The 72,089-nt window shown below is 40.5% G+C and overlaps 4 protein-coding genes across 7 annotated transcripts in view; 1 reads left to right on the top strand and 3 right to left on the bottom strand.

The window, feature by feature from the left end:
* Positions 1-3,922, top strand: part of rtn4ip1 (reticulon 4 interacting protein 1) — a 10,138-nt gene extending 6,216 nt beyond the window's left edge. The window contains exons 8-9 of the mRNA XM_080041826.1: positions 2,136-2,228; positions 3,487-3,922. Coding sequence (XP_079897952.1) covers positions 2,136-2,228; positions 3,487-3,612 — 219 coding nt within the window. The 3' untranslated portion in view covers positions 3,613-3,922. The remainder of the gene's footprint in view (positions 1-2,135; positions 2,229-3,486) is intronic.
* A 17,624-nt stretch (positions 3,923-21,546) lies between these two features.
* Positions 21,547-27,118, bottom strand: LOC307262225 (prosaposin-like). Its single transcript, XM_080043021.1, has 10 exons — positions 26,964-27,118; positions 26,796-26,851; positions 25,793-25,867; positions 23,128-23,250; positions 22,904-23,017; positions 22,730-22,807; positions 22,363-22,546; positions 22,074-22,132; positions 21,927-21,992; positions 21,547-21,846 (listed from the first exon to the last, which is right to left on the bottom strand). Exons 1-9 carry the CDS (start codon positions 27,013-27,015, stop codon positions 21,936-21,938), a joined length of 798 nt encoding a protein of 265 aa, XP_079899147.1. The 5' UTR covers positions 27,016-27,118; the 3' UTR covers positions 21,547-21,846; positions 21,927-21,935.
* Positions 27,119-34,665: 7,547 nt separating this feature from the next.
* rab3gap2 (RAB3 GTPase activating protein subunit 2 (non-catalytic)) lies at positions 34,666-60,636 on the bottom strand. Of its 4 annotated transcripts, none has more exons than XM_080042142.1 (35): positions 60,230-60,636; positions 58,867-58,958; positions 58,610-58,736; positions 57,933-58,014; positions 57,771-57,818; positions 57,418-57,493; positions 56,981-57,082; positions 55,119-55,218; positions 54,427-54,525; positions 52,245-52,393; positions 51,948-52,027; positions 51,124-51,216; positions 50,853-50,992; positions 50,113-50,311; positions 49,646-49,789; positions 49,143-49,225; positions 48,974-49,038; positions 48,776-48,866; positions 48,353-48,474; positions 47,357-47,576; positions 46,815-46,912; positions 46,419-46,527; positions 44,940-45,100; positions 44,130-44,304; positions 43,326-43,496; positions 42,672-42,778; positions 42,101-42,167; positions 41,825-41,895; positions 41,677-41,712; positions 41,303-41,377; positions 40,075-40,290; positions 39,480-39,569; positions 38,834-39,016; positions 38,009-38,173; positions 34,666-35,351 (listed from the first exon to the last, which is right to left on the bottom strand). In XM_080042142.1, the coding sequence occupies exons 1-35, from the start codon at positions 60,342-60,344 to the stop codon at positions 35,199-35,201; spliced, it is 4,104 nt and encodes a 1,367-aa protein (XP_079898268.1). In that variant the 5' UTR covers positions 60,345-60,636; the 3' UTR covers positions 34,666-35,198. The 4 variants fall into 4 exon arrangements, with proteins under 4 accessions (XP_079898268.1, XP_079898270.1, XP_079898269.1 ...); XM_080042144.1 differs by having other exon boundaries at positions 47,357-47,573; XM_080042143.1 differs by having other exon boundaries at positions 58,867-58,955.
* A 10,616-nt stretch (positions 60,637-71,252) lies between these two features.
* Positions 71,253-72,089, bottom strand: part of LOC307262083 (potassium channel subfamily K member 5-like) — a 13,217-nt gene continuing 12,380 nt past the window's right edge. Inside the window, exon 5 of the mRNA XM_080042830.1 lies at positions 71,253-72,089. This exon is cut by the window's right edge and continues 648 nt beyond it. Coding sequence (XP_079898956.1) covers positions 71,794-72,089 — 296 coding nt within the window. The 3' untranslated portion in view covers positions 71,253-71,793.

The raw sequence follows: 72,089 nt of genomic DNA, 5'->3' as shown, positions 1-72,089 counted from the left end.
GAAAAAAGACATGCAGTTTGCATTAAGTACATATTATTTATTAAAGGAATAGTTCAACAATTTTTTATTTATTTTTTATTTTTGCCTCACTCACTGGTTCAAAATAGGAGACAGAAATCGTTCCTGTGACTGTGACTGTTACTGCATTTTTTGATATAGAAATGGGCAAATGTAGCTCATCCAGGGTTGGTTTAGCTCACATAAGTGCTAGCATAGAGGTAACCTCAATCTATCACACTGATATGCTTGGCTACATGGAAAATACTTGTCAACAGGATCAGTTAGTTGTTGGTTCTTGTCTGGTCTCTTTGTTTGTTGACAATAATAATGATAGATGGCTTTAGGCTGGTGTTGATCTATATTTGAAAGGGGTTTAACCTGCTAGAATGGAGTTTTCTTTCTGACTTCCTCATTGAAGAAGTTCCTCATTACTCTCAAGTAAAACTGGAGCTAAATTACTCATGAACTCAAAACGTGCAGTGGGTTGGGTCAGGTGGAGAGACACTAGCCCATTATTTGTGTAGTGTCACAATAATGGGCTATTCACAATCAGTGTCAACACAATCCAGTTAAACCCGATTGTGAAGGGTTTAACTTATTCTTTTCTTTCATGGTCAAACCGTGTGTTCAGACAATGTAAACTAAGAAAGACTAGTTCTAATTCACAACAGCATTAGCACCCACAGTATCACCTCTATTGGAACTAACATCATAGACTACACAGCATATGTGTCCAGTCGCTCATACTGTGTCAGTGTTGATGACACGACGTTTGCCATCAAGATTGACAAGGATGTTGCTGGCAGAGTTCTCTCACTGAGCTGATATAAAAAAAGACACATCTCATGAGGACATCGCTAAGGAAAAATAATTAATTTAATCTCATTTTTAATGTGGGTGATTCAATTTAACTGTCTTTTTTGGAATCTTTTTTCTATCATTGGGATTATAGACGAAAGGCAACACATACTGTACACCAGTGGTTCTCAATTATTTTCTGTCAGGCGACAGAAATTTTTTCGCGCCCCCCCCTAAATTGAAATTCTGTTGAGAACCTGCTAATATTTATTTATTTATCTGTACAAAACCACTGAATGAGTTTCTGGCATGAGCATTCTGCATACAATCACCTTATTATCAAATTAGATGTTAGATTATAAAATTAGCTGAGATAACTTCTGCAGCAACTTAAAAAAAAATCAAAGTTTCAGTTTATTAGCTCAATTTGTAACATTTAAACAAGACTACTCAGTCTGTGTGAATCTCAGGACAGAGAAACAAGAGCAAAAGATTCACTGAGGTTTGCATTTCATTAAAAAAAAATGTAAACTCTAAACATAGTTAAGGTGGTGTTTTTTTTATTATTATAGGCCAATAGGCCTTCTGTGATGCGATAATCTATAATTCATTAATGTTATTATTAGTCTACTTGCTTGATTTCTTTTTAAATAGCCTACAGAGACATTTGGAGACACATGTGGATGTTTATGTACTGCAAATTGCGGCCTTTCGCGCGGTTATGAGCATACACAAGCACACATCGCGCTGGCCAGCAAAAAAAAAAGTTGGTTTTGGTCAAAAAAGTTGGTTTTGGTCAGTTGAAAAGTCACCTAGTCGCCTGACACACTACACTTTTGATATCGGCCAACACTGAATAACGTTATTGTGTGTAACATGTTCAGATGACACACAACTGTTATTGCTGTGTATTCTTGGAACTGTGAAGTCCAATCTTGAATTGATTTCTGTGATTTTATCTTTTAAAATAAAATGACTTGGTCTAGTCTTATACACTTTGTATGCATGACAAACAATTCCAACCTGTCATTTAGAAAGTCCAACAACTTGGGGCTGAGTGCCTGTAGTTAGCAGTACAATGTATTGTTTTATGACAAGAACTTACAGCACTGAGATCACAATGTCTGGTAGAATGCTGGGACTCAGGAAGACGGTAAAATAGGAAGAGGAACTGACTTGATTTTTAGATGTTCAGTATTAACCGTTAATCACACTCATCTAGTTTTCTTCCAGCTTCAAACGATCACACACTATCAAGTTAACATCAACAACAGTAAAGTTTGCTACACGAGTTGTAATTGTGTGTGTGCGGGTCCTCCCATTCTGTGTTCTTGTAGCACCTAACCAAAGGAGTTCACTACCGCTGGGGATTCTTTGCACCTAGCGGCCCTGCACTGGATGAAGTGAGGGAAATGGTGGATGCAGTACAGGTAGGGTACCAAATGTATTCTCTACAACTGTTACTGGACTGACTGTGAAGGGAATTACTCTATTATATTTTATTATGTTACAATCAGAGGTTAAAGTAAGCTGGGCTGTGCCTCAATTGCAATTGAATTCACTGTCTTGCCGAAGTGATGTAGACTTTAACTCTTATTCAATATTTTTATTTAATAGCTGTGGCCCTCAATCAGCAGCAGAATAGGCTGTGTGTAATTTATGAATAAGGCAAAGCCGCGATAACATCCTTTATTTAAATCTGGTACAGTAGCCCTATTAACTTAAAGGCCTGTCTGCACAGCAAATCAACAGTTAAGCTGCTGCACACAGATTCATGGTTTAGACAGGGAAATAATTGGGAACAAAATGGCCGTGCTCAGGATGAGTCCAGCATCATCAACACTGTCGGTACAAAGCATTCTTTCCTCTTGAGAATCTGTCTGCCGTGTGAAGTGGATAATTGCAAAGGCTTTTCACTTTTGTTGATATAATGCATTGGTATTCTCACTAGCGCAATACAGCAAGCATGAAACTCATTTACACTCAAGTTAATAGGCAACCGATATTGTTATAGTAAGTTTATAAGTTACTGTATTGATACTGTTGTTGCATCAGTGCAAAGATAGGCCCATGCAGTATTAGGCAAACATACATATGGTGGGTTTTGTCTTATTTTGCTCTTTTGCTTCACCTGCGCTGAATTTTTTATTTTGAATTTAATTTGCTATGTCTCAAAATGTCACCAGGAAGTGATGTAGAAAAAAGCTGGCAAAAAGAAGCTAAATTAAAAATCTGATTGTTATGTTTATGGATCCCATTTGTGGTATAAGCCTTAGGTACATTTTTCATCAATGAAGGAAGCTATATCGGCTGACAGCTGCTATCCTCTTTGACATTATAATGCATAACAGTTGATAATAATGATACTAATAATAATACTTTAATTAATAATATATTAATAATAATAATAATAATAATAATAATAATAATAATAATAATAATAATACATTTTATTTGTAATGCACTTTATACTAGAATCTCAAAGTGCTACACAGAAGTAAAATAAATACAAATAAAAAACAGGCCAATGAGAATAAAAAGTTTTAAAAAATTAAAAGGGGAATCCCAAAGACAGTTTAGCTAAAAGCTTTTTTTTTTAAAGATGCATTTTAAGGTTTTGTTTAAAAACAGCTGTATAGTCAGTGGGGCTAAGTTGAATGCTAACCCTTGGTCTGTCTGCTCTGTCAGATCCGGCCCGTGGTGGAGGAGACCTTCAGCTTCTCCCAGGTTCCTCAGGCCATGGAGAAGGTGGAGAAGGGTCACGCTCGAGGAAAGACTGTGGTCCAGATCAGCACAGGGGGAGGGGACTCTTAACACTGACTTTTCTGGAACTACGTAGCTTGACTATTTTGTGATTAGCTGTTGAGAACGTGTATGTGTGTATATGAACTACAGCTACGTCTGTATGTTTGGCAGACAGTCTTTTATGAGTGTCAATAAAATTAACAAGTTGATTAAATTAAAGAGATCATGTTAACACTGTTTTTTTCTGTAAAATACTTCTTACTTACACCCACTTGCCTGTATATTGTCATACACCAATCTAAAACTGATGCTGCAACCATGCCAATTTTAAGCACTGGCATTTGATTGGAGGGGAGGGCTCTGTCCTGTCCATAAATGTCCGTGGGTGTAGTATCTAATTATGGCCACATGAGGGCAGTAAAGAGGCGTCATTATAAAGAGTAGTATGACTTATTGAAACAAGTTCCTCTCACTGAAAATAGACAATAAACAGTTCTTAAACATCCGGCAAACTAAAAATAAAAAAATAATATTATTTATAAATATAATCTTTAATTTTCCCTTCATAATTTTTTCATAGAGATTAATTAAAGAGAAATTAAAAAGTGTTTTTTTTAATTACATTTGTCTTTATCAAGTGTATTGTGTGCGTGTGTGTGTGTGTGTTTGCGTGCGTGAATTATTAATACTTCAGATATAGTATTTGTGATCAAATTTAAAATAAAAACATAATCTTAATTTTAGACATCTTTTGTTTATATTATATATTTTATTCTTATTTTTCGATTATCGTCCCCACAGTCAGAATAATATTATTATATGAAAATATATTTTGTGCAAATGTGCAAATAGCACAAATTACAGTAAATGCACGTTTACAAGCTCTCTCTCTCACACACACACACACACACACTCTCTCTCTCTCTCTCTCTTGGTTGTCCATCGATTTCGATGATGACGTCCACTTTTACCTTTTTGTAAAAACATTTTAAATAAACAAAAACATACTTCTTCACTTACTTACTTTACTTTCCCTATCCTATCACATGGCTACCACAGCCCAAACAGCACAGCCACCTTCAACAGACTCTGTACAAACAAGCTCCAGGTAGTGTCAATGCTGATTCTACCTATCCTATCCTACTACAAGGCTATCACAGCCTAAAAACAGCAACACACCTTCAACAGACCCAGGCTCCGTACAAGCAAGCTCCAGGTAGTGACAATGCCCATACTACCCATCCATCCAGACAGACAGACAGACAGACAGACAGACACACACACACACACACACACACACACACACACACACACACACACACACACACACACACACACACACACACACACAGGAGTGTCAGCAGTTGCTTTAGACATTAAAGAGAGACAGGTGTATTTTGCATTGCAGGTTAATTAGTTTGTTAGCCTATCTATCGGAAGTATTGCTTGTATGTAGTGTTTTATTTTGAAAGGTTTGACTAGGAGTATTATTTTCAGTCAGAGGAACTTGTTTCAATAAGACAGCAATCTCTTTATAATGACGCCTCTTTACTGTCCTCATGTGGCCACAATGAGGTACTACACCCACAGACATGGAGTCAGTCCAATTAGTTCTCAATCATTTAAATCCTATTCAGAGTGCAGGCGCCCTCCTGTGGCCATCAATCATTACTACAACCACAATGGTCGCTAGGTGTTATTATACAAGCAGCATGTTTGGTTGAAAAAAAGTGTCGTGGTTGTTACTAAACTCGTGTTGTAAAAATGTATTCACAGTTGCATAGCATCAATGCACTAAATCAGTTAATATCTGAGAATGAAAGCGGACAAAACACCACCTTTATTTCGACAAAGCACACGAAAAACCTTGTGTTATTAGCAGGAGTATCCTATATTGTGTTAGCTTCAATAGCTTAAGCTAACGGTTTGTAACAGTTAGCTAAATTTTTCAGGTTTAGTGGAGCAAGAACTATTGCCACTAACTTCTTCATGAGCATTAGATACTCTCGTGAAGTAACGTTACTTTAAATAACATCCAAGCGAAACATCAGTCTGTATTATATGTAGGCCTATAGTTTGTATGGAGTATCATCTCATTATGCGTACATGATTTTTAAGGGACAGTTTTAAGGGATACAAGTTTATTTTAACCCTAAAAAAGACACGGGGAAAGAAAAAATACAAAACAAACATAACATTTTAGAAATGAGAAAAAAATTCTCATTCTTATACAAGTCTCCAAACTATCCATCATACACGGACCACAGTTTAATGATTCATATTTTTAATATAACATTTTGCTGTAATGCTGTGTGTACATACAAAATATAGCAAACTAAATAAGGCAAATAAATAGAGGTACAATTTACAGGAAAAATGGAACATTCCTCATTGTTTTCATCTTTTCTTTTTTTAAATCTCATCTCAAACATCAAGAATGGTGTACAAAATGCTTCTTCTCTTTCAACTGTACATCTTTCAGTGGAGGATACTTTTTTTTAAATTTTTCCAACCATAAAAATACTGACTCCTCACAATTATACAACCTCTAAAACTGGGTGCAGCTTTTTTTTCCTCAGGCAGTACACATTGTCGTGTAACAAGTAACAAGTGTAACAAGTGTTCCATGTTGCAAGCAATGTTCTATGAAAGGTCAAAGTCAACACGTCACACTTTGTGCACCCTTCTTTAGGCATGCAGGACGACGCCAAGTGCACCATGAGACAGAACTGTGGTGGTGTCAGAAAACATTCTCCTTCTGCTGCTTTTACACACTAAATGATTCTATTCACGTGTTTCCAGTGGCCCAGCCAGTCTCCCCCACCACACTCGCCCCCTTTCCTCTCTTTCTTCTCCACACCATGTTATTTTATTTTATTTTATTACATTTCTAGAGGGACCTCAAAATGGCGCTGCAAATGGAAATGTCCCATTATAAAAGTGCATTGAACAAGCTACTCATTTCATTCCTCTGATTTCCATCTGTACACTCCAAAAATCAGCCAGTCAATGGCCAAATAAACATCCAAACATGTAACAACATAAACATGTAATAATAATACTGACAATGTTGCGATACCCCTCAGTAAATAGTCTGCACTACAATACAGGTTAAAGCTCTGGATTAAGAGGTTAAAGGGTGTGCCAAAGTCTGATATACTAACTCTGATTAACTTGAAAGACAAAAGGAGCAGAGGTTAGGAAATTGAATAGCTCAAATATACATGAGATGCTGGTTTGAGAATATATGTCATTTTGCCCTTGGGACAGTATGACCGTGCAGTCATGCAAACTTTAATGCACTGAACAGAGAGATGGAATGAGCCCCGGGAAAGGGGCAAGGTAACTGCTGACGTGCAATATCTTCACAAGAGCTGGTGCTGGGATCTTATAGAGGCTGGGTGTAGACTTTTGTCATTAGTGTGATACTGTGAAATAAATGGTGACGGCACATGTAGGGTTATTGGACGTTATGTAATTGATGTCTCCCTCTACAGCAGCATGGTATAGTTGCAAAATTCTGTGTTTTTGTTAATGGTTTTGATGAATGTAATTCAAGTCTGATTACTACATTTGTACTGAAAGAAGGAAAAGCTGCATTGAGTGTCAGACTTGGATATGAAGATGTTAGCATTTTTAAAGTAGCCTCCATGGAGTTTCTGACAGGAATCCTCTAGAAAAGCACCAAGTAAGGCACACACACTTTTGTATCTATTCTGTAGCTTCATCATGAGTGCAAGATAGAAAGCACAGACTGTTTGATTAGTCTCCCAGTGACACCTACCGACTTGATGAATGTCATACTTTGAGTGACCAACTTGGAAATGCCCAGCAACATGTTTCATAGATCAACTCTATGGTGCTCTAGTTCCCTCAAGAGGCCAACTTGTGCCTTTGCAATACAGTTAGCAGCTCTACCCTACACACTTTCTTTTTTCTTTAAGTTGATTTCTATCAGCAGATTTGAACAGGAAACCCTGTAGAAAACTTTAAGAATATGTATCATGATAACAAACAATCTCCATTATTAAAAATTTCATGAAATTATAAAATTTTTTAAATGTATTGAAACCAACAAATACACACAAATGTGGTATACATGCAAGCCACAATAAAATCAGCAGGTGAAACAAACTGGTTTATGGTTCAACAGTGTATTTTGTTGTTGTGTGTCTGTCTTAAATTGTGTATAGTTTTACATTAATTAATCAATCTGCCCAGACAGCCAGAACCAGAGGCCTTGGCTGGCCTGCTGCCCATTCCAGTCTGAAATCAATAGAGAAGCAACCCGACCAGTCAGCATTCAGTGCTGAGCGTCTCACTACAGGCAACATTTACAGAGACGAACATTTGTTTTCAACACTTTCCCTTTTCATTCAGCCCTGGGCAACCGCTAACTGACCAGATGATCAATATGTCTCAATGTCAACACCATCCAGTTTGAAGCCATCATTAATGGAATTATTAGTATTCCAAACTCTATGCTTCCAACACACAAGTTACTTCCGCTTGCCGACTGAGGGGGGAAATGTGTGCAGGGATTTCAGTTAACTGTTTAAACTCCAAGACCTGGGGGTTCCCTATCAACACTGTATTTTAATGGCCACAACTCCAAAGCAGTAACTGGAGGTGACATGACTTGTTTATGGCTAAGCGATAGTTGGCTTTCAGATAGTTCTCTGTGAGTCCAGGACTCAATCTTGAAATCTTGGCCGACTCCTCTGTGCTTGAGTTATTTTTTTTATTGAAAAATGTACTTATTTTATTATCAGCACAGCATATCAACATTTAGCAAATGACCACAATTATTTTAATTTTAACTTTATTTATTGAATACATACATTGAATACATACATTGAATACAAGATAGTCAATCAGTCTCTGTCACTGGCTCTGAAGCAACAGAGTAGTGGTTTGAAGAGCCAGCGGAAGAAGCGCTGAGATCTCCTCTTCTTTGTTTTCCTGACTTCTGAGTACACTTCAATGACCCCAGGTTCAAGAGGAAGGTTCAAGGCAGCTGCTGAAGCCGGAACCACACCTCTGCTGGGTTTTGGGATCGTATCGTTATCCTCTTCTTCCTGGACATCAGTTATGCAAGAGGGTTGAGTAGTGGAGGTCTGACCAGCTGGTGGAGATGAAACCACAACAGGGACTGTCTCTTGACTGACATTTGGCTGCTCTTTCTCAGCCAGGCTGGGGGTCAAGCCATTCTGCAATGTAATGATGATCAAAGGTTCAATAGTACCTTTCAACGGAGCCAGAGAACCCTGAACAACTGCAGAGTCTACTTCTGTGGTGGGTTTTGCAGCGTCCTGTTCCAGACATGGTTTCTTAACTACATCCCCATTGGCCTGAATTCTAAAACATGGAAGTTCAGTAGGGACTGCAGCACAGCCTGGGTCTCCTGTGGTATCTGGGTCCGTCTTTGGACTGAGCATTACATTAACAGCTTCCCTGGCCTGAACCTTAGATGGATGTTTAGCTGATGGGGGTGATGGTGGCACTGGAACAACATTAGAGTCACCTTCTGGGGTGGTTTCTGCAGGGGCCTTTTCCAGACTTGGCTTTGGATTTACATCCTCCCTGGTCTGAATCCCAACAGGTGTAGGTTCAGCAGGGGGTGTAAGGGGAGGTGGAACTGCACCAAAGGCTGGTTCTTTGGCTGGGGGTTCCAGGTCCTTATTTGGGCTTGGCTTCTCATTCAGATCCTCTCTGGTTTGAACATCAGTGGCAGACAGAGGTCCAGCAGGTGGAGGTGGCAGCACAGCACAGTCTGTCTCTGGACTGGGTTTTGGTTGCTGCTCTGTTACAGTCAGGTCGGAATCCTCCTGGACTGGAGTGGTTACAGTAGTGACAGTCAGATGAGACGGCACTTTGGGGCCGTGGGGCTGAAACAAGGCACAAATCTGTCCCACTGCCACCTGAACTATTTCACTGAGCAGCAGCGGAACAAGGCAATCGATCTTGTTGACCAGGACATCAGGTGACCAGGTCTGTCCTATCTGAGTGAGGACAGACAGGACCATTTCATCTCTCACGGTGCGGGAGAAGGTGGCCTGATGTTCAGTTGTAAGGGCACTGCAGACCCCGTCCATAACGGCCTTTGTGACCCCAACAGACATTTTGCTGAGCTGTTGGGAAGGCATGCTTAAGTGTGGGCCATCAGGAAGCCCCAAGAAGCCCTGTAGGACTCTTGGAATGACCTCAAGCACCACCTCTGATGGACAGAGCTGTTTGAACCTTGGTGCCTCCTGCTCCTTCGCTATCAGCATCCTGGCATAGTCTTGCGCTGTGCTGATGACTCTGGGATGTCTGTAAGTTAAAGTTAATAAAATAAATGTTCAGAGCATCAGATGAATTAAAAAGAAAACATTTAATTAAACTGTTAATAAATATGTGTCATAATGTGTGACTCACTGAAAATTAGGGGGCAGGGCTTCTGGAGAGTTGAGTAGAATCATAGCTTCACACTCAACGTCCCTCATTTTATTGCTGACGTTCACTGCATACGCCTGAAACATGACATTAGATGTGCAGTTCAGTTTTGACATGTTCAGTAAATAAACTCTGTGACATGCAACAATTTACTCCAATCTACTGTACGTGTTTTCAGGATTCTAGTCTTACCAGCTTCAGAAGTGGCTTAGCTTCTTCATCATCAAAACCCTCCATTTCAAACTCCCAGAGACTTCAAACAGAACGAAAAATAAGTTGTATTTTTTTTTACTGTTACTCTTTGTATCATTAGTGTATTATTAGTATGAAATGGACTGAGTTAAGGCTGTCTGTATGTGTTTCAGTAACTCACCCTTCTCTCAGTGAGCATTTGCTCTCCTCTAAAATAAGGTTGATCATGTCCTCAGCAGTCACCTGAGATGGGATCTGGTTTTTCTGCTGAAGCCTGAAGAGTTCCATCATAATTGCGACCTATAAACATAAAGGAGATAGGTCATGTTTAGCCATGACAAGACAGTGTATCAGAATTTGAATTTATATATAAGTGTAGGCTTTGGAAGGATAGACGTTCTTACATGAAGCCTGTAACTTAGAATATGCCAGCAGATCTGCATAGCCCGAGCATATATCGGTGTATCAAACAAAACCTTTGAAAGAAAAACATGAAATGTTATTTATAGTTTTCTAAAACACGTCCAGAAAAGTAGTTGAACTCCGGTCAGTAGTAAAACTCTCTCACTTACCCTGATGGGTCTGTAGATTCCCTCGCTTCCTTCAATAAACTCCATGGACATTGTGTTGCCGTTCATCAACAAATACTTTGGATTTACATCCTCCCTGGTCTGAACCCCAACAGGTGTAGGTTCAGCAGGGGGTGTAAGGGGAGGTGGAACTGCACCAAAAGCTGGTTCTTTGGCAGGGGGTTCCAGGTCCTTATTTGGGCTTGGCTTCTCATTCAGATCCTCTCTGGTTTGAACATCAGTGGTAGACAGAGGTCCTGCAGGTGGAGGTGGCAGCACAGCACAGTCTGTCTCTGGACTGGGTTTTGGTTGCTGCTCTGTTACAGTCAGGTCGGAATCCTCCTGGACTGGAGTGGTTACAGTAGTGACAGTCAGAAGAGACGGCACTTTGGGGCCGTGGGGCTGAAACAAGGCACAAATCTGTCCCACTGCCACCTGAACTATTTCACTGAGCAGCAGCGGAACAAGGCAATCGATCTTGTTGACCAGGACATCAGGTGACCAGGTCTGTCCTATCTGAGTGAGGACAGACAGGACCATTTCATCTCTCACGGTGCGGGAGAAGGTGGCCTGATGTTCAGTTGTAAGGGCACTGCAGACCCCGTCCATAACGGCCTTTGTGACCCCAACAGACATTTTGCTGAGCTGTTGGGAAGGCATGCTTAAGTGTGGGCCATCAGGAAGCCCCAAGAAGCCCTGTAGGACTCTTGGAACGACCTCAAGCACCACCTCTGATGGACAAAGCTGTTTTGGTGCCTCCTGCTCCTTCGCTATCAGCATCCTGGCATAGCCTTGCGCTGTGCTGATGACTCTGGGATGTCTGTAAGTTAAAGATAATAAAATAAATGTTCAGAACATCAGATGAATTAAAAAGAAAACATTTAATTAAACTCTTAATAAATATGTGTCATAATGTGTGACTCACTGAAAATTAGGGGGCAGGGCTTCTGGAGAGTTGAGTAGAATCATAGCTTCACACTCAACGTCCCTCATTTTATTGCTGACGTTCACTGCATACGCCTGAAACATGACATTAGATGTGCAGTTCAGTTTTGACATGTTCAGTAAATAAACTCTGTGACATGCAACAATTTACTCCAATCTACTGTACGTGTTTTCAGGATTCTAGTCTTACCAGCTTCAGAAGTGGCTTAGCTTCTTCATCATCAAAACCCTCCATTTCAAACTCCCAGAGACTTCAAACAGAACGAAAAATAAGTTGTATTTTTTTTTACTGTTACTCTTTGTATCATTAGTGTATTATTAGTATGAAATGGACTGAGTTAAGGCTGTCTGTATGTGTTTCAGTAACTCACCCTTCTCTCAGTGAGCATTTGCTCTCCTCTAAAATAAGGTTGATCATGTCCTCAGCAGTCACCTGAGATGGGATCTGGTTTTTCTGCTGAAGCCTGAAGAGTTCCATCATAATTGCGACCTATAAACATAAAGGAGATAGGTCATGTTTAGCCATGACAAGACAGTGTATCAGAATTTGAATTTATATATAAGTGTAGGCTTTGGAAGGATAGACGTTCTTACATGAAGCCTGTAACTTAGAATATGCCAGCAGATCTGCATAGCCCGAGCATATATCGGTGTATCAAACAAAACCTTTGAAAGAAAAACATGAAATGTTATTTATAGTTTTCTAAAACACGTCCAGAAAAGTAGTTGAACTCCGGTCAGTAGTAAAACTCTCTCACTTACCCTGATGGGTCTGTAGATTCCCTTGCTTCCTTCAATAAACTCCATCGATATTGTGTTGCTGTACATCAACCAATACAGAACCAAAATACCGACAACGAAAAATTCACTAGTGTAAATACAATGATAGTCTCAAGAGTAGTCCAACAGAATCGATCCTACTAGCACAAATAAAGAGCATGTGTGTTCAGTGAGTGTTCTGGGTGAAGTGTGAGTTGAGCAGAATTCTGATTGTTGTGTCACAGAACTCAACTTTCTGGAACAGAACTCCATACATCACACATTCCGGTCGGTCACCAAGGAAACACTTTCTGCAAGCATTTTGTTTTTACTTAAATTGCAAAGTCAATAAGCATCATTTTACAACTATAAAATGCTTATAATGCATAACACTGTATATCAAACAATTTGGTCATCATAATCCCAGTTGTTGGTGCCATGAGTTGCCATTATTTACATGTCAGCATTACATTATCCAGTGAAATCCTGGGGTATATTTTAGAGTAGGCCTAAATGATAATGCCGGTGATGGGCCTACTCTGTAATTGTTTATATTTGTCAGCAAATCACATGTAGTAAAAACAAAAATAAATGTACCCTGCAAACACTTATAGCCTGTTGAGATTAATGTGGTTAAATAATCAATTATGCAATAGGCCTACTATCATTATGAGACAAATCATGCTGACTTCATCTCTGTAGTTTACTACTGTATCCGATTATTTTATTTATATTTTTGTCAGCTTAGTGTGGGACTCAAGTGAGGTGTATGTGATGGTAATGCAGCCTCCAGTGTTCTCTGTGCCCATTAATAGCCAGGTTCTCTTTGATGATGTGGCCACAGTGAGCGAGGTGGCCCCCTTTTCTTACGCATCAGTTGCAGCATGTAAATCCGCCTGCTGTGTTATCTCCTTAACTGCTCCAGGGTCCACCTGAGTTAGTCCACCTGACAGGGAAATTAAAGAAGCTTCAAAGGCTTTATTCTTTATTTTTGATCAACATGACACAGTGCCCTCATACCATGCCAACATCACACGTTCTTCTGATAATCTAGTGCAAAGGTTAGCCTACATAGAATGAAGACTGGAAATAGTGTGTCCAATAAGAGTTAGAGCCAAGGAGAGACCTTGTTTAAAAAGTTAATAATTGTTCCATCTTAAAGGTGCGCTCAAGTGATTTATTTGTTGAGTGTTTGCAAATAAATAAATAAATACAAAGATTTACTACACACTGCCATAAAGTCAAAGAAGTTAAGGCTGAGATATCATGTCTTCTTTTTCTAAGGTATTGGCTAGGTATAAAGCAAATTAAAGCGGACCTATGATGCTTTTTGACTTTTATGACCTATAAACGTTGTTATGATGATTCATAGTCATGCTTAACCACACTAAATTATCAAATAATGACTTACATGCATTTCGACGTATTCCCTGCTGACCGTCTGGGGTGTCTGTGCAGAGCACTAAACACTATTCTAGCCAGTCGAGAAGTCACGTGTTCAAAGCGGTCTACCCTTCCGTAACTTTGTGACGTCGCATGTAACTTTGTGAAGTCACCACGCGGATGTTTCCATGTATGGTAATGCTGTCACTTCCCTGTTCGCGTCTGCCTCGCGCCCTTATAGGTCCATGCTCGCGCTTCCCGCCACTGAAAGTGTTCCGGAAGGAAGGTAACCAATCACAACAGAGTGGGGTTTGCAGGAGGGGGGGAGGGGAGCGGAGATGGCCGATCACAGGCGGAGGGAGCGGAGATTGCCGAAGCACACACACTCAAGTGTTGACAGGACGTGCTGGATCGCCAAAATAAGAGAAAGAGCTTCCCGAAAATCTACATAGTTTTTTGTGATGTGATTCGTGTCAGGTTGCTCTATAGCAGTGTAAAACAAGAAATTAAGACCAGAAAAGAAGTATAATAGGTCCTCTTTAAAGGAAAAGGGAACGTGAAGGTGTTAGGTCACTATGCCATAGGAACAGATTCAATGTGCCTTGGTATTGATTACGCAAGACACTTGAACTCTTGGAGGAATGAACATCATTCTTTGAGAAGAAATTCCCTCATTTGGTGTATTGATGAATGCGGTGGAGAGCACTGGTTGTGTTACTGAACTCGCATTGTAAAAATGCATTTACCGTTTCAAAGCATCAGTGTACTAACCGGTTAATATCTGTGAATGAAAGCGGACAAACCGCTACCTTTATGTCGGCAGAGCACGCGTTAGAGACTGTTTCAAAAGGAGGAAGGTAGGCTACATGTAACTAGCTTCACTAGCTTAATTAAGCTAACGGTTTAGCATGGACATTTAAAGAAGGTTTGTAGTAAGCAGTTGAATACTAATCAGGTTAAGTGTGGCAAGAACTATTATCACTAACTTCTTCTTAAGCAAGCATTTTACATCACTCTCTTGCAACGACTTTACTTTGAATAACAACCAAGCGAAACTTCAGATCGAATCCAAAAAGCAGAAGAGAAGTTAATTCGGTATCCTATTCAAAGCACGGACATTGTCGCCCCCCTGTGGCCACCAGTGTTGCCAACTCTTCAGTAAGGAAAGTAGCTATTGGCTGTCCAAAAAGTCGCTAGAAGTCGCCAGATGACGTCATCACCTAATTTGCATATTTGTAGATGACGTCATCGCCTAATTTGCATATTTGTTGACAGGGGTTTTATACAGTAATATTTGAATAGATGAGGTTCTAGTGTTATGAACGTGACAATCGCATAAACAACCAACGTGGTAATGTTAAGTCTAGCAGTAATCATACATGCTCATGGTTTAAAAAAGCACTGCATAACATTTTGAATTGCACTACTCGTAGACTGTAGAAGAGGTGGGAAAAGCTGCTAACTGCTAATAGTGATGCTAACGGAACACGAGCGGAGAGGTGTATCTCCTGCTCTGACCGCAGCTGGGAGGGGCTGCTGCGCAAGGACCGGGCCGCCTGTCAGTGCTCTGTGACGGGGGACGGGCCGGGAGGCTCCCGCTGCTCGTTGAGAACAGTTAAAAGTGATATTTGCTTCGGCGAAAAAGTCACCAATAACTCCAGAAAAGAAGCTAGATTTGTCGCTTGTCGCTTTTTTGAAAAAAAGTCGCCAAAGGGGTCTGAAAAGTCGCTAAATCTAGCGACAAAATCGCTAAGTTGGCAACACTGGTGGCCACACACCGTAACTACAACCGCATATAAAGCTAGACGCAATCACATACAAGTAATACTCCCGGTCAAACCTTTCAAAATAAAACACTATAAAACTAGACACATTTACATACAAGCGATACTTCCGATAGATAGGTTAACAAATGAATTCACCTGCAATCGGCAAAATACACCTGTAGTCTCTCTTTAGTGTCTAAAGCAACTGCTGACACTTGTGTGTGTGTGTGTGTGTGTGTGTGTGTGTGTTTGTGTGTGTGTGTGTGTGTGTGATAGAGGTTGTAAACGTGCATTTACTGCTATTTGTGCTATTTGTACATTGTGCACAAAATGCCTTGAATATTCTGACTGAAGGGACGATCATCGAAAACTAATGAAAACAAAAGATGTATAAAATTAAGATTATTATTAAGTTTTTATTTTAAATTTGATCACAAATACACTATATCTGAAGTATTAATAGTTGACGTGCGCACTGCGCACACGCACGGGAACACACACACACACACACACAATACACTTGATAAAGACAAATGTAATAAAAAATAAAAATAATCACTTTTTAATTTCTCTTTGATTCATCTCTATGAAACAATTATGAAGGAAAAATTAAAGATTATATTTATAAATTATATTATATGTATATTTGCCGGATGTTTAAGAACTGTTTATTGTCTATTTTCAGTGAGAGGAACTTGTTTCCATAAGACATGAAAGGTGAAGTAAGCGGTTTATTTATGTTAATATAAGTGTTAAATCGCTCTTTATTCAGTGATCACTTACATAATGTGCGCGTTTCATAAAGCCGATCTCTCAATCAGCTGCTCTGCATGTATAAGGCAAATAAAGTTATTGGAGGATTCCGAAATTTTTATCCAATCACAATAGAGAACGCTACAAACCGACACTCGTCTCACTCATTGTCTCACTGCCGGTGCACGCCAGAGCGAGAGATGGGTGTATGTTTATGCAGGATGTCTGTTTTGATGGTTTTTATCATGTTTTATCACAGTTATGGATCTGAGATGATGCTAGATAACTCGCTGCTTGAAGACCGCAGTGCATTAATGTGGTGACGTAGGGACGAGCTGCTAACTGCAGTAACTGACAGGAAGTTAGCTAAAAGAACCATTCCGCTTACAGCACCTTTAAATCTCTTTATAATGACGCCTCTTTACTGCCCTCATGTGGCCACAATGAGGTACTACACCCACAGACCTACCCTGCGTTCCAAATCGCATACTCTTTCTTTTTTCTATTCTACATACTACATCAGACGATAAAAAAAATCTAGTTAGGATGCAGTAGGCATACTATTGGGACATACTTTTACTCTTTTATGTCATCATAACATTGCGCCTTGATCTTGCCTCTTGCTTTTACGGCACATCCCCGTTTGTTTTCATATGGAGGCTTCGTCGATGTGACGTCACTTCACGTGCGCACCGGATTGTGGGTCAGAATCGCCCAAATAGGATGCAACACTAACTAATTCGTTAATCTTGGCCAGATGAAGTAGGACATCCGGGTACTTCTAACCATCCTAAATCTGGCCACAAGAATCGGGACATCCTAAATCTTTTTTCTACATACTATATAGTAGAAAGTATGCGATTCGGAACGCAGGGATGGAGTCAGTTCAATAGTTCTCAATCAGTTAAATCCTATTCAGAGTGTGAGTGCAGGCGCCCTCCTGTGTGGCCATCACTCATTACTACAACCACACTGGTTGCTAGGTGTAATTACATACAAGCAGCATGTTTGGTTGAAAAAAAGTGTCGTGGTTGTTACTAAACTTGCGTTGCAAAAATGTATTCACCGTTTCATAGCATCAATGCACTAAATCAGTTAATATCTGAGAATGAAAGCGGACCTTTTATTTCGACAGAGCACACGAAAAACCTTGTGTTATTAGTTATTATGTGTTATCACTATCTAACAACTTACATAGGGACCACTACTAGTGGTCCCTATGTAAGTTGTTAGATAGTGAGCTTGTCAAGCCCAATACGATGCACTTTCTCACCTTCAAGGTGAATTAGAACCTAGGTCAAGTGTCTAAGGATGGATGCTAACATTATCTGGTTTCTAACTCTTTTGCCTTTTTTAGCTAACAAGCTAACGTTAGCTAGCTGCTGATAGCCATGGAACTATCTGCCTAGTTGACTGCTGATAGCCCACCCTGTTTATTTCCAATGTATAGTGTCATAATAGTTAACACTGCTGCTGCATGCGTAGTGAGTCCTACAAAAAAACACTCCAAAAGGTGATACGTTTTCAATGTGCAGAAAGTTTTGAACAATAAAGTAGAATAAATATTTGAATGCAATACAGAATGCCTCAGTGCCTTGATTTATATTCCATTAGATGTGTGTCAATGGGAGCTAGTTGTCTTTTCCTTAACATGTCCACCATGAATAAATACAGAAGACACAAATTACTGCATAAAAATTAACCAGAATGCACAAAATGAAGTGTTCGAACCTAAATTTTTTGTTGTCCCCCAGACCCACGCTTTTAATGTGTCGAAATGTTGAAATGAAACCTAGCCCTTCATTTATTAATTAAAATGTTTATAATAATTACACATTATTGGATGCAGACCAAATTCAAATTCAAATTCAAAGAACTTTATTTTTCCCGTGAGGGAACTTCATTTGTGGTCAGGCACATACAAACAAGACATACTTCAACAATAAATAGTCAGTATCATGTACGAGAATAAATAAATTCTTAAAAGCTAAAAAAAAACCCTGTGGGTAGGGGGAAGGCTTCAATAGGTTGAAGCCTGGAGTAATGGGTTGGGTTTGGCGGGCCTACTGTTTATTCAACAGCCTGATGGATGCTGGAACAATGGTGGACATGGCTCGTTTGGTTCTTAGGGGCAGGGAACGAAGTCTCCTTCCTGAAGGTAGCAGGTGGTACTGGTTGTTGAGGTTATGGGTGGGGTCCGATATGATCCGTCTACTTTTCCTGATGGCTTGTTTTTCAAATATGGCTGTGAGGGTGGTCTGTGGCTGTCCAATGATCTTCCCACTCATCTTTATGATCCTGTTGAGGATACATGTAAACTGTAAAGACGCAAAGACGCTGGCCATTGAAATTATTTCAGTTCTTTACATTTTTTGTGTTGGGTTCCTAAATTGGCCCTCAGCTATCAAAAGTTTGAGAACCCCTGGTTTAGACCATTAGACATGAAGCGACGGAACTACATCAATAACGCAGCTCCCTCCCTCACGAAACACACGGTGGTTTCCCGATAATTTTAGACAGGACAGGCTTATTGTGCGACACGGTGAAGTTGAGGAGGGGATACGTTGAGGAGGGGATACCCATACAACACCAGGACCTGCGGTGGTTTAATAAACAGCTGAGCTGCTTCAGCTTCACAATCTCTGTCCCGAGCCTCAGCTGGACTGACGGTCACGGACACACGGTCGGACACAGACCTAGGGTCTAGCTAGGGCCTACAGGACACGGAGCCGTCAGAAATTCATCTCACGGAAACTATGAAGTGTAAGTCTTGTTTGCTAATGTTTTATACACTTCCAAAGTTAGTCTGCATAATCATTTCAATGATGAGAAGCAACGTGTGGTTATAATTTATTGCAGGCAGCATAACCACTAGCTAACAAGTCATAACCCATGGTCATAACAGCTAAAGCTCGTTAGCATCTTCTTTTAAAGGGGACATATTATGCAAAAACTCGGGTTTAAATGTATATTTCCGAGGTCTACTAGAAAAGGTTTTAATGGTTTATTGTTCAAAAAACCCATTAGTTTTCTACCATTTCCCATTTCTTCATCGCCTTTTCCAGCCTCTTCTGCTCTCTATCTCAAAAGGTTATCTACCCCCCTTCGCAAAAATCCTAGTCTGCTCTGACTGGTCAGATCTTCATGGGCGTGCATGCACCGCCCTGCTCATTTACTCTATACCAACCTATATGGGCATGGCACACGCCCAGCTGTCAGTTTTGTTTGCTTTTGGCCAATGCAGCATGGAGATCGATGTTACCATGTTTACCTTCATTTCTACAGCAAATATCAGCACACTTATCACTTCTAAACCAAAAGCTTTACAACTGAACCTGGTCAGGCAGGAGTCTGAGCTGAAAACTGTGAAAATTGCATCAAGATTTCTGGTTTCCCTGACATTATCCTCAGGAAAATACAGTTTAAATATGTCACAGTCAATAACAGAATATGAGCATAAAGTATTTATGCAAAAAACTCCTAACTTGTAACATACAACGTTTTATGTATGTCTCTACAGGTTAAACTGGGGAATAATCTACAACCCAGTGGAGTGAAAAAGCTTTGGTTGTGAAGCCATGCTGAGGTAACATGTAAACATGTACAGTAGCGAGGCAGGAAAGGAATGTATCATGTCAAGGAAAAGGCATTATCTTTTGTAAAAAAAAAAGAGTATAGAAATAATTAGTCAGAGCTGCAAATTATCTGACACCCTTTCAATATATAATAGATAATGTATCATTTGTATTGTGATCACTCATTTATAATAAAGTTCTACTGTTAAAAAATGTATTGTGTTGCTTACTGTCACTGTTTGCTTCGTGTAGTAAAGGATTACTTGAAACTCACAGTCAGGATGTTGGACTAGTTTTCTGACCGATCTACATGCATTGACTTATACGTTTTTTTAATTCAACCCTTTATCTCTCTGAAGATTTCTTATAAAACAGTATAATTACATTTTAAAAAGACCAAAACCATACTTAAAAATAAAGCAGTTAATTCATAGCCAGTGAAATGGAAATATAAAGTGTACATATCAAACAGAAGCAAAGCCATAACTTTTATGTAACTGTTGTTGCTGGTGGGCCCTGAAGAAGACCACCTGTCCCACCCAGTGAACAGTCTCCTCTGATGGAACAGATAGTGTGGTCCGTCAGGTCACTCATATCTGTAAAACATGAAACATTCAATGTTATATCATGTAGCCTAGCTGAAATACATCATACAGCTGTAGTTATGGCAAAGCTACAAACTAATGAAAATATATTTTTTCTTCGATTATTAAATAAGATAGGCTACTAATAAGTTCAGTATAGCCCTTGCTCAAGAAGCAACGAGTGGCACTGTTTCCTCATATGATGCTAAAATTACTTTTACTTTGCTGACAGTAATGCCTTGCCTTTAGTTTGGTCCCTCTGGCGTCACCCTGGGGTTCCTTTAGCATACTGCAGAGAAATCTCTAATACGAGCCACAGAGCGAAAGATCCTAAGGTGAAATGACTGAACCTCCCAAAGACAATTTTTTTCTTTCTTTTTTTTAATACAATTTGCTTGTATCCTTAAGCTCCCCCACAGGCGAGACCAATTATTGGTTGGTGTTGTACAGAGAAACCAGCCCGTTTACATGGTCTCCTATGAGGGTGGGTTTGAGGAGCATTACTTATTTTCTATTGAAATATTTTTGAATTGATTGAATCTGTGGGTGTGGTTGCTGAACGTGTAAAAGTGCCTTTGCTCATTTTCTGCAATGCCTCCATATACTCTCAAATATCTTGTTATTTACCCACTTACCCATTTCTACCCCGAGGAATAATCATTTCCCTCTCCGATACTTCTTACTGAGGAGTCTGATTTGTTGTTGAGCTCCATCTTAAAACCCTTCAAATAAACTGCACTCTTCCTTGAGCTGTGTCTTTGGTTATTATTTATGATTCCGTATTGAGGTCATACTGTGTAGTTTCAATCCAAATTTTAAGGTATGGTTAAAATGATCATTTGTACGGAGGCCAGTCTACCACAAATCTTGTACACTAGTTCATGTTTGTGAGCCCACCTTATATTGGTTTATTATAAATTCAGGTATTCCCCTGAGCAATTCTGAATGTGTGTGAAAGATAAGAAGAGACCTCATACACATAAGATATTACATCTATTAAACTTTATATAAAGAATTTAGTTTATTAGTGCAAAAAGCTTCAGCAAAATGATAGAAATAACTCGTGTACACAGATATAGCAACATCCTTTATGCAGATCATTCATTTTGATGATTTTGTAGATAAGCTTTCATATCTTTTCATCATTCCTTTTACTCCTGAAGTTCAAATACAGTAATCCTTGTGTCCATTAGCAAGCTCATGGTTTTCTTCATTCATTGCAGACAACATATCACAACAGTCAGAACGCTACAGATGTGGAAAATGGTTATATATTTTGCAGCTTGACGTTGAATGATCCGGGTCATCCACTGGGGTCACTGGGTTGACTCATGTATTCAGCCTAAGAGGAAACATTTTGTGATATTTAATATGTTTGTTGTATTTTCCAATAACACTGATTCAAATTCTCATACCACCTACCTTAACCATTTAAAGCATGTTGGAGTACAGAGGCTTCCAGGAAAACTTCTGACAGTAAAACACAGTCTGCGTAGAGAAGACAGATGAGATCACTTTCTGAACAACAACCACACACTCAACAAGTCAATGTCTTAGTCGCTTACTTACCCCACATTTGAACGCAGTCTTGATGTCTTTGCACCTGTACGTTGGTAAAGTACATGGATCTGAAAGAGAAACAATTGTGACATTTGAATGAGTATTGATAAACAAATGAAAAATAAAATGTATTAATAAAAATATTAATGTATTACACTTGATTGAATCCTAGCTTCTAAAAACATATGACCAAATGTGTTCTCTGTCATTTGAAAAGACAAACACGTGTAACTAATAACAGTAATGATGGGCCACAAAACAAAACATTAAGTAGTTTGAAGGTGAGAGCTGCACTAACCCACAAGTTGAGCCTCCTGCCCTTTGCACTGGTGGAGGAGAGCGCAGATGGCCTTGGGGCTGGCGTAGCTCAGGATGGCATCCAGCACTGGCTTGCTGTACTTGTCAATGACGTCCTTGCACTGATCCCGGTAGGAGGATGGCAAAATGTGACAGATCTCCTCCAGCAGCTTGATCACAGCATCCTGAAGAGGAAGTGGAGGGAGAGAGGGTGAGCGTGCATCATGTTTACCACAAAGTCTCTAGGCACCTGGGTATCTAGTCTCTTTGTGCCTCACACACACACACAGACATATCTGTGTGTGTGTGTGTGAGGCACAACGAGACTGATTGTTTGTGTGTTTCTTCAGTGCATGTGTGTGACTCACCTCGGTCCTTTCTTTAGGTAGCATTTCCTCCAAAGTCTTGAAAATGAGAATGCAGAGGGAGCATTGTTGTGGCTGCTCCTGATTGAAAGACACAGACAGCGTGATGACCTATACACATATACAGTATTACATTATTGTTTTCAAATGTCTGAATCCAAGTTGTACTTTACTGACATTTTCACCCGTCACAGCAACCTCGAGAGCCTCCTTGATGAGATAACTGAGCATCCTCTCCTGCTTGTCAGAGGTGACACAAAGCCCAAGGATTTTACAGACCTCTGCTGGTTTCTACAGAGAATGAAAATAGACCTCAGTGCAATGAACACACGTGAATTATTTAACCCTGATACTTTTTCGATAAACTTAACCCAGAGGAATGAATCCAGCAGGCAACTTACCACTACACCGGTAATGAAGGTGATGGCCACTGGGAGCATCTTGTCCACTTCCTCTTTGCAGAGTTTACCCGCTGGCTCAGGCAGGTGGTTGCACAAATCCTTAATGCCACTCATGATCTTTTTCTGAAATATAAAACATTGTTTAGCAAATGTTGAATTCAGGGCACCCAAGACATTATTCCCTTCCAAGAGCAATTGAATTATGGCAGTGTTTTAAAAGTCTTTAGCTATGGGACATGCATGTAACAAAATAACATTAAATATGATTTGCAAACTATGTCAATTGCATATCATCGTTGAGCAACAGGTGCAATGCTATAACTCAATCGAATGATTGCCGCTCAAAAGTTATTACTTTTAATAGAAAAACTTAATTTAAAAAACACAAATTTTGAGTTAACATATTAAGTGTTTAATAATTAGATTGCTTCAACTTAATTTATGTTTATAGCAAATGTTACAATAATTAATGTAACAATTCTAATGTTTTAATTTTTAATTTAATTTAATTTAATTTAATTTAATTTAATTTAATTTAATTTAATTTAATTTAATTTAATTTAATTTAATTTAATTTAATTTAATTTAATTTAATTTAATTTAATTTAATTTAATTATGGAGAAGCTACTGTCACCCCATCACTTTCCCACCAATCACAGGCTCCCTATGAGCCTCATCAATAGCTAGGTAGAAGCTAACAAAAAAAAGAAGAAAAGACTCTTCTGAAAAGTCTTCACAGAGTTAATTTTGTCTTTTTTTTAAAACATCTTGAGAGCTGAAAGGTAAGACACTCGCTAACACATTTTCCCTTTAGGGACAAAATAAAAACCAAGTTAGACGTTTAAAAAAGCAAGTAAGACAAGATATCTAGGTAGCATCTGTGGACTTTGAAAACTAGATTAGGTTTTGTGTATGTGGACTGTTTTTATTAAAGTATTTGCATTGTTTTTTTGTTTTAACAATGGCATTTTTAGGTGTCTAGCTAACAGGAGCTAAACTGGCTAAATTTTGCAGCAATTGTTGAGCATAGTCTATTATAGCTGAGGAGCTCAACTGTTGAAAGGTTAAAGGAGTTTTGATTTTTTTAAAATGCACTCTTAGGGCCCGTGTCCACCTAACGCCTTTTTCCAGCGTTAAACGCTGGCTGTGCGCTCGGGAGTGTGTCTACTGAGCGTTTTTTTCGACCGCTTTTTTCGACCGCTTTTTTCAAGCGTTTTATGAGCTGGGAGAGAGAGTGCTGTGATCGGGGGAGAGAAAATGCTGATCGTCACCTGTCAGTCAGACCTATCAACACTGGTTTAACTCTTTAGGCTTGCTGTTTTCTATTTAAATCGTTACATTTTAATATGAGTAGTCTTATGAAACAGAGAATACTTTCCACCATCCTCTGTTTGGATGAGGAGTTATCGCGGCTCCTGCAAACACACACGGAGCAAGTTGTAGGCTGACGTGTGCGCATGAAACGATCCGTAGGAGATAAAAAATACAGCGAATCAAGAGTTCGCCTAATCTGCTCCCACAAACGGGCTCTCCTCCCTCTGTTCTGGTCATTTTAAGTCACTATTTTCGTACAGTTTCGGGTAAACAGAGACGGAAAAAGCAGTTTCTCTTCCGTCTTCCTTGTTGCTAAGGCGACGAGTCCCGACGATCTTCTATTTGATTGGCCCTTTGAAAAAAGCGGCGGTGACGTCCCCACCGCCTTTCTGAAAAGTTAAACTTTTTTCAACTTGAAAAGCTCGAAGTGGCCGCACAAAAAGGCAAAAACGCTTGAAAAAAAAACGCTGGGCGCTGCGCCTTTTCCCGAGGCGGCCGCTTCTCATTGGGAATCAATTGAAAAAAGGCGCTTGCGGTGGGTAAAAGGCGTTAGGTGGACACAGGCCCTTAACCTGCTTCTAGGAAAATAATAACCTCATCATAACTGTACTGCTCATGAAGCTATGTATTGGTTCCTTTGTAAATGTCTAAATACAGTATTTCATAATGTTGTAGTAGCCTATACATTTTTATCATTTCAGTTAAATGCGATGACAATTGAAGATATTGTTTTTTCTCTCTGTTTGGACTTAGATGAAGCTCCCCCACCACCACAGACCACACTTGTCTCAGAGGAAAGAAGATCTTTATGGTCAGGTGAGGAACGAAAACGGTCTGTGACATTTCAATTCAACTTTAGTTAGGCCCTAGATGTAGAAAACGGGAAGGAACTTGATACCAAAACTAAAAGAGTACATTTCCTTTTTGTGTGTGTCTCACTTTAAGTTGCTGTCAGGGACACACAGATGTTTTGAGTCAGTGGTTATAGTTTGGGTTAATTAAGTCGCAAGGAAATAAAATCAAGTTTACTGAAGTACCCCAGTGAAGTTTATAAAAAAATAAAAAATGTGTGTGTCTGTGACATTCACTTTTCATGCTTGACTGAATGTGTAAAATGTGCTTCAACGGAACTGATAAAGATGAACAGGAGTGAAACACTTCCTGAAATGTATTGATTTTTATTTATATTATAATGTAAACTATTAAACCACAGATCCTACTGTACAGGCCCCTGGTGTGTATGTAACCTTGACGTATGAATATGGACATTTACAGTATCGATAATAATATCAGTGAACAAATATTGATCCCCTGGAATGTGTGCGCTGCTTGGTCGACTGTTGAACTCACCTGGAGGTCTGCATTGGAAAACAGGTCGACAAGCAGTTGGAATATTTGGGTGCAGTCCTGGCAGACGTCGCCAGTCTGAGTAAAAAAAAGTTAAAGTCACACAATGAAAAATAAATGATAGCCTTATTTACGTATATCTCTCACACATACCAGGTGCATCATTCGCATTGAAGTTGTGTGCATGTGGTTTAAATGTTCCTCTAAAAAGTATTTCATGAGGAACAAACTGATTTGTGGCTGCGTCAGGTCAGGTATACGAGATCCAAAACTTAGAAAAAAAAGGTGACAGTTTTTTGTATGTGAAATCTTCTTGGAGCGGGGGTTACTTCCTGATTTTGAAGATTAGCACATTTCAGTTCTCTTTATATACTGTATGTCACGTTGCTTTTAATGTCCTTTTGTGCAGTTTAAAAAAATGTGGGGTTTCTCTTAAATTATTTAAAGAAAGTATATGACAGAGGTAAAATTGTTTTTGAAGATTCAAGACTCAAGGCGTATAATTTAGTTGTCTGTTCCTCTTTTAAAATATTTTCCTTTTAATATTGATATGCTGCAACTTTTTGATAGCAAATGACTCAAATGTGTGAACATGGTTTGATTGTTTGTTTGTATCTGTTTGTTTCCTGGATTTATTTGAGGTCCTACATTTATTTTTGTCCTATATAACAATGACAAAACATGTACTTATGTTCATTTTGCTGAAAATACTGAAGAAGGAAAAATAGGGTGTTCAATTATTTTAGCTCACAAACACAATTTATACAATTATTCTATAAACCATATCTAGGGATTGATAGGAAATCCAAACTTCTTTATAATAACATGTATTTTTAAATGATGTTTAACATTGGTTAAGTCGTGTTTCAGTAAGTACAGTAGGATGACACACATCTCTTATTTTGAAATAGCACATGATATTCAAAACGTGTGTTCTGTTATATTATTTATGTTTCTATAGGCAAAATATAATTTTGTTACTAGAAATCACAAAATATGCACTTACTGCTTTCAGGGCATCTGGATTTTGCAAGCCATCGATATTAAAAGCAGAAGTCAGACCTGCAGGTGGAAATATACATAATTAATAATCTCATTGTAAAACATTTCATCACTTTTTTTCCACTATTCACGTCGTCATTTATCATCTCAATGCAATTCATAATAGTCTCACCAAAGCCCTGGAGACAAACCAAGAGAAGCAAAGCAGTCTTGAGCGAGGCCATCCTCTATCTGCAGGCTTTTAGTTGAACGTCGTACCTCCTGAGGACTGTACAGGGAAATGTGAGTGCCGCTTATATTGACTGGGTCCACCTGCCACCTACAGCCCCCACCAAACACATTTTGACAGGGAAAAAAAACCTTATGCTAGTGTCTCGAGATTTGTTCTTCTCAACATAGCAGAACCATGTTTTTCCCCTCGATTTCAATAAGCCAATAATAGTAATAGTTTCACATCCTCACACTGAGGTGCAAACACTTTTCATGGTTCATTTTAGAAACTCAGAGAAGTTTCAAAATGTGTTATATTATAGTTTTGTCAACAAGCTGTGAATGCTGACATATTTAGCAATTTTGTCTGTTGGAGTTAATGTTGCCTTTGCCCCCGTTAATGTAAAAAAACAGCAGCACTGCTACTCATCATCCTTTCTAGTACAACACATACATGAACAATACCCTGTGTCCTCAAAATAGTTGTATCACAACACAAAATACTGAAAAACTAGTGACATATACTTTATGATCACCCTGCTTTGAAATATTCCTCTCAATTGACCAGATTCTATCAGCAAATAATAATAATACAAATTATAATAACAAACAGTGCAATCAGTACCACCTTAAATCTCCTCGTCGAACTTCTTTTGAACATACCTGTAATTTATTTTTAATTTTTTTTAAAGATTTTTTTTGGGCATTTTTATGCTTTATTGATAGTGTAGAGACAGAGTTGAAATGGGGCAGAGAGGGGAGTGACATGCAGAGAACGACCGCGGGCTGGAATCGAACCTGGGTCCGCTGCTGGCCGAGGCCCATGGGGGGGGACACCCTACCAACTGAGCTAAGGGCGCCCCATACCCGTCATCTTAAATTAGATTTTTATGCTTTGATAATGTGTGTGCTTTTAGTTCATTTTTGTTTGAGGATTTCAACCCTTTTTCTTTCAATGCAATTCCCTCAGAACATGTTTCTGTTTTTTATTTATGGTGAGAAAATGTTTCAGAAAATAGTTTGAGGGCTTTCAATGTTTGTAATAAAGAATAACTGGTGATGAACAGCATTGATGTAGCTAAACAAAAGTAAGTTTTCTTTTCACACTGTTTTTAAGTTTTTAAGTTCAGGAAACTGTAATTCGGTCAAAGGCTAAGCTTTGATTGACTTATTATTTGTTAGCTTAATAGTCTTGATTTGGTGTGAAGTGTCTTGTTGTTGAGCCGTGGTGATACTGTATCTATTGCTGAGATATCACTTTCAGGTGCTTGCTTGACTAACCAGGGGTGTGGTCAGGTAGACAAAGCAGTCTTCGTTGGAGGCCAAATATACTTCGCTTTGGTTCCTTTTCTTTAAAATGATGTGCATACTTTCAATTCCTGTTTGTGTTTCCTCTCGTAGATACTTTAAGCCTCGCACACACTCACAACACTACCGTAAACAACCAGCCATATCTGTCCCACCCGCTCAGCACACACCCAACACCTAGTCACAGGAGGCTTGTGGAACTGCCATTCTGATACCCGTGACCAACACATCCAACCTTGCTCTTCTCTCCTCTGCCAACTCTTTCACCCACACACCCAGACCCATTAGAGGTGGTGGTACATGTCTACTCATCACCCCCAAATGGAGATATTCTCTCTACCAGCTGCCACATTTTACTCCACTATATTTTGAATTCCACGCTGTTACTGTTACTCATCCCATTCAACTAAACATTGTTGTTACCTGCTGCCCACCAGGTCCCTGTAAGTTTTTGGAGGAATTAGACAAACTCTTTTCTCTGTTTGTTCCTTCATGGTACCTACACTTATTGGAAGTCTCTTTGGATAAAACGTCAATTAAAACTCTACCATGCTTCAACAGTCAAACAAGACCATCAGCGAAACCCAGTTTCAGTTTTAACAGAAATGAATACGTAGGCCTATATTTAAATTGTTCTGCTGTGCTGTCATGTTTTCAGAAGGATTAGGATTGGCTTGAACTGGTATTGTGCAGTGATACTATATAGATGACCTACATTTACTTCATAACTGACTCATTTCCCAAAGATGTCTCTTGGCTTATCTTTATTATGACCAGTTGTTTTCGGTGGCACAAGAGTGTCATTCCAGTAATTTATAACTCTGCAGCAAGTGACTGATCAGTGTCTGGTGTTTTTAAACTCTAATATAAAGTAGCTTGCAGTGAAATTAAAAAGATGAATCTTTTATTGACACTTTGATGTTGGTTATACAAGGACTTTTTTGACATAGAGCTGCACTTCCTGTCTAGCACATATAGTGAGGGAAGCTAACTGTGTACAGGGAAGTAAATACAGACTCATGAGGTCCTGAAAGACAATAACAGAAAAGGCTTTGCCATTTGTCTTCGTGCTTTTAAGGGGTATCCAGAAACCTGGCGTCACCATAGTTGTCTTGGCAAGTAGTCGGCGGGATTCCACTCGTAGTTCTTTCCTTCTCACTTTATAAATTCCTCCTGTCTTTGTATAAGCCTAGCTTGTGAAACCTCTTCCTCGTCCTGGCTCCTGACAGAACATGTGACAGAATCAGCATGTTCAAGTAGAATTTTAGGATTTTCTTTGCCAAATGCAATGCACCTGCAACAAGGAGATGCCGGAAATGTTTCAGTGGTGCTGTTTTAGACTGAGCAGAGGCCAACAATCAACAACACCCAATATTAACCAAACATTAAAAATGTAGAGCTGCAAGAAATTAATGTGTCTCTCTCATCTTAAGCCACATAGTCAACATGTATTTCTGAAATTTGACTGAGAGTCTGTGTCTGTGATGTTTGAATAGGTGGAAACAGGCGTCCGGTGATGAAAGGGGTGGCGGTGAAAAGGTAACCATTACAAAACATGTAGTTGTAAGACATGTGGACATGCTTTACTGGAGTACCTGCTCTGTCACTGAAAGTTATGGGAGATGCATGCCATGTGTAATACAATATTTCCCATAATGCCAGGCACAAGGATACAGCGTTAAAAATCATCCATATTTTTATGAATGAAAAATATCTGTAGACATATGCTTTTTAAAATAAAAAATGGTTTATGTTCTTTGATACCACAGAGCATTATATGCTTAGAAAATAAACAGTTCAGGGCTGAAGTGAGATGTGCTAATGATTAATATAATTAATAATAATTAATATTAATTATTTTCTTGAACTCACCGCTGTTTATTCGGGTAAATAGTGTAACTGCTCCAACCAATACTTTAATCATTACCAATCGCTTGGGAATTAATCAGGAAAATAAAATGCAGTGACCCTTGTGAAGCTCTTCTGCCCAAGCTGATCAAAAAGGACAAGAAAGTAAGACATCAGTCATTTCACATTGGAGCTTAGCTTAGTCACACAGAAGAATAAAATTACAACAAGAAAATATCTGTACTTGTATGAAACAATAAAAAAACAGTAGCATACGGGCCTAAAGATAAGTGGGGCTGGGGCTAGTGTTGAAGTGGGGCTGGGGCTACAGTATATTAAGTTGAAATTATCTTAATATATATACTGTATATATATATATATATATATATATATATATATATATATATATATATATATATATATATATATATATATATATATATTCTATTATCAAAATGTATTTCCTTCAACTAAAATATGATTTTTAGAGGGTCTAGCCTGATCCTACCAGACCATTGTACTTCATACTGAAGGGAAATTAAAATTGAGCGGAAGTAGGTAGGTGGGAAGTACCATCTAAAAATTATATGTGAAAAGATTTACTCTTATGACGTTTATGCCTTGTCTTTAGTTTGGCTCCTGTGGCGTCACCCTGTTGTTCCTTTAGCATACTGCAGAGAAAGCCACAGAGCACTGACCTATGTCTGTGTGATCATCAGGTGAAATAACTTATTTTTTATACAATTTTTATACCATCGAAATACTTCTTACAGAGGAGTTTAATTTGTGTTTGAGCTCCACGTTAAACCCTTCAAATAAACTGCTCTCTTTCTTGAGCTGTTTCTTTGGTTATTATCTATGATTCCATATTGAGGTCATACTGTACTTTCTCAAGTTATGACCCTTAATTGAGGGTGAAAATGATAATTTGTATATTAGGGTTCTTGCAACATCCAATTAATTTTTAGTTTTATAGTTTAAAAAAAGAAATGCAGATGTGGGTCTTAGTATAAAGAGGCTGTAAAGATGACCACTTCCTTAGGCAGACATTAGAACATGAGTTGTTTCAATTATGTCTTTCATACTACGACTATTTGTACTACTAACTACTTTCAGCCACAGTGCCCCTGACTCCTAGAACAACCTACAACATAACTGTTAACCAATTTAAACTTAATATTTTGAATCAGTCCCACTCCACTTGTTACTGTTTTAATTAGGCTATTGTTCTGCTTCATTCAATTGATCTGAATGTTTTAATTGTTTTTGTCTCTTTGTAAGCTCTTTTATTGTATATTGTGTATTTGTAATAACTTGACGTCATTGTAAATTGATCTTTTGAGGATAAATAAAGGAAAATGAAAATGCGTTGTAAAGAATGGCAGCCACATACAGTAGGGGAGAACGGGGTAAGTAGGCACACTTTTTACTCTAGTGGGAATTGCTTATCACCTAAACATCTTTCAATAATCATTCCTACATTAAATTGAAGCTTAAGGTGTTGGCTTGAAATGTGTACCCCTCACTTTTTTTATCTTAGTGTAATAAAGAAGAAATTAATCATCAAAGACACCCTTACACATTGTGACAACCAACCCCATCAAGGGGTCGGTTGTCAAACACTATGGGGTTGTTTGTCACAATGTTATCTTAATGGGAATAATCTTAAAAAGAAGGCAAGAAAGTAGAACTAAATTTGAAAGTTTAATTGCATTGTCAAGTTGACAAATAGGCCTACATAACCTACTGTAGCCTTGGCAGCTGGTCTAGTTTGGGATGCACTGGGTTGTTTTGATTTTGTTGCCGTTTTTTCTTTTGCATGCTAGCTGCCTTTTCCTGCTCTATTATTTCCTTCTCTGGGGTGTCAGTGAGGATACAGCTTGACAATTTATTTCGTTATTGGGTTCCTTTTCTGGCTGCAGCCTTGAGATAACATGTGACAACCAACCCCCCAAAAAATGTGACTACCAACCCCAACTTGAATTTCTTGCTAGCATCAAGGCCAACAACCATCTGACAACTAATTAGCTTTCTAACCACAATCTAAACTATAGTTTACCCTCCACACTTTGTATGGGTAACAAGTGTTTTGTTATGAACCCATTGTGTAAAAGCCTAGAAGAAAAATACAGAGGAGCTAAATATTTTCAATTTGACATGAAAAACACAAACAGTCGTCTCACCTCAAATTCAGCAGTCTAACTCCAAGGAAGACTATGTAGGTGACCTCTGATCCTAATTCTGGATATTTACATACCAAAATATCACAGACAGCGCCTTCTGGTTCCGAGATATAACGATTGCGACAACCAACCCGTGTGACAAATTACCCCGTTCTCCCCTACATGCTGTATATATATATTTTTAATCCCGGTAAAGGGTTTTTTACTGGGAGTTTTTTCTCAGCCGAGCTAACGGTGTCATATTGTATCATATTGTATGGAATGTAAAGCCCACTGAGGCAAATGTCTATTTGTGATATTGGGCTATACAAATAAAACTGATTTGATTTGTATATGGACTCTGTTATCCACTTTTTGTTCTGGAGACACATTCAGATCACATTGCTTTACAACCTCAAATACAAAAGTTGGACTTATACTGTCACTTGTTTGTGATTTAAAAGGAGAGCCTTCATACAACAATGCTGATGGGGAAACTATACAGATGCCAGTCTACCACAAATCTAATACAGAAGGTCATATTTGTGAGCCAACAAATTGGGGAATCTGAGGCATCGGGTAATGTGAGCCACCCCCTGTATCTAAGCAACGGAATACATTTGTGGTCATGTGAGATATATGTTTTCAAGCCCCTCTCATTTCCCCTTGGCCCTGAAAGAGAGGACCTCATGGTGCTGTGGTAAGCATGTTTTTTCACCAAAATAGGTATTTTGCATGTAAAAGTAAATTTTCTTGCTGTCAACTTAATCAACTGTTGTGCCAAAGCAAATGTAATCACATAGAAAACCTTCTATCATACGTGTTGATGAACTACCAACCTATGAAACCATGTGATGCTGATAACTGAAGATTAGCCTGAAATGCTAAGAGAGGTAGTTTTTTCTCAAATTGTGGTGGTGGGGGAAAGTGAGCCAAATGCTGTGGGGGAAAGTGAGCCACTGTCTCACTTTCCCCCACCATGAGGCACAAGTTAAGTTTAGTCTTAAACATATTTTAATGTAATATTACATAACGTGTTTTATTTTAATGTCATACACATTGTAGAAAAGCCATCATGCCAAGGAAATACACCAGGAAGACGACCTGGACCACACAGACAACCACACGGAAAGAGCACCTTCTCATCTCTCATCTTTCCCTGTAACCTTCAGGGCTGGAATGTAGAGTAGGCCTAGTTGTAGAGTATGACAGGCTGATGTTATAATCCAGTTGGGTCTTCTCCTGTGTTCTGAGTCACAGGCTGTTCTCGCTGGTTCTGATTTTCCTATGCTTTGACCCCCAGACACTAGCTGGCTCTAAGGGTCCTGTGTTCTGACCCCCAGACTGTGTTCTAATCCAACTGGTTATATCTTTCATTTGAATCTTATTAAAACCTTTTGAATTATAATATGTTGTATTTGATTTTGTTCAGAGTTACTTTCAAGTGTAAAATTTGCTTTGCTTAATTGACCAAACCCCATCATTCTTTTACTAGTTCGACATTAGTTCTGGAATGTGTGGCTAGCTTTCAGGATTCTTACTGTTACAATATGTGTTGTTATGGTAGTTTCAGAGCGGAATCAGTGGATATGTTTACCCCACAGCTGGGGTAAAGTGAGCCAAATGACAACTTTTTTTAAAACAATAATTTCTAGGAAACATCCCGAATTAATGGGAAATGTGTACATTTGAGTGATAAATAATTTTAGCTCCCTTAGAGGGGAGCAAATGTAAAAAGTGGCTCAGATTACCCCGTTCTCCCCTATATATTTTTTTAAAATTTTTATTATTGAAACGCACGGGGATGCGTCCCCGTAACAGTAAAAACAGTACAGGGGTCGAAACACTTAAATATCCCTCCTAATTGTTTATATTCATTCCCCAATTATTAATAATAACACCCCTGCAGTGGACTGTACCATCTTAAACTTGCGAAGTTCGGCTGGCCTCTGCCTCTCGTTGCAGACGGCTGGTCAGCCTCCCGCAGTGCAGCAGGCAGTGAAGTGGACTGAGGAGTATGCTACATTGTGTAGCTCTAGCTTAAGCTAACGGTTTGTAACAGTTGGCTAATAATCAGGTTTAGTGGAGCAAGAACCATTGCCACTAACTTCTTCATGGGCATTAAATACTCTCTTCAAGTAACGTTACTTTAAATAAAATCCAAGCGAAACGTCAGTCCGCATTGTATGTATAGTTTGTATGGAGTATCATCTCATTATGCGTACACTAGACCGGTAGATGCAAACGCCCCCAACATACTGTTCACCTGGAGCCCCCAAATGGCTAAATTCGCCACTGACAATACAACATGTTAGCTTGTGAGAAACCTCTTTATTCTGCGTTGGATGGGCCCAGACGGAGCAGCTGGGCTACAGAACAGGAGGTGTACAGGCACAGCTATTAAAGTACTGTCTGCATATATAAATAAAAATAAGGTCCATATTTTCTTTTATGATACATCTTTTGTCCATGAGAGGGGGAGGGCGTTAATGTGGAACAGAATATGGCACACAGATAAACATGGGAGTTTTTCTAAAGTGAATAAGACTTAAGAAAAGACATGCCCCCCCATTCCTCCTCAGTGACCGTCTCATAAACATAACTCTTCAATAACACAGGTATATTCAAATATCATGTATGATACATAAGCCAGAAATATGATGGATTAAAAAAAAAAAAAAAAAAGTTAAAAGCCTATCATATCCACTCTATAGATCAATTCCTTCTACCGTTAAGTTGTGAGGATGCATTTATCAGATTAACATGAGCTGAATAACAACACAAAGTGTCAGAAGGCTGTTTATCATAGAGGGGAGGGGTCTTTCTGTAGTATTTATCAGTCTTCATCCATCCATCCAGCCACTGCCTGGTTGGTTGGGTCAGTCCTCTGCAGTGAGCACCTCCACAGCCTCCAGCAGGTGCAGGGCCAGGCTGTACTGAGCGTGGTTCTCTGGGAGGATCTCAATCAGCCGACCCACCAGCCTGCTGGTCTGGGGCAGGGGGGCTGCAGGGCACCGCAGCTCACTGGGGTCCTGCAGCACAGCACACAACACAGTGTGTATTAGGGCTGGATCAATATATACACTTACCCATACCTTGACTTAGATAGGTACCTGAATGCTACTTTTTTTTGCTATGGCAATTTTATCAGTTTTTACAAGATGACATTTCACATTATGGTAAAAAAAAAAGTTTTATTATTCAGATATTTGACATATCAAGAAATAAAACTTGACATAAGCTCAGTAGAACGGACTACCTTCATATTACCCAAGCGACTGCAGCCTTAACAAAATGTACCAGCAAAAAGGAACAACATGCAAACAATACAATGAATCAGTGCAAATAGCTTTCAGTGCAAAAAGGAGAAGGTGCAAGTCAGAATACATCCTATTAGGGCTGCACAATATATCGAATTTTCATCGCGATGACGATATTGCCTTCCCACGATGACGTGTACATGAATGTGCGATATTTGAAATGTGTGCTCAGCTCTGAAGCAAATCAATCCCTCCCCAAACCACTCGCTGATCATGTGCCTGTCCATGCTCCAACCTGGCAACCCCAGGTTCCCCGAGAGCTGTCAATCAAAGTCCAGTGGCTCCGCCCCCAAAGTGTGAACATTTTCTGCCCGCATAGACAGAAAGCACTCCAAGAGCCGCGCGAAGAAGCAATCTGCTGCTTATCGCGCGAGCGAGAGCAGATATTTGCGCTGGTGCAATCACATACATCCCCTTGTTAGTCTCTTTTTTTGTGTGGGGCCGGATTTATAACCCATTATTACATGACACTTTGCCAGGTCTGTTATGTCCAGCAAGACAGACCGCTGTCAAGAGTATAATGTATAGCGAACGGGTCACCTAAGGACCTACGTCATAGTTTTGATGGATAGACGTCCACAAACAGGGCTACTACTCGTTCAAAAAACAATGGAATACTTTTTCAAAGCGACTTTGCATGTATCAGGAGAGCAGGGAACACAGGAGTCATGGTTAATGTCCGACAGGACTCCAGTCAACACGACGTGAGTACGTTTGGCCGCATATTGACAATTAGCCTATACAGTAACTTCAGGCTGCAGCCCGCCATGTAAATGTGCGGCAGTCATTTTCTCCGTGAATTGTGTTATTGATTTTGGGGGCTATTGCTTTGTTAGCTAGATGGAGCTCTTGTTAAATATGTTGGCCGATTACATTTACTGTCTGTTTGTACAGTGTGCGAGTCTTGAGTTGTTAGCAAAACAGTAGCTCTGTGGCTAACGCCTGAGCCTTCAGTCAGCTGAAGCAGACAGTCTAGCGGGGCGAGTAGACTATTCCCCCATTACTAGGTCGTATCCTTGGTCGTTCCTATTTACTGGCGTACTGAACTACATTTTCATTACATAAGAACTTAGTTTGCAATGACTATTCCAGTTATTAGACAGGCTCTCAGGGTTGCTAATAACTCCATACAGTCAGTGCCTCGGTGTACACACGACCTGAAGCGAAGATGAAACCTTGCGTTGCGAGTAAAGGCATGAGAGGCAGCTACAGTTAACTAACGTGTTGCTGAGTGTTACCTGTCACTTCCCGTCTCCGTCCTTTCAAATTAAATTTCGACATAGTAGAGCCATATAGGTTGTGATTTATTTTGACAGGGCGCAGCTCACAATATACTTATTTTATTTATACATTGTGGGCACAATTTTATTTAGTTCAAAATCAAGTTTTATACACATCCATCATGCAGGTACAATGAATGGAGTAAAATATTTTATATTTTGCTTTTAGGAGATGCAATGAGGTCATATGAGGAAACAAAGATGTGTTATTTAACAGAAATGTAGCACAAGGAAAGGTTAAAGCAGTGCTCTGTTGATTTGATTTTGTGTAAAGTTTTGGTGCAATATTTTGATTTATATTTTCTTTGTGGAAATGCATTGACTTCAGGTAAATAATTATTATATTTATGCAAATATATGTACATTATCAGTAATATTGCATAGCCGATCACATGGATATGAAAGCGCTGTTATGTTTACGTGACAATCCAATACAAATATTTTACTCACTAAAATTACTGAATAATCGTGGTAAAATATCGTGATATCAATATTGACCAAAATAATCGTGATAATCATTTTGGGCAATATCGTGCAGCCCTACATCCTATACATATTTATTTTACCATAGGTCCTTTTGATATCCAATTACCTCTAACCTGTGTCAACGTTTTACTTAATGTGGTGGGAAAATGGTTCTATTTTCAGTGTTCAGTGTTAACTAGCTGCAGTGGGCTATTTTTCCTGAAAACAAGGGTTGAACATGAAAACCCTGTGTGTATCAGTTCACTTCTGGCAAAGAGCATCCATCCTCTTAAGAACCTGTGAGTGAATCATCTCCAGTGTTATAGTCCCTGCGTTCCAAATCACATACTTTTTCTTTTTACTACACTACATACTAAAGTACAGAAGAGTTTAAGGGCCACAGGAGAGAGAAAAAAAAAACAGATAAGGATTTTATTTTTTTCATTATGTCGAGAAATGTCAAGAATAAAGACGAATACTCCAAAATGCTATTGGAGTTAGTGGGGCATTTATGTATTTTCAGCATACTATAATTGACGTGCATGTATTGGGACGTCCTAAATCTTTTTCTGGCATACTAAATAGCATGGAAGTATGGGAATTGGAACGCAGGGAGTGTCTCACCATAGCCTTGAGCCATGTGCAGAGTGTGGGGGGCAGGCGGGCCAGTAGCTCCATAGCAGCCTGGGTCTGGCTCTGGCTGTGCAGCAGGGAGTGGCTCAGTCTCTGTCCAGTCAGCACCAGCAGCTGGGAGCCCAACACATCTTTATCCTCCACCTCCAACATCACCTGAAGGGATAGGATGCAACAACACATTATAAAGAGTCACAGCACACAACATGACTCAAGCCTCGTTTCCACTGAGCAGCACGGTAACCCTACATCTGGCTTGTGATTTCCTCAGCGACAGTTCACATACTTGGTAGGTGAGGTTTAGGTAGGACAGTCGGAGTACACACAGTCTATGGGTCAGAGATGTTGAACAGGCCATAGCAGCTACATAACTATGGTGACATCATAGCAGCAGGACACAGTGTAGGCCGCTGATTAATACAATGAAGAGGAAAAACATTTTTCTCTAAACACAAGACTCTTCACTCTTGCCAAGGAGAAACACCGCGGTTTATCTTTCGTACGCAAATTGCGATTCTGTCGACCAATCAACGGACTGCAGTTTGTAGCTCCACCCTTTTTTGGACGGCTTGGTAACCAAACGAAAGGGTGACAAAAATATGGCACGGTTTGTGTATTTTGATCCCCTTTCCAACTTCTGACAGTGAAAATGCATGTAACTGTGCCAAGCTGTACCAAAACCACACCCGTTCAGTGGAAAAAAAAGCCTTCTTTCACTGTTTGTCAGTTTACATGGCTTAACAAAAGTACTAAAATCCAAATTTCTAGCTTGTGTATCTGGCAAAGCAGAGCATGTGGCCTTTCCCCCCCCCTCACCTCCTCAGCGCGCAGGTCCAGCCCCTGGTTGTAGAGCTCCCACACCAGGTGGCGTCTCAGGATGTCTGGGTTGACCTGCAGCAGAGAGGCCAGGTCCAGACACAGAGAGGGCCACCAGTCAGCCGGGGAGAGGGAGGGCTCGTCTAATGCCTGGACCCAGCCTGTCAGCACACGCAGCAGGAACTGAGAGAGAGGGAGAGAGGGGGAGAGAGAGGGGGGAAGGATGGAGAAATGGATGAGAGGAGAGTGAGAAGAGGGAATGGTTGTCTGCTTGTTAAATTTCAACCCATTAATATTTATCCATTTAAACAGATTTATTTTTTCTATGTATATATTTTTTATTACTGTCTTTGTTTTGAATTTCTTTGATTGTTTTGCATTGTTGTTTTCAATTATACATATATTTGTATGTGTGTGTGTGTGTGTGTGTGTGCACTAATTTGCTCATCTGCTACTGTTTTGTATTCTAATATGGAAATGTGTTTTTGATGTGGTTTCTATAAAAGCCTGTACAGGTTTCTGCCGCACCCACACATGTATTTTCTTTTTTACTACCACGTGTTTTTTTTTAATAGTGTTTGTATGTGAAAACTAAACAAAACAAAACTTAACTAAATGTTATGTTTCCTATTGTTCAACCTCTCACCTCTTGTCGTATGGAGAGCAGGCCTGGGTCCATGTCTCCACTGGGCATCAGCTGGATGGTCGTCAGGTCTCTGAAGAAAGCATTCTTACCCTGGAGGAAAACACACGGATATAAACATGTTGGTGCAGTGCACGCATGAATCAGGACTGTAGTGTTTGGGTTTTTGTTATAACAAAAGCTTTAAAAGTGTTTGTTTGGTGTTGCACTTTTTCAAGATTCTTTAAAACATTAATATAGGTCCCTGGTGCATTTACGGATTCCCACAGTATGAGGAATAACAACTCTCTCTTTTTCTCAACCTTTCTGATAACTTCTCTCCTCTTATGACGTCATAAGGGGAGAAGCCACACGGTTAATAAGGTGTATCAATAGGCATACCGACTTTTGAAACATCCTCAATATTATGTTTGCAAACACTATTACATAATTAATCAATGTATTATGATACAGTACAAAGTTAAAAGCAGTGCATACTGAAAATAACCTTTATATAATCTTTGAGGACATAAGAACCTCTAGCAGCCACTATATAAAGCTTTGTTCAGACTCTGAACTATGGTGGATGTATTGTGTGTGTCTGTGTGTGTGTGTTCACCTTGCTGTCAAACAGGCCGAGTGGTTTGACCTTGAGGCTGAAGGTCATAGCAGCATGTAGCAGCGATGCTAGCAGACAGTGGTGTTGTACCAGCGGGTAGTGCACTCCTCTCTGCTCCATGGCCAGCTCAGCTATAGAAGCAGGGCCCTCTGCTCCACACCAGGCCTCCTCTACTGACAGCTCTGGAGCACACACCTCCTCCACTGCTGAGTCAGCCTGACACAATATGGGACACAAGACATTATGAGGAGAGAGTTGTGTGCTTGTAATAAAAAATAAAATAAAAAAATAAATAAAAGTCAAATTTATTTCTATAGCACATCTAACAACAACATAAGCTGACCAAAGTGCTGTACAACATTCAATACAAAACAACATATAAGATACATGAAAAAATTAAATAAAAGACAACATAGGAGCGTCAAAGTCTCAACTTGTGTGCCACAGGTGGTTACGGTAACATTAAGAACACTACTTACAGTGGAGTTCACATTCGGTCAAGTGCAAATGCACATCATGCACACATCTTAGAGTTCCCCTCCAGTCAATCATGTGTTGTGGTCATTGTTACTATAGTTGGATGTTTGACCTGCACTGTGCAGAATGATGTATTATGATTGACACTAAAAGGATGTTTTCAGTCATGTGCTAAGCTTCAGTCTTTAGGGAATTAATGTTTTCTGAACAAAATTGGTGGAAATGGAATATAATATTCATATGTTTTAATTAGTGTATGAAGCAAGGATGCAGAGACAGACCAGAGACACACATGCAGACAGCAGAACCAAGCCTATTGACTAACATTTAAGTTAAAACATGATTGTCAAAAGCCAAACATTTTTTTTTTCTGAAATCCCCAAACTTTCAACTATTTCAAGGAGCCATATAAACCCTGATCTACGCACATGTGACAAGGAAACCTCCAGTGCACATACACGAGAATATACTTAGGATACATAAGGTCTAGCAGCTGGACATGAAGCATATTTGCATATTCATATATTTGAGATGTTTCAATGGGGAAGAAGGTGAAGCAAGTAGAGTGATTTTTATAAAACCTGTCTGGAGGGGATGTTTCAGTAAGCTTTAGCTAGCTGGCTAATAAACCAAATGCATACATTTAGTTAGTACTGACAGGCCTCTCCATGCTTCTCCCTGCATCCTCTTTACTTACATAGCTATACATAAAAGACAAAGGGCACTGATTCTTAGCCAATACTCCAGTCACCTCCATGAGAATCTGCAGCAGCTGGACACAGCAGCCCAGGAACGACGTCATGGCTTTGTCTCCCATCCCGACATCCTGCACACACACACACACACACACACACACACACACACACACACACACACACACACACACACACACACACACACACACACACACACACACACACACACACACACACACACACACACACACACACACACACACACACACACACACACACACACACACACACACACACACACACCTGAGTTATGACTAGGATCCTTAAAAAGTTGCAATACTTGAAATAATCTTACAATATCAGAAAGGATTAAAAATTCAATTTTAATCTGTGATGATTCTTCAGAATGTGAACTGAATCAAACACTTACCCGTCGACATAAGCGATCTTTGGGTGCTTTGCCCACCTGCGAGAGAGGAGAGGGAATGTTTCATACATTGCTCCAGGGACTCAGAAAGGCCTTTCCTCATATAATAATAATATATTTAATTTACACAGACACACAGTGCGTGGCTTACCTTCTCCATGAGGAAAGCTGCAGCTGAGAAACGCTTGACGATGAACGTACTCCACATCATTGTAGAAATGCCTGCGGGGAGTGAATTACTATTAGAAGGTGCACATTTACAAAGAGGGGACACTGACTGGTGATATAGTACTTTGATGATATATTTAAGCTCATATGTCAATACAACCTATTTATTACATGGAACATTATGAGGTGGATTAGACATATTATTATTATTATTATTAGACACATATTTGAAAGCATGTTAACAAAATGAGCCCCTCACCTAGTTGGATATGTGGACTGGAGACCAGCTTCAAATGTTCCACAGCCCAGCATAGGTATCGGCCCTCCTGGAAAGAAAAGCAGGTGAGTACAGATATATGCAGAGAGAGAATGGTGGTTCTATGTCATCCATGTTGTTTGGATGTATGACAACTTGCCTAGTAGCTCTGATACTGATATTATACACTATTAATTTTGTCTATTTTGCTTCCATAACATGTCTTCTTTCATACTAGTATACATCAAAGGTTCGAGATTTTTTTTGATATATTGTGAGATATCAATAAGTTAAAATGTTTACCCTATTCACCTTCAGTGTCTCACCTTAACATAAACTAGCATAGAAGAAAACCATCTCAATGTAAAATTGGCAAAAAACTGAAGCCAGCTGTAAACTAAAATATGCTTTAAAACATGTAATGTCTGTTATCTTATTTTGAACTAGATCTATCATTTAAAAAAAACATAACTATAGGTTAGTTCATATACAAAATGTTTATGCGTGTGCCTGTGTGTGTGTGTGTGTGTGTGTGTGTGTGTGTGTGTGTGTGTGTGTGTGTGTGAATATGCACCTCAGGGTCCTTATTCCACTGCACTACATACTCCCAGCAGCAGTGGGCGAAGAGCAGGTCTGGTGACAGGGAGTGTGGGAACCGCTGGCACACGGCCAACAACAGCTCTGAGGAAAACAATAGACAGTGATTGACTTGGATATCAATTGGGGGTATAATAAATCTATCCATGAAATAAGTGTGTAGTGTGGCCATCGCGTTACTGTGTGTGAATCTACCAAAGCTATGTACATCTATTTAACACGAGAGCTGCTTTGTTATGATCTTTAAAGACCTACTTCACCGGTGGGAATGTGAAGGTGTATTGAACTCTGAGATCCTATGTAGTATAAATGTGCAAACATTTTTTAAATCGGTTCATCCTAGCCTGAGAAAAGGCAGAAAGAGTGTTTATGGTCCCACTGTCTAAACCCTACATTTTACTAGTGTGACATCACACTAGTAAAAATGTTGGGTAGGATTAACAGGACAGCTGGGCCAAGGGAAGACTGAGGAAAGACTGAGGGAAGAAAAACCTCATTCATTATATCATAATAGCGATTTTATAATGATAGAACGCCGGTTCCGTATGGGTGAAGTACTCCTTTAAGGGCAGCTACTTTGATCAGTCCTTGTCCAGCCTTCACTGCAGAGCCTCAGTATCTTAGTGCTGACCTGCCGTCCGGTCTGTGTCCTCCTGGCTCTTCTCCTGCTCGTCCTCCATCTTGTCCTCTGCCTCTCTGTCCTCTGCCTCTCTGTCTTCTTGCTTCTGGAGGATTTCCTTCAGTCTCTCGGGGGCCAGGCTGTGTCTGAAGACCCATTTGGAGACGCTGTCTGCAATGCCACCTTTACAGAGGGACGTGGGAAAAGAAAGCAAATAAGAGTGGGAGAGTAAGAGAACCTGTCTCATGAAGCCAATACCAGCATATGGAAACTGAAATAGAGAAGAATGAAATTAACAAAAAGAAAAGAAAGCCAGACAGAAATAAATGACACAGCTACACTGTAACAACAAAGTGAAGCTATGTTAATTCTTTGTCTGCTTGTCTGTCTGCATCTATACATCTCTGAGGATCTTGGTTGCGTTACTACTGCAAATTAGTAGAAAAAGTAGAAAATGATTTAGGATGCTCAAAAAAAAATACAGGGATACCCTACTTACTACATCTGTTCGTGATTTTAAATGTTAACATCAGCAGCTTTTTTGGTGATTCTGACCCACAATGCACTGCGCAGCAGAGTTAAGGTCACATCAATGGAGCCTCCGTGTAAAAACAACCAGCATTTTGACGAATTTAACAGATATGTAAGCAAGAGGCAAGATCAAGGTGTGTGGTATGATGAAATACATGTGTAAAAGTATGTCCCAATTGTATGCCTACTGCATACTAACTACGTACGATCAGCTTCTGCAGTGTGTAGAATAGTAAAAAAGAAAGAGTATGCGATTTGAAATGCAGGGTATAGTGTCCAGCCTACCTGTGCCTCCCTCCAGCAGGGTCTTGATGGAGCACTGGGCTGCAGCGCCCCCTGCTGCCCCCTGAGGACAAGGCACCAGCAGCAGAGTCTGCAGCACCAACACGTCCTCCAGCTGACGCACACACACCACCCACTGCTCCAGCTCCAGGGACACAGCCTCCCACTCTGACTGGAACTGACACACACACACACACACACACACACACACACACACACACACACACACACACACACACACACACACACACACACACAACAGAAAGTCAGTATGTCTGGCTTTAGCGGTTGATATCATGCCTAGTAAAAGTAAAGTTATATTGCAGTAATACTTCATAACTAATGATCCATTTTCCACTAATTCTCAATGTTTTGTAGCTTCTTTAACCTAACGTATTTGAAACACATTTCCTATACTGCTAAATACTTTAAATATGTAATGTCAAGGGAGGGTCAGACTGACTGTTGGTATGTATTGTTATTGTAATGCTCCCTTGCAAGCCCCTCCCGTTTGGAGAATTTACAGAAGCTACGGTGGCCTTCAAGGACAAGAAGCTAATTACTAAAGATGACATCACTGCCTCAAGTCTTTCCACAATATCAAGTGATGAGGTGAAGATGAAATTAAGTTATAGTTCTATAGTTAATTTCCACAGGAAGAACCACTATATATAAAAAATACGTAAGGCCATTAAAGTTTGTAAGTTCTGCGCTACTGTAGAGACATGGCCGTTGCAACATGGCTCACTCTTATGTTGATATAAAAGGCTCATTCTAAGGTCAAAACAGACGTGTGCATGAGACTCCCTGTACCTTGCTGTCAGCCCGGCTTGTGATGCTAGCTTTAGCGGCGCGGTGAGCTACGAAGGCGGCGAGCAGAGCGGCCGCGGCATTGTGGGACTGGATGCATGTAGTGCGAACCTGCTGCCACCAGGGGGAGATGGACTGGGTGTCCCAAGACTCCTCAACTGCACCTGAAGACAGCAGAAGAAGGGGTAAGCTTTTTTCAATAGGCTGTGTTGGAAACGGCCTACTAACGTCCTCCCTCCTACATACTCAACATGTTTATACAACATACTGTCTACTTAACGCTAGATTGTGTATGCGAGGCTCGTCGGACCGTTTACACTGAAGTATACAGAAGCAACAAAGAATTTTTAAAAAACCTTCCGTGTCGTTTGAAAAGACGCAATGCATTGTGGGGCGGCTGAGTAGGAAAAGTAACCTATCGATCCATAGTACACAAAATCTTCCCGGAAGTAAGTACTCATCCAGGCATTTCTTGCCTACACAAACTTGCATACACAACCACAATATACACAAATTGACATAAAAATGAGTATGAGTAGGACGTTAGTAGGGCTTTTAGTATGAGTAGGACGTTAATAGTAGGGGTGTGAACGTTTACAAAAATGCCTAACCGTGTACACGACGAATTTTTTTTCGTGTACACGGTTAACCGTGACGTCATTGTCCTCGTGCCCCCGCCGTCTTGTAGGCGCGCACGCACGCACACACACACACACACACACACACACACACACACACACACACACACACACACACACACACACACACACACACACACACACACACACACACACACACACACACACACACACACACACACACGCGTTTGTTCGCCTGTAAACACACAATTGACATGAACTACGCTCGTTTACACACCTCTTATAATAGGTCTATGGTGTACACACACACACACACACACACGTTCGCCGTCATAGTCGCGCTTCATTCATTTCCTGATTAATATAGCCTATCGCGTTCTACATGTCCACGTTAAATGCATGTTGAACAGGTGTTATAAAGTTCGGGCTACTTACGAGCATAGTTCACGTCAACCGGGTAACTTTAATCTTTAGGTTATCTTTCATCACTCTTCCGTGGCTGTGAGTCGAGCCCCAGCACGGCGACTCCCCGTGTGTGTGTGCGCCGATACACACACTCACTCACACACACTCGCCGAGGGACAGACAGATTCTCGGCAGACTAGCTTTTATCCTCCCCAATTAGTTTATTAGTGATGAAAAATCAATAAATGCGTGTCTCCAGAACATATTTAAAAACTTTGAAATTTGAAAAAAAAAAAAAAAAAAAAAAAAACGGTTTTCGTTTATTGATTTTTCCTAAACGGTTATGATTTACTAAACGGTTACACGTGTACACGTGTACACGTGCACACCCCTAGTCAATAGGGCTATTCCAACACAGCTCTAGACTTGCATTGGTTGACAGACACTTTTATGTAGAAGAAGTCAAGGCAAGGCAAACCTTTCATGTTGCTGAGGGCCATGAGTAGTGTGTGAAGGTTTCTGACAGTGTCTTCTTGTTTCTGCAGCACCTCCTTCTCTCTCTGCAGCCACACACTCAGCAGCAGAGACTGAGGGGAAGAGAGACAGGGAGTGGTCAAATGAAATGTTAAAAAAAAAAAAATTATTTAGAATGTTGGCACTAATGAAAAAAATAGATGTTTTTGATTGCTGCAATTCCAGTAACTTACATTTGGAGATATGAAATTAAAAAAAAATACAAATGACTACATCTGTTTACTTATCTGTCATCAATTATCTTCAAGTTCCTTTTCCCCCTTCTAGACAGTTTCATCTTTCAACCCTTAGCACACTCTAACACCTTTGGCATAACCTTATTTATTTTCCTCCATCTTACCAGAAGCTGCTGTGGACTGACCCCGGCCTGCTGCAGTGTGTCACAGACACCCTGGAGCGGGCTCTTACCACACAGACAGCCCCAGAACATGAAGGTACCTGGGGAAGACACACACACAAGAGCAGAGTCCATCAGTCTGGATGTGTGTGATGTGCCTCTTCAATGTCTAATGGCATTGCAATTTCTGTATATTAATGGTTAATTTGACTTTTGGACATGCATGTAAACAAGACACCGGTCTATGACAAAAACAGTTTTAGGTAGGCATCACCAGCAACTCAGATTTTAAGAAATCTTGCTGTCTTCACTTGACATAATTAAAACCACACTGATACAATTCCACTGGTGTGAGACAGACAGTACAGCATCTCACTGTCAAATTAGATGTCATACTCTTTATACTCTAGTTTGTCCTACTGAGAGTCACAAAATACATAACATTATGTCATCAACCATTTATTAATTGTGTCATGGTATTTTATTAGGGTAACTGTGGAAAGGTATAAGGCATGTAATGTGTCTACGTATGTGTGTTGCTGTACCTAGCTGGTTCCATTCAGCCTCAGACTTGTGTATGACCCTCAGCTCCCCGTCCTCGGTGCACTCTAGCTGGGATAGGAAGGCTTGAGCGGGCAGGGGCGAGTCTGGAGAGTCCTGGGCGAAGGACACACTGGGTCTGGAGGTGAGCTGAGTGTAGCGCTGGAGGATGGAGCCTACGCGGGACAGCTCATCCTCTATGCCATCCAGTCCTGATGAGTCCTGCTGGGGATAGGAGAGAACATAGGACTGTTAATCATACGTTAAATGTGACAACCAAGCAACATCACCAGCCTGCTAGGTAGCTTTACCAAAACCCTTAACCTTAGCCTATGTTATAATATGTAGTTTAACAGTTGGGAAATGTTCTTAAAAAGCTTGTTGTATGTATAGTAGGGCAGTAAGCGTTAACGTGTTAATCACAATTAGATTAAACACAGAGCGTACAGCTTTATTTTTTTTTAAATGACGTGCTATTGTGTCCCTTACACACACCCTTTCTTGTTGTCAAGCTATAGCGGTCATGGAGAGGAACAACAATACAATTCTGAACGTCTCGTTTTACTCAGCTCAGTCGACAAGTCAAATTTAATAGGCTCCTTGGGTAAAACAATAAAAAATACCACTTACGAGCTAAGCATACAAGTGCAGCTTCTTAGACGGATGCTAACTGGCACAGAATGAGCACCATTTAGGAGTGTACAAATCACCACCAAGATTGTTATGGTAGCAATTATTTTCTGTTTAAGCCAGAGAATGGAATGGTGAAAACCGTTGTGAAATGCAAAATAATATAACTTTTATTTAAATATGCGATAAAAATTTGATTAATCATGACTAAAAGAAATACATAGTTTGACAGACTTAAGGTACCTCTGTGTTTGTGTGCCAGTGTGTGAGTGTGTGTGTGTGTGTGTGTGTGTGTGTGTGTGTGTGTGTGTGTGTGTGTGTGTGTGTGTGTGTGTGTGTGTGTGTGTGTGTGTGTGTGTGTGTCCTCTCACATTAGCAGCAGAGGCCTCTGTGTCTGTGGCAGAGTGCAGGTCGTGGATGTCAGAGTAGAGCTGGAGCAGTTTGAGCTGAGAGGAGCAGAGCTGGAGTAGTGCTGTGTCCACCTCCTCAGGGTCTGTCACAACCATACACACAACCAGTGAAACTTACAATATGTACATCACATCTTATACAGGTGCATCTCATATTATTAGAATATCATGGAAAAGCTATTTCTTTTTAATGTTATTTCATTCAAAAAGTGAAAGTTTGAATTATGTGGACGAATAAACCTACTTCTCCAAAGGTCAACCGTTCTGAATTAAAAATCCTTTCTTTGATTGGCCATATAGAATATTCTAATATATTTTTTTTAAATTTTAATTAGCTCTAAGCTGGAATTTACAAAATGTTGTCATTTGGAAATAATACTTTACCTTGTTGCTTTAGAGAGTCATGCAGTGCAGATGTGACTTTAGTTAGACATGACACAGGAGCGTTCTTATTGGATAGTAGAGACTCCAAAGCCTGAGAGGAAAAATGAAAAGACTGGTTAAAAACTTAAACGTTACTGTTTAATATATATAATATGCCTCTCTATTAGTGTGTGATCGGTGTTATATCTTTGATCATACCTGCTTCTTAATGGCAGGGTGTTTGATATCCAGCAGTGCACTTTTGGCCTCGCTCTCCAAAAAATCTAAAAAAAAAAAAAGAAATTATGTTTAAAAGACACATAGGTTCAAATCTCACTCATCACATACATTTCTATCTCCATCAAGCTCTCAGTCTTATATTTCCTACCAGGCTCCACCCCTCTGCTCTTCAGTATAGCAGTCAGTCTCTTGAACAGGTGCATATCTTTGGCGCGCTCGCTCTTCTTGTCACTACAAGGGAGTAGACACAGAGAGATGCAGATTAGAAGGAATAGTTCAACATTATGGGAGTCTTGGAAGTCCCGGAGTCTTGACATCAGGAAGTTACTGCTGCTGGGAAACAAATAGTCTTAGACGTAACCCCCTTCAAACCTTCAACTGGTTGTTTTTCTGTATGGTTTAAACCATTGAGATAAAGAGTGTTAAAGGCTCTTTCTCACTGGGCTGAGACTAAGTTGGAAACAAAACACTGCGAGAGAATACTCCCTCTGGAATGCAGCTCGCAATATGTCGGCAACAGTCACAGCCCATGTCCGATCGGGGCTTCAGTAGGGAGCTTTACTGGTGCTGCTAAAATGCCTGCATGACAGCTGATCTACAATATCTTTGCAGAGAATGTGTGTGTGTGTGTTTTGTTTTCCGGGGGACAACCTGAGTGCCAGGTGGAAGGGGATGTTGACTGTCCTCAGAGCTCCTGTGGTGGGATCCAGCAGACACACCTGCTGGGTGTGGAGCTGCCAGCCCTGACTGGTCACACTGTTCACCCCCATCAGACGGTAGCCCGCATACAGCAACCTACACAAAAAAAAAAAATTAAGTTATCTGCAGTTATGGGCGTCTACAGCGCAGCATATTTTTTCAGTGGTATGCTAAAACACAAAGGGCCAGTTTCACAGACATGGATTAAGCCTAGTCCTGGACTAAACGGAATTTTGAATGGAGATTGTCTATTGAAGGTACAATTTAGTCCAGAACTAGGCTTAATCCATGTCTGCGAAACCGGCCCAAAGATGCATAATTGCTACTCTTGTTTGTAACGCTTTTAAGGCTAATAAATAGTCGTAATAAGAAGCTAACACCTTCCTTTTGAGAGAGCATTGGAGTGCATTGTTTTGTACCTGCAGTGTTTGCCCACAGTGAAGGCTCCGACCCTAGGCCCCTGCTGCATGGCCCACACCTCCAGGATGCCCCTGCGTGGAGCGTAGATGACCAGGAACAGAGCGTGGCGCCTGGGCAGAGAGGCGGACGGAGAGAACTCACGCTCAGCACCACGCTCCTCTGGAACCTGCAGCCAACCCAGCTGAGCATCTCGGTAACCTGCAGGGGAAATAAAATCAATAAATAGATTGACATTATTGGGACACACTAAAACAACTTTTTAAGCTGAATGCATGACTTTGCATTATAATTGTTAAAAAAATTAAGAAAATAGGCTTTAACTGTGTTATGTGCTCTTAGAACACATCAATACTTCAGATAATATGATTAAGTTAAGTTACTTTATTAGTCAATGGCTACATTTCCGCTTATCCCCTCTCAAATTACCACACTTCGGAGGGGGTCAGAGCGCAGGGTCAGCCGTATTCCAGCGTCCCTGGATTAGTTTGGGGTTTAAGTGTCTTGCTCAGGGACACACAGGTAGAGATGGTGGGCACCATAGACGTGATAGCAGCCACTACTGCTTTAACTACTAACACCTTCCTCTAGTCTAGGCCATCTACCACCCTCATTGTTCACACAATATTTATGTAATCCAGGCTTGACATGATGTGAAGCAATTCTGAATAGAGACAAGAGAAAGACAAGCTAGATAGGGATATAGAAGCTGACACAGTGCTGCCCCCCCCCCCTCCCTCACCTTTCCACATGCGGATGGAGATGCCCCGGGCCAGGTCCAGCAGTGTGACTCGACCAAAGTCATCCGTCACTCCAGCCAGAGTGTTGCAGGGGGACAGACAGATGGACTCACCATGACGACGGGAGTCTGGGAGCCCAAACCTGACAGGGGGAGGGGGATCACAGTCAATCAAGAGGCAATGGGAAGACATTAAACAAGCGTATGTGATGTCGATAGCAATATGGCACAATGGATGAGTGATTGATTGGAGTTAGAATGTCATGATTGATACCTGATCCCCAGGGGTGTGGCCGCCTCCACCTTGGGCTTCTGCTTCTGAACGGCCTCCTCCTCATTCTTGTTCTTGTTCCAACCCAGCCAGCCACTGAGAGGAATACACAGGGAGAGAGACCGAGAGAGAGAGAGAGAGAGGAATACACAGAGAGAGAGAGAGAGACAGAGACAGAGAGAGAGAGAGACAGAGAGAGAGAGGAATACACAGAGAGAGAGAGAGAGAGAGAGAGAGAGAGAGAGAGAAAGAGAGAGAAAAAAAATAGAATCAGAGGAAGTGAGCAAGACAAAGTAAGACAAATAATATGAATCCATGTAAACAGAAGATACACGGTGAGTAGGGTATAAGAAGGTATGGGTATTTATTATTTGTTTATTGAGGTGCTGAAACTGCTTATCAATCCAGTGTTCAACCATTCTTTGAGATATACTAGAAAGTGTGTGAAAGAAGGCTGAAAGCAAAGTACTAGTCCAGTATGGATCAAGCTGGCACTGAGCGGAGAACAGGCTGTGTATTGATTGGCCTGCTTCGTGCTGTTACAGCGGTATAAGAGGGTCAGTAGTGCAGCATTCAGTCTCTTTGTGTGTGTATGTGTATGTGTGTGTGTGTGTGTGTGTGTGTGTGTGTGTGTGTGTGTGTGTGTGTGTGTGTGTGTGTGTGTGTTAAGACAGGCACACAGAAACAATGGGCAACGCTTGTTAGTTTTCTATACAGTCTATGGTTACATCATACTCCTTCAGTATTATTCTCCATTCACTTCACCATGTTTCTTGTTACGAGATCAAAATAGTGTTAATGAGTGCATACATCATGCTTCTACACACCTGGCAGCACTGAAGAGGGCTGAGGTGAGTTTACTGGCCACAGCCAGCGCCACATGAGAGAGCAGAGGCTGGGAGCTTCCCTATAGACACACAGAGAGACACAACAAACAGCTCACATCACTTTAATGGTTTTAACTTAATGCACACTATTTTGTCTTGCACTGTGCCTTGCAGTTCATTTGCACGACTTCTTAAGGGACATAACAATTAACACATATGTACAGTATAGTTATGTTGCATGTGGAGAAATGATTTGGAAAAAAAGGCCCTTACTTATTCTATCTCTCTGTCACTCACCTCCACAGCATAGTAAAAGCCTGTGTACGGCCCTCCTCCCACGGTGACATACTGGCTCATGGCGGGGGGGCTGCCCTTCACTGAAGCATTGAACCCCCCCAGGATAGAAGCATTCTTCATCTGGTCAAACACGCACAGTGTCATGATGCCTGACAGCAGGAGAGAGAGAGAGAGAGAGAGAGAGAGAGAGAGAGAGAGAGAGAGAGAGAGAGAGAGAGAGAGAGAGAGAGAGAGAGAGAGAGAGAGAGAGAGATGAATAGGAATTCATTCATTTGATTTGGTTATAAATGATATAATCTCTTTTCAGCAAATGACTTCCATTTAACAACCACCACAACCTTTACCCAATGCTTTAATCAAGACCTGTATTTTGTTTTCAAAACCATCCAGAAATAAATACATACAGGTCCTTCTCATATAATTAGCATATTGTGATAAAGTTCAATATTTTCTGTAATGTACTGATAAACATTAGACTTTCATATATTTTAGATTCATTACACACAACTGAAGTAGTTCAAGCCTTTTATTGTTTTAATATTGATGATTTTGGCAAAAAAGTAAAGAAAAACCAAAAATCTCTATCTCAAAAAATTAGCATATTTCATCCAACCAATAAAAGAAAAGTGTTTTTAATACAAAAAAGTCAACCTTCAAATAATTATGTTCAGTTATGCACTCAATACTTGGTCGGGAATCCTTTCGCAGAAATGACTGCTTCAATGCGGCGTGGCATGGAGGCAATCAGCCTGTGGCACTGCTGAGGTGTTATGGAGGCCCAGGATGCTTCGATAGCGGCCTTAAGCTCATCCACAGTGTTGGGTCTGGTGTCTCTCAACTTCCTCTTCACAATATCCCACATATTCTCTATGGGGTTCAGGTCAGGAGAGTTGGCAGGCCAATTGAGCACAGTAATACCATGGTCAGTAAACCATTTACCAGTGGTTTTGGCACTGTGAGCAGGTGCCAGGTCTTGTTGAAAAATTAAATCTTCATCTCCATAAAGCTTTTCAGCAGATGGAAGCATGAAGTGCTCCAAAATCTCCTGATAGCTAGCTGCATTGACCCTGCCTTTGATAAAACACAGTGGACCAACACCAGCAGCTGACATGGCACCCCAGACCATCACTGACTGTGGGTACTTGACACTGGACTTCAGGCATTTTGGCATTTCCTTCTCCCCAGTCTTCCTCCAGACTCTGGCACCTTGATTTCCGAATGACATGCAAAATTTGCTTTCATCCGAAAAAAGTACTTTGGACCACTGAGCAACAGTCCAGTGCTGCTTCTCTGTAGCCCAGGTCAGGCGCTTCTGCCGCTGTTTCTGGTTCAAAAGTGGCTTGACCTGGGTAATGCGGCACCTGTAGCCCATTACCTGCACACGCCTGTGCACGGTGGCTCTGGATGTTTCTACTCCAGACTCAGTCCACTGTTTCCGCAGGTCCCCCAAGGTCTGGAATCGGCCCTTCTCCACAATCCTCTTCAGGGTCCGGTCACCTCTTCTGGTTGTGCAGCGTTTTCTGCCACACTTTTTCCTTCCCACAGACTTCCCACTGAGGTGCCTTGATACAGCACTCTGGGAACAGCCTATTCGCTCAGAAATTTCTTTCTGTGTCTTACCCTCTTGCTTGAGGGTGTCAATGATGGCCTTCTGGACAGCAGTCAGGTCGGCAGTCTTACCCATGATTGCGGTTTTGAGTAATGAACCAGGCTGGGAGTTTTTAAAAGCCTCAGGAGTCTTTTGCAGGTGTTTAGAGTTAATTAGTTGATTCAGATGATTAGGTTAAGAGCTCGTTTAGAGTACCTTTTCATGATATGCTAATTTTTTGAGATAGGAATTTGGGGTTTTCATGAGCTGTATGCCAAAATCCTCAGTATTAAAACAACAAAAGACCTGAAATATTTCAGTTGGTGTGCAATGAATCTAAAATATATGAAAGTTCAATTATTATCATTACATTATGGAAAATAATAAACTTTATCACAATATGCTAATTATATGAGAAGGACCTGTATAAGGCAAAATGAAAATATATATTGTTTCGCCAACAGCAACACAAATTCCCACAGGAAGTTGTCAAGATATTATAGGAGAAGATAATAGATTTTTTTTGCAATGCTTTAAGCCAGTCACAGATTAATAAATGAAAAGCTGGGTAAGGGAATGTAAATAGTATCTTACCCACACTACTGTGGTCCACCACAGTGTCCATGTCCTGCAGACCCCACTTCTTATAGGCCAGGGGAGGGGGCTGGATCACGTCACTACCTGCTGCTGCCGCTGCATTGAAAGCCATAGGTGCACTATTTATAACAGAATTTTTGACAAGGGATTACATCATTCTATTGCCCTTTAGCTACATTTAAAACTGGGCAACTGTGCTTTAATAGGAAATGATTGCTACAGGCCACAAAGCAGATTAAGGGGAAGCACACACACGTACACATAAACACACACAGCACTACTGGATGTTCAGTACAGATGCTATACAAGGTGTGTGTGTGTGTGTGTGTGTGTGTGTGTGTGTGTGTATGTCTCCTTACTTCCTGATTGCTTTATGGCAAACTCTATCCAACCAGCCAGCAAGTGAAGAGCACATCTCTAGTTAACACACTTAAAAATACTGTAACATTTGCAACCATGTCCTATGAAATCCACACCACACACACACACACACACACACACGCACGCACACACACACACACAGGCACACACACACACACACACACACACACACACACACACACACACACACACACACACACACACACACACACACACACACACACACACACACACACACACACACACACACACACACACACACACACACACACACACACACACACACACACACACACAGTAGGACATACCTCTTGCCACCTGGTTCCTGCAGGCACGCAGAGACTGGAAGAGGCTGAAGCCATCGATGGTGACCAGAGCAGCAGGGTAGAGGATGCTCAACTCTTCATGCTACAAGCGGATCAAATACATTAGTATACACTACATGTGTGTGATATGGTTATACACTAGGGAAAAGGTATTAAGTGAACCTGGAGTTTAGAATATTTAATCTCATAAATGTGTTCCCAAATGAAATACATTTTAACAACCAATTATACTGTTAAAGGATTGTTGTGGAACATTTGGGGAAAGGGACTTATTCACCTAAATAGGAGATTGATACTAAACTATATAGATACAACCAGCAGCAGCTTAGCTTACAATCAAGACAGCTAGCCCTACTCTGTCCAAGGTAACACAATGTATCTAGCAGCTACACAGCAACACATTATAGCTCCTTCATAAATTAATATGTAAAAAAAAAAATATATATATAGGGGAAGGTGGGGTGATTTGTGCAACTTTTTACTCAAAGTGATTTTAAAGTGAGGCCTTGACAGTTATGTCTCCAACTCAAATATGTACATATATTTCAGGATGTTGTGCATCCCTGGCAATAAAAACTTTGGATCTGGAATAAACTGTTTAAGAAATATAGCTTTCGGAAAAAAAGTTGTCTTGTCGCACAAATCACCCCACGTAGTGGGGTGATTTGTGCGTCATTGTGTCACAATGACAAAGTCACCATCATCATCTTTCTGGCCATCTGAACTCTCATCAGTGGTGTCGTTAAGTGGAATTGAGATGTCACTCTCTCCTGAGCTACTGTAGACTATCACTTTCTTTTGGTGACCAGCGTATACAGCCATGCCACTGGCACAACTCTCAGAAATGTACTTTGCACTAGTTGCTCCGTGCTTGTGGAACCAACTGCCACCTGACAAATGTGATTCCCCCTACATTTCTGCCTTTAAATCAAGGCTCAAAACCCATATGTACACCCTGGTGTTTCCTCCCCATTAACCTCTGCACTACTTACTTACCTCTGCACTACTATCTGTGTTTATGTGGATGTATGGGCTTTACGTCTTTTATTTTGGTTATTGTTATTTTACCTTCATTGTTTACCTACTGAATGCACTATGTACAGCACTTTGGACAGTGCAAACTGTCATAAATGTGCTTTTATAAATACATTTTACTTACTTACTTACTTATAACTCACCCAGGCCCTTGCGCACAAATCACCCCATCCCCAGAATTTTGGATAATAGGCATGATGCAGCAATTTAGGGTTGACATTGTGCTAACTATATAGACTCAAAGTGTAGCATACCAAAGCACTAAAACATGTGTCAAATGTTTTCAAACGTGTCTATAATTGTTCAGACACAATAATCAAAAAACCTTGATCATGGAAATTTTACTTTGAAAGGCAAAACACAGTTTTTTGAGCTTAAATGTGCTTATATCTTATTCCTTGTGTCTCCCTTCTTTACAGGATGAGTCAAATGGATGGCTCTTCTTAAATATGTGGTCACATTTCCAATTTCTTCCACGGTTTTCTAGAAACAAGGGGTTTTGCAACTTCCAAAATGCACAAATCACCCCACCTTTCCCTATATATATATTATAAAATAGATAAATAAATACAATTAAAAAAATATTGTAATACATTCCAAACAATTCCCTGACAAGCAGAATTGACTTGTGGAAATCTAAGGTAACTAGCTGCTGGCTTTAGCAGATAAGAGAGTGGAAATTGATTTTATTTTTTGTCTAACTCTTGGCAAGAAAAAAAAAAATTGTATCATATTTTCCAAAATGTCCTCTAAATTTGAACATGATTTTCATAGTGGGTTCTGCTGGTAGTGTTGAGTGTGTGCCTGACCTGCTCAGTGACCCCTGGATGGCGAGGGATCTCATACGTGCGACACTTGAGCCTCAGGACTGGGTCTTCATGCAGCAGCTGGGCCAGCAGCAGAACACCATTCTGAACACAAACCAGACGTTTTAAAGATATATTTGTATGCTTTATTGATAGTGCAGAGAGACAGTGGTGAAATGGGGGAGAGAGGGGAGAGACATGCAGAGAACGACACGGGCGGGAATCAAACCCGGGTCTGCTGCTGGGCCCGGCCCGGGGGGGGGATGCCCTACCAACTGAGCTAAGGGCGCCCCCCAAACAAGACGTTTAACATTTAATACAGTCGCACATTCCTGGTTAGGGGGGATTGATTTCTTTCATTTTCCTTTTTCTGCAGATGATCTGACAAAGTACATTGTTGTGCAGGTGTACAGAAGCATTGTGGAATATAAAGACTATACCTCTGTGTAGAAGCGGACGTAGCCAGAAGTGAAACCCACTACTACACATGTCCAGTCCGGCCGCCCTGTGGAGCTCCTACACACACACACACACACACACACACACACACACACACACACACACACACACACACACACACACACACACACACACACACACACACACACACACACACACACACACACACACACACACACACACACACACACACACACACACACACACACACACACACACACACACACACACACACACACACACACACACTGTAAATAACAGCTATTATGACACATACGCATGACTGTTTACCTTCTACATGCACTCCTCTATTTCTGACATAAGCCATTCTTACCTCTTCTGGCTTGCCAATGGTATACAGATGGAGCTGCTCACACACTCTCTTTATGAGAAAAAAAAACACAAAGTAGGATGAAGTGTGACTGGGGTTAACTCTCACAGGAGTCCAGCACATATGCATTATGAACAGTCATTGCTTCAGATTGGACTGTCTCACCCTTCATCAGTGCTGAGGGTTCCACTCCAGGACACAGCCAGGGTCATCTCCTCTCTGCCGCTGTCATCTGAGCGCCACTTAGCTGAAAGAACCAAGAAGAGTTAGACGCCATCATCCAATAGCTACAGGCCAACATCTCTGGATCCAGTATAGGAGAGAAGAAAAAGTGAGTGGCGTGCTGTTAAGAGACATGTGTCATCATGTTAGCTGTGTTGTTATTTCAAGCGCAAAGAAGTGTGCGGTATCGTTGTGGCTGTGGCGAAGTGTGTAGGGCGGTTGTTCACTGGGTTGCAGTAGGGACAGTGGTTCGATCCCCCGTCTCCCCGCCACATGTCCAAGTGTCCCTGGGCAAAGAGACACTGAACCCTAAAATGCTCCTGATAGTTAGCTTGCACCCTGCGTGGTAGCTTTTGCAATCGTGTATGACTATGTGTGTGGTTGGGTAAATGTGTACAAAACAATGTAAAGCGCTTTGGGTCTGTGCACAGGGAAAAGCGCTATATAAGTGGAGTCCATACAAAATGGTATCGAGTCATCCTTAATGAAAATAAACAGCAACATACAACTCCTTTGTGTACTTAATGATGAATGTGTGTGTGTGTGTGTGTGTGTGTGTGTGTGTGTGTGTGTGTGTGTGTGTGTGTGTGTGTGTGTGTGTGTGCGCGTGTCTGACCGACCTGAGAGAAAGACAGCCTTGTCTTGGCGGGCCACCACTAGCAGGTCAGAGCAAGGGGACAGGGACACCACACAGTCCTGCAGCCAGGGGGCAGTCTGAGACCCTGGATCAGTAGCCCCATCCTCTGTCTGTGGAGGAACACAGGACAGTCAACACCATGCCACACCTCAGGTCAGTTTCAAATAGCAGACACAGTTGTTTGCAGCTTTGTTTTTGTTTTTTTGTCAATTTATCTAGGGGATTTGAATAAGTAAAGACCGTTGTGGTAGAGTCTGCGCCCTCCTCTTTGGGGTCACCGTTGTCCCATGATGACTCCCAGTCTGACGTGTCCCAGGTCAGCTCATTCTCTGCTGAGGAAAAAGGAGAGAAAGAGGGGAAACAAAACCACTGCTTGTTAGCTTGAATTAGCCACCGCATGTTAACAGAGCAGCTTGTCCAGAGGTTGGGACATACGTTTCTAAAAGAGACCAAAATGAGTGATGAACCCGTTATAGGTAAAGGTTATACTGAAAGTGAAAGCAGACACAAGCAAATGGAATTCTACCAGGGTTTTTTTCAAACGAGAGGGGAGAAGAGAGCAAGGACTGACAGTAAGCGGACGTGGAGGATAAAATGATCCTGCAAGAACCAGTTTCCGAACTTGACATTTAAAAGCTTTTCTCCTTGGAGCAGAATGTGTGTGTGAGTGTGTGTGTGTGTGTGTGTGTGTGTGTGTGTGTGTGTGTGTGTGTGTGTGTGTGTGTGTGTGTGTGTGTGTGTGAGTGTGGGTGCGAGTGCGAGTGTGAGTGTGTGTGTGTGTGGTTGGATGGGGCGGGGGGGGGGGGGGGGTCAAAGTCAGTTCACTACAAGACAGAGGCGATGACACATTTTGTGCGTCTAAAAGCATCAACATTATGGTAAGATGGGAGGCAAGTCAACAGAGGAAAACAAGCACAGGTGCCCTTTAAGTGTGTGTGTGTGTGTGTGTGTGTGTGTGTGTGTGTGTGTGTGTGTGTGTGTGTGTGTTTTCTCTCATGGAGCATCCTGCAGTGATGTGTTCAGGCGCATCATCATGTGCATGACTCATAGCCTTCTAGCAGAGATCAGATGAAGCTCTATCCATCGTCCACTTTACAAAGTCTGACCCCTCCATTCACTGCCTTTATTTCATCAGTCAGGCCATTAGAATAGAAACATGTGTTTATTCATGGGATTCATAGGCCTAAACGATGCATGTCTGTACATCACATATGCCTACCTACCCATAGTTTGATTTTTTCTATTTCACACAAAACTAAAGAATCCTGCTCTGTTTTATCAGGGCTGTTAATCGAGGTCATCCAAGATACTTTAATTTCGCCAGCTGTAGCCTATCCATTAAAACATCTGTATAATTATTATTGTTTTGTGTAGCTCCCGACGAAACAAAATGTTTAACCAGTCTTGCAAACCTATAGCCCCTTCGTTATAACGTTATTCTGCTATAGGCCTATGTAGGCTAGTCCTTTAATTTATTGCCATGCCTCACTAGTTTATTATAGAGGTGTGTGGCAGGACTGTTGTCACTGAAAACAACTGTTGTAACTGTAGCTCGCAAAGTGACAGGCATCTATCTGCCACCTATCTCTCCCAGCACTAGTACCTGTTTGATTCTTCTCCTCCGCCGCTGGCTCGTTGGTTCGCCCGCTCTGGAACAGGAAGTCCCGGACCGTTTTGAGCTCCTGGAGCCGACAGAACTCCAACAAGCTGCAGGACATGTCTCTCCTCCTGTCCCGCGGCCAGGACCCAACTAGACGGGCTATCAGCCAGCTAGCCTAGCCTGTTAAGCTAACAGTCCAGCTGTGGAAGAGAGCAACAACGTAGCTTAGCAAGTTTGAGTCCGTTTACAAGTCCCGTTTTCGTGTTAATTTTTATGACAGCCCGCCCACAAAGACGGATGTTCTCTCTAGCCTTCAACAGGCACCTAAATAAGTAATAAGAAGTGTCTGGCGCTGTTATTTTCCCCCAACATTTACAGTTGCCACCCTTCCAATCTTGTTGTGCTGATGACACACCGTTAGCACAATAACACTGCTGTGCTTCCGGGTTAGCGCATTAACATTTTCAGAGTAAAATCAGAATAAGATGTATTTTTTTTTACAAAAGAGAACACAAATGTTATGGCAGATTAATACATACATTTTGATAGTTCATATATAAATTCAATATGGAAACCTACAATATGTTTCTAATGATATTTTTAAAGGTGTATTGGTATAGTGTTTCCAGCAGAGGGCGGTAGAGGAACATTTACTGGATCCTTCCGCTCTTTGTCATCAAAGCTCTCGCATAGTTCGATTTGATTTGACATGGGCATCACACTGTAATAATCAGAAGCATTGTTAAACAGACTACATGCTAGTTCTCTCAACACCAGGAAGCTTTTGTAGGAAAATAAGTGTATAGGAAGATAATAAAGCTAGTGAAATATAAAATGTGCAATTAGAACAATGATAAAAGAGCAGCAATATTCAGTGTCAAATATATGAACTACAGAGGAACAGCAGCATGATCAGACCATAAACTAGTTGTACCTGTTTCATGTGCGTTCCATTGTTAAATGCATTAGTCTACTGTTGATCTCAGGGTTCCAAAGTTTGCACCGGTCCTTTTGCTAAAAAAGCAGACCGGTTAACAGATGTATCAGGACAAGACAATCACCACTGATGGATGCTTATAGGTGTGCTACATGTTTTCTATTAGTTCTCTATGTGCATTGCCCTGCACTTTATTGCTCTTTGCACTTCTGGCTTAAAACCTATAAGAAGTTAAAAAAAAATGTAAAGATATGCAAGCTAAATTGCTAACAGCAGCTTTTTCAGGGTGGTTCTTTACTTGAAATGACTGCACAGTGTGATATCCCACTCTACTTACTGTGTATACAGTAAGCAGGTCATAGGCTATTTAACAGTGTTTTGCTGCCCTACACAGGTGATGTATTACCATCCTTTACTCTACCAAGGAAAAATGTCTTTTGCGACCTAAACATTCCGTTCCAACTTTCATACTGGCCTCAGTGTTGTGGGGTCAGAGGTCAAGGTTACTACTTTCTTTTGTGTGTGGGTAAACACAAGCCAGCTGTTAGTGGCATTGTTCCACAGGGCTCGCTGTCTGAAAGTACACAACACAAACTTACAGTATAGGCTACAGTTAACACACTCAAATACAACCTCACCTCTGGAGGAGGGAGGAGGGGGGTGCTCAAAAGTTTCCGGTCCGGAAGGCCGGACACAGAAAGACAGGAAACAATTGGGTGTCAGAAAGGTCCTTGGGCGCGTCTCACTCACATTTCCCCCCCGTCCTGCAGGCAGTGCTCATTGGGCTAGTGTTGCGTCGGCTCTCTTTTTGAAAAGGTCCACAGGAACAACAAACTTCCATCTGGTTCCCCCTCTCTTCCTCTGTTGATAAAGGAAGTGAGCTGGCACGGCGCGGCACCAGGATGGACCTGTTGTTGATGTTGATGCACAAAGGAGATGGCATTGATTTATTTTAGACACACCGAGCGTCAGTTAGTCACCGAAATAGAGTATAATGTATGAGACCTTGGGCACTTTGTTTGTGTAGCTCGTGTCTTGATAAGCTATTAAAAGATATGATGTGCACATCATATGGTGAATCAAATATAGAAGAGAGTAGCATACGTCTTTTACACTGGTGATTAAAGGTGGAGTCAGGGATTCTGGAGATTGCTTGTTGTCGAAATGACTTGAGTAATGAATATCTCCTCACGCTCCACTACCTGTCTTTACTGAGTTTGCGTTGAACAAATAAAATCTGGTGTTAATACACAGCCTAGGTTCTGTTAACTGGTATGTAAAGAAAGCGTATGTAAACAAAATGGGCCCACCGTAGCTAGCAACATGTCCATTTACAGAGCCTATGCTGTGTATTAACACTGGATGTGTTTATCAGAAGATATTCACTGATATTGACAAAAAGTTACTTTGATAAAAAGCGTCCTGTATTGGCATATATTGGTATTTGGATGTGGTGTGGTCCGGCTAGTACTGTGTTAGGCAACCACTCTAGAACTCAGCCTTTGCTGTACGTACTTCACAAGTACACACTACAGCTGGGAAACACAAACTTTGTAGGAAGCAGCACAGTGTGAAAGACGAGGCCCAACTTATTGCATAATCCGACCCTCCAAATGAACAGTAGAGGCAGTCCCAAAACCCTACTGCTCACTGGCAGTGCAATGTTAGATTATCTTGAGAGACTCTGCAGGTGAATAGGGGAACAATTTCTCATTCTTTTATAGATATCGTCATGAAACTTTACCAGTTCATTACTTACATTAAAACAATTATTTCTTGTATTACCTTTGTTTGGATGGTTGTATTTAGGAAAAATATAGAGACACAAATAGACAAGGCTTAATGAAATGAACAACTAAAGGTAGATTTTGGGCCTTTTATTGATACTAGTATGAAATAAGACATGTTATGGAAGCAAAATAGTCAACCATCTTAAAATCAACCAGTTTTTGAAAAAACTATGTTTTCACCTGTGATTGGCGATCTCACCTTAAATGTAGGAAGCGGTAAAGATTAGATGTTTGAATGTGATCAATCTATATCATATAAACTTAATTAATTTAAATTGTCTTTGTCAAAGCGGTTCGGGCTATGTTCAAAGAACATGGCAAGATAATGTGTTGGCTTTGGCCCATGGTGGCTGGCTGTGATACGCCATTCAACATATCTGTGTAACATTTGCGGCGCTCATCACACCAAGGGTTCATGTTCCGCTCTGCATTTTACAGTAGAAATCAGATTCCTTTGGCGTTCCTCCATGTTAACTGTGTCACATAAATAGTGGCTAGATAAAAGTGCTTATGCAATGGGTACATCCGGTGTCCATAACTGCATACTAAAGCTAAATCAACATCAGGAGGGAATTTTCCAGGACTCCTTATTGGAACCTTGCCTTATAGTTTTGCATGTGATCCACTTTTTTAAAAAGGCATCCGATAGAAATGGGATATCTTTTCATTTACTGTATATCTTGCAAATCAGCCTATGCAGATGTGATTGTTATCATGGGTGGATCCCAGTTCTATATGACCTTATAAAAAGCTTTAGGGCACTTAGGACAGTAATACAGATCCAAAGGTCAAACAGTCGTGTGACAACTCGACAAATCAAATCAGTTCTCTGAACTAAGTGTTCAATAACAATAAAGACAGTCTATGTTTCTGCTAAACGAGGCTGTACGGTATTCAGCGACGTCAACAATCTGAAAGGAGGCATTATATTTCCAAGAGCAAACGTGACTTGATCTCTTATTCTCATCTCATCTCGCTGTTCAAAAATCCTCCAGCCGTACAAAACCATCACTGCTGACCTGGTCAAATGTCCAACATGTAAATACTGTGAAACTTAAGACATGACACTCACTGATCCTCCTTTACCTGCACGTGCTTATTGCAAAATGAGCCAAGGGCCTTCACAGCCATGAAACAAGTATACAGTATATACTGCAGCTCACCAACAAACGACACTGGTTCTGAATGATTCTGCGGTGTGAGAACCTTGGTTCTTTCTGGTGAACCAGCCTGTGTTCATACCAGTTTAGGCTGAACCAAAGTTTATCTTCACCCATATGTCATGGTCTTGTGTTTTTCTGTGCTGCTCTCTAACTTCTCCTGGAAGTCGGTTCCGGCCCAAATCTCCACCAAGCATTTTCCCTGCATTCCAAACCTCATACTCTTTCTTTTTTCTATTCTACACACCACATCTGACCATAAAAAGAATCTAGTTAGCATGCAGTATGCTATATTTGGGACATACTTTTACTTGTGTATTTCATCATAACATTGCGCCTTGATCTTGCCTCTTGCTTTTACAGTATATCCGTCGCATCCCCGGTTGTTTTCATATGGAGGCTCCGTCGATGTGGCGTCATTTCCGGTGCACACTGGATTGTGGGTCACAATCGCCCAAATAGCATGCTGTTTTCAAGACAAAAAATCTCGGCCGGATGTAGTAGACGTCTTTCTATCCATCCTAAATCTGGTCACAAGAATCGGGATATCCTAAATCTTTTTTCTACCATATTAAATAGCAGAAAGTATGCGGTTCGGAACGCAGGGTAAGTCTTTTTTGGTTCCAGCTGAGAACCAACTTTTCAGGTTCGGAACCAATTTATATTAGGTTGAAAAGTAAGTTTCGGAACCTGAACTGTCACCTTTGCCGGTGTGAAAGCCCTATCAGATAGTGACAACTCAAAGAACACATATCAGAAAGCTAAGTATCTCCCAAACAGCAATTATTTACATAATGAGAGAAGATAAAGGCATCCTTGCATGCTCCCTTATCCTCGCTGGGAAAGCTTGATATACAGGATACAGTATCTCATACTGCTAGCACCATGTGATGCCTTCAGAGTTCACATTGTATTGTGGGATTCTCTTCATTTGACCAACTTCCTGTGGCTGGCACAGTAAGCCTAGATGACGCATGCTGCGGCCCATTAAAACTTTCTTCGGTAGGCATCTACAACATCTCACCAATGGTCCAATTACATTCTTAAAAAAGCATAGTAAGTAAAGCTGCAAGAAGTCCCCAAACAGGAGTGGAATATATTGTTCTCAAAATTTGAAATCTGTCCCTATGAAAACCTGTTCTAAGCTACTTTGTATGAATTACGGAGATGGGGGTCCCACACCAACAAAATTTAGCTGCTAGAAAGTTCCAAAAGTTCTGGTTATTCCCTTGTGTTCTCGTGTGTTTCTCTTCCCGCAGGTTAGACGCCAGGTGAAGCCACATACTGCCGTGAACCAATCAGGATTCAACAATGTTGAAATGAGAAACCGATAGGGCGTTGCTGGCTCTGTTGCCGCAGGCTAATGTTATTCAAATGTGATAAAACCATCATGCCAATATGAGAGCAGTGTGTGAGAGAATGAACCCAAACAATACAGATGTGGGTCCGCACAGCTTCAGAACACACTGGAAGTCAGTGACTGTGATCAGGGGCGGATTTACTTATCACGTGGCCTCAGGCAAACACTGACATGGGGTTTCTCTCTTTCAATCCTTATTTCTCTACTTCTTCACACTTCTCATACGTTTCTGTGTAATGGTCTTGTGCTGAATTATTTCTGCAGACATACAGTATGATGGAATAGTCCAACGTATTGCAGTGGGGAGTTAAGTGGGACGGAGGCTACTCACAAGTTAAGCCATCCGATGTAATTTTTACATTATACATTTTTAGAAAGAACAAGTGAGGTCACGTTTTCAGTGATGGCTTTACACAAAGATATGAATCATTTGGCCTCTACTAGGCTAATCACTACAGTTTTCTCATTTATTCTATTATATTGGAATCGTGGCTTGGAGGTCAAGACGCTGACTGTGAGCTGTCGTGTGACTTGTCTGGTTGTCTGGCTATAATAAAGGAACAAACCTGTACTTAAAGTGGGATAGTGGCACAACAATAACAGTATCATATTCATTTATGCATACATACTGCATCACACTTTGGAGTGAGGAATTTGAGGACATAAAGGGAGGAGGAGGAGGTGGGGGGGTTGATTTATGTTGTCGCATGGAATCCCACAGTAACAGGAGACATTCTGCTTTCCACCGGGCTCAGCACATTTTAAACAGCCGGCCCCCTGCTCTTTGACTTGGTTCACTAACCATCACCAGTTGACGTTTAACATTTGGAAGGGCAAAAGCTTATCCAACATCAGCCATTCCTGTCAAACATTGATGGTGGCAATGCAATAAAGTGTTTCCCGTGCTATTTGACTGAGAGGCAATCATTAGTTTTGGGTATATTAGTTTTTTTTTTAAACAATGTGTTACTTAACATTTTATGTTTAAGAAAATCCATGTAAAATCCAAGGAACTTTCAGCTTGTGTTCATTCTAGCGGCCCCTTTGGACACAATCGGTAGTATTTTTACTACGCCAGCTGTTGTTCCTGGGTGGGTGTTACCGGACAAAGGCATTGAGTAAAACTATATACAAATAGCTTTCATTGCTCTGATGATCTTGTGTGCTGATATGTCATTTGTGATCATCACAGGAAAAAAATTAGACTGTTTAAAAAATATTATAAAAGTTCCCCGAAGCTATTTTAATGTGTTAATGTTGACGGGCCTTTGAAGTAAATTCTTCACTGTGGGTGGACCACTGTTTTTCTGTTGGAATCCATAACGGCAGTAGTGTTCACTTACAACTGGCTGTGCCAACAATAACTGACTGCTGTGCAAACTCTAATCTCGTGTTTCTTTGGCAGATCAGGATAATGTCAACAGCCGATCTCCGCCGGCTCCATGCACATTCAAATTCACAACACATTCCAACCATTAACCGACACTCCAACATCCAGCATGAGCGCTTCAAGTGACTTTCAGACGTGCACAGATAATGTGTAGAAATTCACCCGTTTGTGTAGAATAATAGTATAACACATTATTGGGTATTCAAATGTGCTTATTTTGGCCCGGGATGTGTGTATACCAGCTTTGTGCTCTTGTCGCAGTGTGTTTCACTTGTGTGACGGCGTGACCTTGGGGGTTTGTGTGCATAACGAGCTATGCCAGGTGTCACTATGATAAAAAGTGAAAGCCCATGTGCACGTTTAGCACCAGGAACGTGTTGACACTGAATGTGGACTTTGATTTCTGAAAAACAACAGTTGACATCATTGGGGTGAAGTGTTTTTGTTACGGTACCCTTTTTCTCCATTAACATTTTCATTTGTGCGTTAGACTTAGTAAAACAAATCATTGATACAAGTTTGACTGGACAAGATCCAAGAAAGCATATCCATGGGTGCTGCGAGGAACTTTTAAATATTTCAGAAACAGTCTAATTTTTCCTCTAATTATCATAAATGACCTGTAACAACAACCTAGACCAGTGAAAAAAATGCTGTTTTTTATCTAGTTTTTCTTAATGCCTTTGTCATGGGTACGCTCAACCAGGAACAACAGCTGGCGGGGTAAAAACACTACCGCTTTGGACTAAAGGTGGAGCTAGAATTAACACACACAAAGTTCCTTGGAGCACCTTTTATACTTAAGATACATTTTATAAACGATTATGGCCATAATACCCTGATTTGTAGTCCCTACATTGGTCTTTGGACCATGAATGTCCAAATGTCTATATAACAGCTCAGCAGCACAGGACCACTGTGCCAAACGCTTGAAAATGTGACTGTACTATAGGCGCACTGACTGCAAATGCGCTCCAAAAGCCAACAGGGTGCTTGTTAGGAGCACAGTATGGGTGTACTGTACTCTATGAGGTGCCCTCTAGGCCATGTATCAAGAATACATGCACACACACAACACAACACATTTGTTTTGCACATACATAAAATCATGCACAAACAACTTTTTGCAAGACAAAAGTGTGTGTGAGTGGTGAAAGCTACTAGGTGTACATGCATTCTTGATATGGCATAAACAGCACCTCATAGTATTCTATTCTCGTCTCACCCATTGTATTTTTTGAGTTGTACAGCCTAACCCCTTTAATATATTGTCCCTTGTCATAATGATCACAACAACATTCAAGTTTTATTAAATGTTTATTTACATAAAATATACAGCTTTGTTTGGCATTCAATACACAGACTTTTACAAACATGAATAATTTAACCATAAAAAAAGACAACTATAGGCTACTGGAGTTTTTACACAATGGAAGAAAACTAAGGAGAATAGGTTAAACCAGCCTAACCTGTTCCTAGTTAATATTTTAGAGACATGCTTGATATTCAGTCAAGACGAGTACCACGGCTACAAAACAACGCTGCACTAACACACCAGGGATAATGACAGAAAGACAGGAATGTTCACATGAAAAACATGGTGTCTCTGTGAAGTACACAAAACAGGAAGAAAGAAGTAAGTGAATTATAAAAAAGTACATTCAATAGATGTTGTACTGGATAACCTGTGTTTTGCATTAGGGTTACTGCATTTTCTATCTAGATGCAGTCACCAGTGAGGCACAGTTAGGGTTAAGTTAAGATGTAAGGTGATGTGGTCCACGTGTTAAAAAAGTGAAATAAAAAGCCACAAATACAGGACTATATTTACAGAATATTATCCAACCGGTTTGAATTGAAAAAGAGACTGGTTCTGGATTTCAAAGTGTGACACTACAACACGCTGCCATCTTACTTGTTCAAAATAACACTGTTTCAAGTTTTTGGTTAAAAGGTGCAGTGTGTAATATGACATCATCAAGTAAGTTCTAGAATGCAACACTCCCTGGGTAACCATACCCCTTTCGAATATTAACAGAAGCTACAGTGGCCTTCAAGGACAAGAACAATTCTAAATTTTAAACAATGCACCTGATGACATTCCAACTATGACACTTCCAAAATGCCGGTGACAAGGCCTTGGTCCAAAGTATGGAGAAATATGGACATATATGAGACCCTTTCTAAAGGAAAAAAAAAATAATTCTAAATAAAAAAAATCAGCTATTATGCACTAAATTAAACGTACTTATTTCATTTTTCATTTTCCTTTATTTAACCTCGAAAGATCAATTGAGGGGTGACCCTCTTTTACAATGACGTCGAGTTTGTACAGATACACAATATACAATGAGAATACATAACAAGTTTACACACACACACACACACACACACACAGACAACAACAATTTAAAACATTCAGATCAATTGAATGAGAGACATAATAGCCTAATTAAAACAGTTACAAGTGTAGAGGGGCTGATTCAAAATAATAATTTTAAATTGGTTAACAGTTATGAGTGTATTTATTTTAATTGTATGTTGTAGGCTGTTCCAGGAGTCAGGGGCACTATGGCTAAAAGCGGTTTTACCAAGCTCAGACCGGGCATAGGGGACATTTAACATGAGCATGTCAGTTGAGCGGGTTTGATAAAGCCCATCTGAAATAAGCAGCATTTCTGTCAAATATAGTGGTAGCTTTCCAGTCAGAGCTTTATATATAAAAATATGCCAATGTGCATCACGTCTCTCCTTAAGGGAGGACCACCCAACCTTTTCATATAAAACACAATGGTGTGTATCATAAGCATCTCCTGTAATGAATCTCAAAGCAGAGTGAAATACAGAGTCTAGGAGTTTAAGGCATGAACGAGATGCATGCCGATAAACCACATCACCGTAATCAAGGACAGACATAAAAACTGCCTCAATAATCCTTTTCCTACTGAACAACGGGAAGGTGGCTTTATTCCTATAAAAATAGCCAATCTTTTGTCGGAGACGACAGACAAGATTTTTTATGTGAAATGTAAAAGAGAGTTTTTCATCTATCCAGATGCCAAGATATTTATATTCAGTGACTCTTTCAATATGAGATCCATTATTTGTGTGAATAATAAGATCATTAAAATGTGTAATTCTTGCTCTGGAAAAGCACATATATTTTGTTTTTTCTATATTAAGGACAAGCCTGAGATCCACTAGACAGTTCTGCAGGGTGTTAAAAGAGCTCTGTAGGTTCTGAACAGATTGTTGCACTGAATCAGAAATGCAATACAGTACAGTGTCGTCCGCATACAAATGGGCATGGCAGTTTTGTAGTGATGAAACAAACTTATGGATATTATAATTATTTTCTACAAAATCTGCAAGGAAATAAAACCCAAAATTCTACACACTGCAGGTTTAACATGTGCAAAAGGCAGCAGTGGGTGTGAGCAGCGTAACCAGGGGCCCTTTAATAAAAGTCAGACTGAAAAGCGATGGACATTAGATTTTGCCCCCACCAGCGTTGGTAGGGACAGCTGTGTTCACATGAAACGGGTTGGCGAAATACTTTTACAGTTATTAAAAGCAATACTGCTGACTTCATGTCTCATGACTAAAAAACACACGTCACAAGAGCATCGATTGGTTACAAGTTATCCTTGGCTGCCCGTCATAAGAGCTACTTCAGTCATTCATGTCAGTGCTAGCCCACGAAGGCAAACGGAATAGAGAAGCGTGGCAGTGTCTTGAGTAGGGCTGTGTTTGGGGGGGGGCTACTGAATGGGCTTTTCGGACAATATTTACATAGCAAATACAATGAAGTGAAAGGAAGGACAAAAAGTCGGAATATTGTTGCTGTGAACGTTTCGTTTTTTCCCCACAATGCACTGCCACGGTGGATGCCCCGGACGCCCCAGATGGGACACTAAACACGCTGTCAGCAGCAAAATAAAAGTGTTTAGTTTGTGCTCTCTAAAGCAGCTCGAGTGTATCGTGAGAGGAGTCTATCGTATGTCACAAACTACAGCAGTACAGAAAACACTGACAACAGAAAGAAAAAAAGGCAAGTTAAGAGATTTTGCTAAACGTTTGTAAAAAATAATATATATATATATCTTTTGGTTCTAGATAGCCCAAAGTTGCCATGCATCACTGATGACCTTTAGCGCACACACACAATTCTAACGTTTCTTTGAGTTAAAATAGACAGCAATCTCTCACACACACACAACATGGAATCAAGGAATTTACAATAGAAACAAATGAAACACCAGAGGGACAAAAAAAGGGGCGAATTGGCTCTTAACCCCCTTCACTTTCTTTAAGGACAAGTGTTTGGCTCAGGTTTTAATAAGACAATCTGTACTCAGATGGACTTTAAACTGTCCTCATTTGGTGGAATTGTGCAACGGAGACACATTCCATGTCCTTCATGTTAATAAATATATTTTTTACAACACCAATATGGTGCATATGCACAGAAAAAAACTATGGGAAATTCAAACACTTTTTCCAAATATAATTTCTTTTCAGCCTATGGAGTAGAAAAAAAAGCTCTTGTGGAAAAATCGTTATTGGTTTGGACATTACAATAAATGCTTGGCGAACCGTTTTTTTCTCAACCGTATAAAAATGCATAAATAGATCAGATGTTAATGTTAATACTCACTGGGGATTTCATGTCATACACGGTTGTCCACAGTCATCAAGACGTGGGACATAACTGTCAAAGAGTTTCGAGGACGCTCAACTTTAAAACAGAGTCAAAATGGTGACACCAGTAGCAAACCATTCATTAGAAATTTGATCTGGGCTTTGCAGTCTTTCATTGTTCGACTCCCCCCAAAAGTGCACTGGGATGTCTGATCTCCTTTTCAAGCATTCATATTAGGAAGGCACCACATACTTCAAAAGACCCAACACAGTCCACAAGGCACAAGCATCAAGATTCTGTATTTTCCTCTTTGGCGTATTCCTCTACAAGTTTCTCATAGGAGTGTCCATGCTCCGAACAGTCACTGGTGAACACGGAGCCTTCAGATTCAGAGCTGTGCTCCTCTTTGGAGAGTGTCTCAATGTTCTCGTCACACGTGGTGATGGAGAGTTTAGCTTTAGAGTCATCATCATCCTCCTCTTCCTCCTCTATGTTATTACTGAGAAAGTTCTCCTCGTCTATGAAGGTGATGTTAGCGTTCTGGAAGGTTAGCGGATGGTAGTCTTTGGAGTCCCATGTCCTCC

This window comes from Ammodytes marinus (assembly GCF_949987685.1).
Source record: "Ammodytes marinus genome assembly, chromosome: 15".
In the NCBI taxonomy this organism is placed as follows: domain Eukaryota; kingdom Metazoa; phylum Chordata; class Actinopteri; order Uranoscopiformes; family Ammodytidae; genus Ammodytes; species Ammodytes marinus.
Note: the sequence above shows the minus strand (reverse complement) of the source record. Positions and strands in the feature narration are given on the sequence as shown.

What these genes read in the sequence shown, in the direction of transcription:
- LOC307262225 (XM_080043021.1), bottom strand. Translation starts at nt 27,015, where the DNA reads ATGGCCTCGCTCAAGACTGCTTTGCTTCTCTTGGTTTGTCTCCAGGGC. An exon ending in TTTCCAATGCAGACCTCCAG is followed by an intron (nt 23,251 to 25,792) that starts GTGAGTTCAACA and finishes TTTATATTTCAG; the next exon opens with AAAAAGATCATGAGTGGCAT. An exon ending in AGACTGCGTTCAAATGTGGG is followed by an intron (nt 21,993 to 22,073) that starts GTAAGTAAGCGA and finishes TTCTCTACGCAG; the next exon opens with ACTGTGTTTTACTGTCAGAA.
- rab3gap2 (XM_080042142.1), bottom strand. Translation starts at nt 60,344, where the DNA reads ATGTCCTGCAGCTTGTTGGAGTTCTGTCGGCTCCAGGAGCTCAAAACG. An exon ending in GGAGGAGAAGAATCAAACAG is followed by an intron (nt 58,959 to 60,229) that starts GTACTAGTGCTG and finishes CTTTTTCCTCAG; the next exon opens with CAGAGAATGAGCTGACCTGG. An exon ending in TGCTGCAGATTCTCATGGAG is followed by an intron (nt 40,291 to 41,302) that starts GTGACTGGAGTA and finishes ATATTGTGTCAG; the next exon opens with GCTGACTCAGCAGTGGAGGA.